This window comes from Prosopis cineraria, unplaced genomic scaffold, assembly GCF_029017545.1.
Source record: "Prosopis cineraria cultivar Desert tree isolate PC_DT_omini unplaced genomic scaffold, ASM2901754v1 PC13, whole genome shotgun sequence".
NCBI lineage: Eukaryota > Viridiplantae > Streptophyta > Magnoliopsida > Fabales > Fabaceae > Prosopis > Prosopis cineraria.
The window spans coordinates 8,259,460-8,331,548 of NW_026555344.1; the positions used below are offsets into that span (position 1 = coordinate 8,259,460).

The window sequence follows — 72,089 nt, forward strand, 5'->3', positions numbered from 1 at the left end:
AACAATACAATAGTAAATAAAGAATTAGCATGTGAAATTATGATTTGCTATTGTATTATTGTAAATATAAGAAGAAAAATTATAAATATTTAAACAAAACTTGTGAATCATTTATTTTCAATAAGAGTAATTTGATAATTTATATAAATTTATTAATGACAGAAAAGTCTCTACAGACTCCTGAGGAATTATTGCATTTTAAGGGATCAAATTATCATTAATATATTTTTTTTAAAAAAATTATTATCATTTTTCCTTTTAAATATGTCATCAAATTGCATACAAATGATTTCAGGTCTTTACAATGAAGGAATTGCCTAGTTAGTCTGAACATTAAAGGTTTTGGTAGGTAAACTCCAATAAAATGGGCTTGCAATAAATTACAACCAATCAATTTTGAAATTTTCCATGAAATAATTCCTAACCACTTCAAGAATATAGATTTTACTCCAGTTTTAATGCAAACATGGAATTAAGTTTTAAATTTTTGAATAAATGCTATAATAAAATATAATGTATACTCCATGAAATAATTCCTAACCACTTCAAGATATAATGTATTTTTTTTTTTTTTTTGGCAATGCTCAAACTATCCTCTTATTGTAAACATAGTTTGGTACGATATGGGAGCACTTTTTTGACAAGAGATTCAAAACCTTGCTCATCACGTCGTAAGCAACCAGCCTTCCACTGAATACACTGCCCTTTAGTGCAAATAAAAAATGTCAGTCAAAACGAAGGCGCCAGCAAGCAGAGTGAAGAAGGAACGTTCTGAGTTTGAGTAGAGCACGTCTTTCAACACTTGCCCTCTGCTCTCCTATTCCCATTTCTCTTTTCTCATTCAGTCATTGTCGCTAACCTGAAACTTCCGGCATTATCTCCGGCGAATCTCGCAGCTCAGTTGCGCCGGAGAACAACTGCTACACTTCTGGTATTATAAATACTATTAATATTCCTTCTTATGAAGGATTCTTCTCGTAAATTCAAGTTTTGTTTTTTTAATGCCGTTTGCATTAATTACATTTATTGACATCTAAGATTTAATGGGGAAATGGGACTTTGGGAAGATGTACATTTGAGCTAAGCGGTGAGATGAGTTTCTTGTCTCCTTTCTTCTTGTTTTCAAGAATCAAAATTCGGTAAAGTTGGGTCAATCTTGCTTATGCATGTACTTCGTTTGGCTTAGATTGGATTCTCGAAATTTAATGTTTTGACTCTCAGAAACAATAATCTGAAACCAAAAAGTTCTTCAAATTGATGAAACAGAAAATTTCGGCTACTATATGCACTTGCTCTGCTTAGTTCTATGGGGACTAAGAAAGTTTGACATTTCCATTTGCACTTTACAGATGCATTAATATCATTGTTTGTGTCAATTTCATAACCAAAATTTTCTCGAAATTGTCACACAGACCAATTCGACTTCTGTCGTCTCTCTCTTCATCCACTATTTTATAACTCTTTCTGCTCTGTTTTTGATTACATGTTTAAAAAGTCCAAATCTTTTAGAGCCCCGAGTCATCAAATTTTCATTTTTCTGTTCCATTAGGAATGGAGATCTTGAAGGCACCTTTGAAGGGTGTAGTTGATGATGTTCGAGGAAGAGCAAAGTGTTACAAGGAAGATTGGATTTCCGGTCTCTGTTCAGGAATTGGGTAATTTTCTTACAGTGAGTTCAGAGTATGAAGCTTAGTCAAATTTCAACGTACAACTCTATTTTTCTTGTTACTTACAGAATATTGGCACCGGCTACTTATATTTTCTTCGCTTCTGCACTTCCTGTCATTGCCTTTGGAGAACAGCTCAGTAGAGACACAGGTTGGATTTTATTTGTCAATATTTAGAATTTGATATATATGTCATGTCTAGTGTTCCATGTGAGTGTTTGTGCTTCAGAGTTTGCATGTCTTTGTATGATTTAAGGTGAAATTTTCTTATTGATATTTGGTGGCTTTGTTTAAAGATGGAAGCTTGAGCTCTCTAGAAACACTTGCTTCAACTGCTATATGTGGAATCATACACTCAATTATTGGAGGACAACCTCTGCTGATAGTAGGAGTTGCAGAACCCACAATCATCATGTACACTTACTTGTACAATTTTGCTAAAACTAGGAATGATTTGGGACGAGAACTTTTCTTGGCTTGGGCTGGATGGTAAGAATTATAACACTTTTAGCACCAAAAACTTCAATTTCTTTCTTTCTTCTTCCTCTTCTTCTGATAGCAAAAAACTTCAATTTTTTTCCTTTTAATGATAGCATGGACAAAATAGTTTAATAGAGCAGATTTTTTTTTTCAACTAAAAAAACTTGGAGATACATTTGAATTTGTTTTATTTTTATGTACCTTTATAGGCAGTCTATTTCTAAAAATTATAGGTAGACTGAAATAATCATCAATCAACTTATAGGCATATTAGGCATATATTTTAAAAAAATCTACACCTATATTTCTTAATTGTCTTTTATAACCTGGCTCAGCTAGGAATTTCTCATGGGTTGAAACTAATTTTAGATTAATGGCCATTTCAGGGTTTGTGTTTGGACAGCTTTATTTTTGTTCCTTCTAGCTATATTCAATGCTGGTGCCATTGTCAATAGATTCACTAGAATTGCTGGTGAGCTTTTTGGCATGTTGATCACAGTCTTGTTCATTCAAGAGGCTATCAAGGTCAGTTTAATACATTGAATATTTGATGTAACACAGAAAGTTAGAAGTCCGAACTTTATTTTTCTGAAATCCAGGGAGTGGTGAGTGAGTTTAAGGTTCCGAAAGAGGAAGACCCAACGTCAGAGAAGTACAAATTTCAGTGGCTATATGCAAATGGATTACTGGGAATCATATTAACCATTGGCCTTGTCTTTTCTTCTTTGAAGACCAGAAAAGCCAGATCATGGTTCTGCGGAACAGGTTTGTCATCCAATTACTTGTTACCACGAAGCACGTATTTTTTTAAAACAGACAAGTGTACCACTTAAAATCACACATGAACAAATCAAATTATATTGTCTCATTGTTGAATTTTGTCTCGTGATATTGGCAAAGATTATATTCCTTAGATTATTAATGACTTGCTCTGTAATTTGTACAGGGAAGTTGAGAAGTTTCATTGCAGACTATGGAGTCCCTTTAATGGTGGTAGTTTGGACTGCTCTTTCTTTCACAGTACCAAGTAAACTTCCTTCTGGTGTTCCCAGAAGGCTCTTTTCTCCTCTTGTTTGGGAATCTACTTCCATATACCATTGGACGGTTGTCAAAGTAATCCACATTGCTCTTAAAACCATAATAGTATGAAATTGAAGTCATGCATATCCATGGTAGTCTAAATATTGATATAATATTCGGTACAGGACATGGGGAAGGTTCCACCTGCATATATTTTTGCCGCTATTATTCCTGCATTGATGATTGCGGGTCTGTACTTCTTTGATCATAGTGTTGCTTCTCAAATGGCACAACAGAAGGAGTTCAATCTGAAGAAACCTTCTGCCTATCATTATGATGTGTTGTTGCTAGGATTCATGGTATTTCACTTTATTTTTCTCTTCACATGTAACAATTATATTTGGACTGTGAAACTCTCTTGTCACTGATCCCATAAAGAAATTTTCAGACTTTGCTTTGTGGGTTGCTAGGCTTGCCGCCTTCCAATGGAGTTCTTCCCCAATCCCCCATGCACACCAAAAGCCTCGCTGTTCTCAAGAAGCAGGTTTTTGAATGTTCAGTCATAAAGTACTTGTTTCATATTACACAATTGACCACAAATTGATCAATATATGTGCTTTGCTTGTGTGGATAACCATGGAGTTACAGTTTATTCGAAGGAAGATGATGGAAAGTGTGAAGGAAAGCATAAGACGCAATGCAAGCAACTCTGAGATCTATGGAAGCATGCAAGCAGTGTTTGTAGAAATAGACAAAAGGCCACTTGTAAGTAACCTTATTTCTCTAAACACCACCTTTACCTCAAGCTCACCTATTTCTTCATCCTAAAGTGGATTGCTCCATTTTGCAGTCTGCAGTGGGTAAAGAATTAAAGGACCTGAAAGAAGCTGTCCTAAAAGGGGAAGAGAAAAAGGAAACATTTGATACTGAGGAACACATTGATGAACACCTCCCCATAAGAGTGAACGAGCAAAGAGTGAGCAATCTCTTACAAGCAATGCTTGTTGGGGCATCTGTGTTTGCTATGCCTATTATAAAGAAGATACCAACTTCAGTCTTGTGGGGATACTTTGCTTACATGGCCATTGACAGTCTTCCTGGAAACCAGTTCTGGGAAAGGATACTATTTATCCTTGCAGCCCCTAATAGGAGATACAAGTAAGTGCAAGAGTTTGAAAACCATAGTTAATTCTCATTTTAATTATCTATAAGATACAAGTAAGTGCAAGAGTTTGAAAGCCGTAGTTAATTCTCATTTTAATTATCTATAGGTGCTTGACCTTGCTTCTTTATGGAATGATAGGGTGTTGGAAGGGGACCATGCTTCATTTCTAGAGACAGTGCCAACGAGAGGCATATTGTTCTTCACACTGTTCCAGTGCTTATATTTCTTGCTTTGTTTTGGAGTGACATGGATTCCCATAGCAGGAATCTTGTTTCCTTTGCCCTTCTTTGTGCTCATCATAATAAGGCAGTATCTGCTTCCCAAGCTCTTCAATCCTCACCATTTGAGGGAACTTGATGCTGCTGAATATGAAGAGATTACTTGCGCACCAAGGCATTCCTTCAATCTCTCTTCTCAGGTATCCGATACTTAGGTGCTCCTTTCCTCTTGAATAAGTATTAATTAGCTTCTCAACTCTCTCTCTCTCTCTCTCTCTCTGTTTTTGAATTTCAAAATGCATATAAGGGGCTGAGATTTCTCTGACGATTAGCTGAAATGAAGGGCTGAGATTTTGAGCATTTGAGGGGGCAGCATGAAAAGCAGCTGACACTTCAAATCCATATGTACCACACGCACACCCATGCACGTTTTTAGCAAAAGTCTTCACTTGTATCACAAATAAGATCCACTGTTCAATACCTAGCCTGTTTTCTCCGGTCTATTCCTTGTTCTCTTTAATTAACTGATTCCCTCAGCATATTTAGCAAATTGAGAGCATTTTGATCCAATGCAATTAAACGTTTTTTCAGTAAATTGATCTGTAATTTGTTCCTTGGGTTGCTACAAGGATGTGGAATCTAATGCTTTGGGATCATGGGAAATGGAAGATGGTGAGATATTAGATGAGACTACAACTGGTAGAGGAGAGATGAAGGTCAGAAATGTTTGTTTTGGTGAGGAAAGACATACACAGGTAATCACAATTTTCAATTATTTTATTTTTTAACTTAATTTCTCATAAGAAAACTAACTTGTAATTGTTTTGTGTGTGAAGGGTTTGCAAGTTTATCCCGGTGAAGTAGAGGGGGAAATTCATTCCAACATATAAAGGACTCTGGGGAAAATGCTATGAACTTGGTGACAATGCTGGCTCTGTTGTTTCCTATGAAAGGAATACAGAAGAAGCAGAGGACATCGTCACATTGATGAAGAGAAGTCAAACACTTTATTGTGAAAAAACAATGATGATGGAGCTTGATGTTATAATTGGTACAATCTAATTAGAATTATAAGCTACAGACAATTAAGAGTCATGAAAATTTCAATGTAATAGTTTTATGACTAATAGTTCTACCACATTTTTTAATAGTCTGAAAAGTAATCTTCTAGCTCCAAAACTGGCCTTAGGTTACTGGTCAGATTCGTCGTTGCCTTTCCAGTCCTCTTTGCTTGTCTCCTCGTCTATTTCAAAGTCTGGCCTTCGTTCATTTCAAACCCTGGGAGAGAGAGTCATATCTGATGATCACTTTAGAAATTTATTCACATGTAAAGACTAATATAAAATAGATTGTTGGTAAAATAAAAATATGGACGTGTTTTTTCTTAAAGAAAATTTGTTATTATTAGACCTTGTCTATAAATAAATTTTTTGAATAGTCTTTGAATGTGATTCTCTAAAAAATATATATATATATATATATATTTATATTTATATATTTATATATATAAAGTCCATAAAGAGCTGAGTTGAGAACTACATGAGCAATTTTTTAACAGTGTTATTGACAATTTTTGTCATGTAGAATGACTTAGTGCTGGTTCATAATGAATTTTTGATGGTGAAGATAAAAGACCCATTTGTGTTAGTTTATTTCTTAAAAAAATCATTTATTTTTTAATCTATTTTGTGAGTTTTTATTATATTTGTTTAAATTTTAAAAATAATCTACTGCAGTATATGAAAGAGAGTATTTTAAAGAGTTGAAATACACAAAGATATTATAAAATTTTAAAATAATATAATAGTAAATCATTTTTATAAAGCAAAAATCAAGAAATATATCATAAAGTTTAAAAATAATTAACTAATAATTTCTTTTTTATTATTTTAATATTTTTATTAAATTTTTATAAAATAAATCTCTTTTTATAAAATCTCTAAACTACTATAAATTATTTATTTTTTAATTTTAAATAAATGGGTCTAAAATTATAAATGGTGAAAAAGTTAGGGATTGAGTTTTAGGCAAATTGAAAGTTCAAGGATTGATTTTTTTTTTTTCGATCAAAAAAGGATTGAATTGAAATGAGTAATAGTTGAAAAGCTGATTTTAAGCGAATCAAAACTTTAAGGCTTAAAAGATTATTTTTTAAAATTAATAATCATAAATTATGTTAAAAGTAATAAAATAATCTTAAATCAAATTGATTGATTGATTTCTTGTTTTTTTAACAAACTAACTGATTTATTTCTTGAATTAAATTCTTAATCCATTATTTTTGGCCAAAAATTTAGAAATTTATTAAGTTTTTAATTCACATATGTTTGGAACATCATTCTTATCACCTTATACATTTAAAAAATCACTATATAAAGAAGTATATATAAGTAAATGTTTAAAATAAGATTAAAAAATAAATGAAAACTTAAATAACTCTTAAACAATATTTATGTTAAAGAGAGGTATTGTAGCCCAAGATATGTAATTTATCCTTCAAATTAAAAGAACTAATTGTATATAGTTTTGAAATTTTAGAGATTTGATTGATAAAAATTAAATTTTAAGAACTAAATCAATAATTGAAACAAGTTTGAGGATTCAAAATTTCATTATCCAAAGGAAAAAGATAGAAATGGCTTCAATTTCCACTTCTCCATTCTTCCATCTTTTCCAATTTTTTCTTCATTGCTTCCTTCCTCTGTAAAAATCCACCTCCTCCAATCCTCCACCCACGCATCAACAGCACAACAGTGTGAGAATTTTGGTATTGAAATGATACAACAGCCACCAGAAAAATCAAAATCAAACTGTTGTTGGAAGTTTGAATCAAGCTACTCAAAGTAGAATTTTAAGATTCTCCCTCTTTTACAACCAAACTCTACTCTGTGATGCTTGATTCAAGCTTCTAATAGAACCTTGATTCTGATTTACTTGTGGCTGGATGATATCAATACCAAATTGACATGAACCCAAAATCATTACTCATTCTGTATTAATAATTCCAAACACCAAACTTATTTTGATATGAGTTAACTCGGCATAACAAGAAGCACAAATATATGACAATTATTTTTTTGTAGAAATTTCTTTAACATCTAATGATTATTCAAATTAAAAATTGAATTTGATAAAAAATCAATAAACATGAATAGTAATAAAAATAATGTATGCATGTATATATTATATGGATAGCAATTGCCTTATAAAACATGATTTTTTTTTTCCAACGCCCTATTAAAAAATGTAAAGATTTGAATATGCATCCAATATAATGTGGGGTGTTGATGATATATTTGACTCATCAAATAATATATCAAGTATATTTGATATAAAAAAGATATCTGTTTTATTGACATATGTATAATAAATTGATTATTGTTCACTAAAAAATGTAAGATTAAACTTTTTAATAAAAAAATTATACTTTCATAAAAAAAAATAAAAGATTCATATTTAATATTATATATATAATGTGTGTATTTATATGTTTGATCTTCAAGATTATTTTTTTAAGAATATTGAAAAAAATAAAACCTCCAACAGAAGCAATATTAGAAGTTAATAAACTTCACTTCTACCTAAAGCGCATTTATCACAAAAAACGTTAAGATGTTAACTTACCTGGTGAAACCTTGCAAGCAACACAAATTTTCAAATTTTAACATCCCTGAGCAAATCTTTATGTGTGACATCCTCAATTTTAAACCAAGATTAATTAAGCTTAAATAAATTAGCAAAGTGAATCTTTGAGGTGTGTGGCCAGAGACACCTAATGGGCGTATTTGATCTCAATTTCAGTTTTTAATGTGGGTTCGAAGGAGAATCAGGTCACTTGGGAATAAAAGAGGAAGAATTTTTGAAGAGAGTGATTCTGTGCCACGCGCCACGGCTTGTGGTTGGTCTGTCGCTGCACATGCATGCCAACACGCTTGGAAGAAGCTCTTTGTGTGGCGCATGGCCAAAATTGTGAATATTAAGTTGCGAATCTAAAGTGAAAATGAAGAAAAAACAATAAAGAACGAGAGAGTGGCGAAAAGGTTAAATTAGGGCTTGAAGAAACTGATTATTGGGAGTAATTTAGAGCTCATAAACGCCCAAGGTAAGCTTCCTTGCTTAAATCTTCCTCTCTTCTTTCATTTTCTTGATGGTAAAGGTTAGGGTTTGATTGCTAATAGTGATTTTCGATCCCTAGAAGTTATGAGCTTGAATCCATTGACTTAAATAGAATTAATGGGGGTAGATTGAGCTAAGTAAACTTGATATTTATAGTTTTATGATGATTGGTGGTTGGAAGATATTAAATATTCAAAATTCCCGTAAGTTTGGTAGTTAAAAATAATATGGCTTTATTAATGCCCATTTAAAAGCTTAATGTTATAAATGAGAGTTAAAGGAAGCTAAGAAACCTTATGGGTACTTCCACATGAGTTTAAAGTAAAGCTTGAGTATTAAGAAATGACGAAATGTTAGTGAAAAATAACTCAAAATAGATATTGATATTTTGCATGGTAAATGTTTGTAGTATAATTATCATTGGCACCATTCAAGCTTCTTGGAAGCTTTGGGAGTGAATAGTTGAGGGGTGAAACCTTTGACTTCTCAAAGGTTTGAGGTAACTGAAAAAATTATATCCTATACTTATGTGTGACTATTGGTTTATTGATTTATGAATTATCATTTGAAGTGTATAAGATAAAAGAAATGCAAGTATGGCTTAAATTGTGAAGAAATTCACTAGATCTAATTTGTAAATTTTATGCCTTATGATGCACAATTTTCCTTGAGAAAAATAGTGGTGGATTTTCATATTATTGTTCATTGGGAGTGCAATGACTTCTACAAATTGAGAAGCAAAATGAATCTTTATTTAGAAGGAGTTCAATGATGTACGAAAATATGAAAGTTTAATGATTTTGAAAGTATGAGGTATAATGATTATGGATTTGGAGTTCAATGACTTGTTTGCTTTTGAAGTTCCATAAAATGTGTTGAGAAGTCCAATAATTATGTAATGTAAAGTTCTATGAATTATATATATATGAATTATCGCATGAATGTTTATAGCATGATCTAGAGAGGCAAGAGTTCGCCTAGGAAGCGGAGTAGATGATAAATTCATGTGGTAAGGCCCTATCCGTGTGATGGACATCCTAGATTGATTCTATTCATATCGTCCCACTTGTTCAATGAGAGACTTAAACCTAGCTAGCTATCCACCAATCCAATAAGGAAGCTACTCTAGGATGTATGACACCCCATAGTGTGAGAAATAGGGAAAACCGTAATACATAAGTGAGTTAGGTACGCCTTGATCGGGTAATGTCCTCACAAGTGTTTAGGCTAGGGAGGTCAAAGAATATAGACTATCCCATTAAGTTATAGCCCATGTTTTTGTGTCAGAGGAATAAGGAGGATATAAGGGAGGTGTGATCATACATATAGTGAGAAAAGGCACTTGTTGTCTATATTGAATTCATGATGTGGATATGTTAAGTTGAGTAATAATTTTTTCCATTAGGCTTGTCAATAAATTGTGTGAGCTATTTTATTTATATGAAAGATGCTAAAAGCATTATTTTTTCAAGTGAATGCCATTATGTGAGCTAAGTTGTGAATTCTTATTTTAAATGTTTCTCATGGGTTAAAGTAATAATATTTATTATCACTTGCATTTAAACTAATTGATATGCATTAGTATGGGCTAGTCGGACCTTGGTTACTGAGTAGTTGTACTTATCCTATTATCTTTAATATTTCAGGGAATAGCTCAAGAAGTGAAAACAGGAGAAAACAACCTAAGGCTTAGGATCACAATTCATTTGTAATAGGCCTCTTTATTTTGGGTAATTTATGTGTATGACAATTTTGATTGTCAACTAGAATTTTCCTTTTTGTTACTTATTTGCATTAAGTGAAATGTAAATTAAAATGGTATTTTGGGCCTTAGGGAGAGAGTTGATTGTTATGTGCTATGATGATAGGGTCAAAATATTAATACAAGTGAGGGTAATGAATATTATGTGATGATTTAGGAAATCTTGATGGAAATTATGATAAACTTCCCCTTTCTATGATTTTGAGTTAAGGGATTGAGTAGTGAAAATTTAATCTAAAAATATTCCTTATGTTATGATGCATTGCACAAGTTTGTTTTGATGATATGTACATGGTCATATGGTTGTTGGTGACTTATAGTCCTTGCTATGTGTTTTGAACATCCAAGATTGTGAAATTGGTTATAGCAATGTAAGTTTTGAAAAGGGTGTCCAATTCTTGTTTTAAAAATAATTTGAGCCTGAACCCAATGCCATTAGTTAGAGCCCAGAAAGAGCTTTTTATAGATTCCTAGTTCACATCATTCGAACGTCGAACGGAGATTTGGGGCTCATCGAAAGTTGGCCTTAAAGCTATCAAATTGATAGCAGAACTCACTGTTAAAGTTCGTACATTAGCGTCGTAGTGTATGGCATCATGAGCCACGGTGTATGTCACAGAGGCAAACATGCCGCGGTGTATGTTCAATGAGCTATGGCGCACGCCTTAAAAATTTTTAGAATTTTTCTTTTTCAGATTTCTACACAAATGCACTCACTTATGTGATAATTCCTTACTTTCGTATATTTGCGAACTTTAATTTGCCTCTTGTAAGACTCAATTTGACTTTAGATTTATAATCTTGGGGTCCCCATTTTGTTAACCAATGAGAATTCTATATTTGATGATTAATATTATCTCATTTTTTTAATTATTTAGGATTTGGGTTTTAATTATGGGATAAAAGGAGGAGGATATTACATTATGTGCACCCATGCTTTAATTTTTTTTAAAAAAGGTATAATTTTGTTTGAGAAAAATGTAAAAATTAATGTTAGTCCTCATATTTAGAAAAAATTTTAGTTATGATCCCATACTATAATTTTTGGATTTATGCCTGCCCTCCAAGATGGATTTTTGCATTTAAGAAGAAAAAAGAAAGTTGTTTTTATAAGATTAGCATAATAATTTATTTGATTGCAGAAGAGTTATATGAAGTCAAACCTGACAAGTTAAAAAAGTACAAAGTCTAATCGCAACTTGGTGCTAGTTCCTCTTTAGTCGAATAAGAAGGTTTCGAGCCATCATCCTGAGGATAGTGATAATATTCTCGTAGAAGAACCCATATGGGATCAAGATGCTTATTGCATGGAGTAAGTGTTCCTTTGGAACTACTCTCTTTCAATATATTGTTTTAATGATAATTTCTTTTTGGAATTGTCGAGGGGCAGGCAATAAGGCTTTTCCAAGTATGGTAGAGATATTGTGAATAAAAATAAGATTGATATCTTATGTCTGTTGGAGGCTCGTATTAGTGGGTCTAAAGCTGACTTTATAATAAAGAAATTTGGCTTTCATAACTGGATTTAGATTGAAACTTCTGGTTATACAGGAGGGATTTGAATTCTTTGGAATGATTATGAATTTTTGATTGATTATTTATGTTCAAATTCTCTACTTATTCACTATAAAATCACTAAAGCTGATCATTTTAAGATTGTGTATGCTCCTTTTATTTACGGAGAAACTACTTATATCAAAAGAGGTCCCTTTTAGGATTCATTTGAAGAAATCAGTGCCACAATGAATGATGTGTTGATAGTCCTTAGAGATTTTAATTCTTACATGTCTCATGAAGATAAGATTGGGGGAGGGGAACTTATTGTTTTGGCCTTGGAACATTTCAATTGTTATATCCAAAACTTCAACCTAATTGAGCTTCCTGTTATGAGGGATAATTTCACCTGGGAAAGAATAGGTCTAAAAATTAAACTCGATTGGGCTTTTATGAACATCAATTGGCTACTTGCATTCCCAAATTCCAACAATCTTCATCATTTGAGGTAAAATTAAATGATCGTGTTCAAGTTGTCTCCAATGAATCATTTGCTCCTACTTCCTTAGGTAATAAATTTTTTAAATACTAGGCAGCATGGAATTTAGAAGAAGATTTTGAAGATGTTGTTGCTAGTGCCTGGTAGGATAAGGAATGGACAGATGGTCTAATTTCCTTTTCTAATTCTACTCAATGTTGGAACAAGCAAAAGGTTGGTAGCATCCCTCAGAAGAAAAGGCAAGTTATTAGAAGGCTCGAAGGTATTGAGTGAGCTAGAATAAATAGTCAGGCTAATGGGCTTCATAGACTTGAGAAAAAACTTTGGGAAGACTATCTCAAGCTTAATTCACAAGAGGAGCTCATATAGTTTCAGAAAGTAAGATGTGAATGGCTTAAATGGGGTGATAAGAACACAAAATATTTTCATGCTTCTACTATCTTAAGGAAAAAGAAGAAAAGGATTGAAGCACTCAAAGATGATAACGATGAATGGGTAGATGACCTTGAGAGATTGAAGACTATACAAAGTAATTTCTTCAAAGATCTCTATATAAAGGATCCTGAAGTTCTCCCTCGCTATAATTGGCCTTCTTGTTTTCTAGCTATTGAGACTAATAATTTACTACATTTATCCAAGGAAGTAGATTGTGTGGAAATTAAAAATGCAGTCTTCTCTATAGGGGCATTCAAAGCATCGGGACCAGATGGATTGCAAGCCTATTTCTTTCAATCTCATTAGAACATTATTGGTGAAAAAAATCTATAAATTAGTTAAAGAAGTGTTCCACAATCCTGTGAAAGTGAAAAGCTTGTACCAAACTAATATAGTTCTCCTTACTAAAGTTGATCACCTTACCTCTTTAAAGAAATTGAGACTTATCTCTTTATGCAATGTAAGTTTCAAGATTATCACTAAGATCATTGCTAACAGGATTTGGCCTCTTCTCAATTCTCTTATTGGAATGGAACAATGCAGTTTTCTATAAGGGAGGCAAGAGAGCGATAACGTGATTATTACACAAGAAGCAATTCATACCATGAAAAACAAGCATACTGGTAGAAGCTACATGGCTATTATAGTTGATATGAAAAAAGCGTATAACAAATTAAACTAGGGTTTTATTGAAGATACTCTTCATAGTCTTAGTTTTGATAGTAATTTTATGGCGATTATCATGCACTGCATAAATTTAGCTTCTATGAAAGTAATGTAGAATGGTGATACGACTCAAGAATTCTTTCCTTCCAGAGGTCTTAGATAAGGTGATCCACTTAACCCTTACATCTTCATGTTGTGTATAGAAAGACTTGGGCATTTAATAAAGGCATAATGCACTGAAGGAAAATGAAAACCGTTAAGGATTACTTCTGAAGGCCCTTTTATTTCCTACCTCTTCTTTGTAGATAACTTATTCTTATTTGTAGAAGCTTTATTAGAGCAGATAGAGATCATTAAGGAAACAATAAGTACCTTTTGCAGTGTCACGAGCTATAAAGTTAATCTTTCCAAATCAAAAATTTTTTGCTCTAAGAATGTCAACCATAATAGAGCAACTCAGCTTAGTCATATCATTGGCATTGGTCTCACGGAAAACTTGGGCAAGTATCTGGGAGTTCCACTTATCCATTCTCGTGCTTCCAAAATGATTTTCAATCCTCTTATTGTGAAAGTCAGGAAAAGATTATCTACTTGGAAAAGAAATTACCTAAACATAGCAGGGAGATCAATACTCATCAAAGCTGTTTTATCAGCTTTGCCCACGTATCTAATGCAGACGATGTTATTACCCACAGGCATTCTCAAAGAAATTGAAAAAAATTGCAGAGGCTTTTTATGGAGTCAAGAGGTAGATAAAAGGAAATTACACTTGATTTCTTGGGATATAGTGAAATGCGGGAAAGAGTTAGGAGGTCTAGGGATTAAGGATCTCAAATATCAAAATACTGCTTTCATTATGAAGCTTTATTGGGGTTTGATAACTAAACCAGATGCTTTATAGGTTTAGTGCATAAGGAAGAAATACAGATAAGGAGATAACTTCTATCTTGAAGTCACTTGTAAACAGTGTTCCTCAGTGGTTTAGCAAGCAATCACTCATACTACGAAGATTTTATGAAAGGTGTGGGGAAAAAGATAAGAGACGGACATGATACCAACTTTTAGTAGGATAAATGGTCATGCCTGATCAACCACTTATTTATTATGTTGACCAAAACTGTAACACAATTAATCAATCAAATGTGGTTAGCTAGCATGTGATATCTACTAGGTAATGGAATATCATTAATTAGATTAATTTCATACCACCATGGGTGATTAAGAAGATAAAGAGGTCAAAACCACCAAGTGGCTTTGAGGCTGATCAACTAAGCTGGAGATCTACTACTGATGGTTCTTTCACTATCAAATCAGCGAATAATTTTCTCCAAACTATTGATCATAAGTCTCTAGAACCTTTATGGAAGAAGATATAGAAATAGCCAATTTATGAAAGAATCAAGTTTTTCTTCTGGCAGGTTACTCATGAGAGATTACTTACAAATTCACTCAGAGCTTTACGTGGTCTAACCATGAACAATGAGTGTCTATTTGAGTGCCATAAAGAGGAATCCATCATACACATCCTTTGTGACTGTGAGATTTCTAAAAGAGTGTGGGAAAGAATTATTATTCCTAATGATTTTTACTGCTTTTTTCTCTGTTGATTTGTAGGATTGGCTCAAATGGAATACTACTCACAACCCAAGAAATAGAAAATTTGGAAGATGGCCTTGGATTAAGGTTTTTTGTAATATATGCTGGCTCTTATGAAAGAATCAATGCAAAAGACTCTTTGAAGAAACCCAATTCAAGTCTAATGAGATTATTGACACTACTGTCGAATAGCACCAAAATTAACAAAAAATAGATTTTGCAGTAAAGTGCAACCTAGGTCGTCTCCCTAAGAGTCAATAGAGTAACTATTTAAATTATGATTATGAAAAGGTAAATAATGGGGGGGTTTTTTTTATGATAAAATTAAAAACTAAATTATAAATAAATAAATAGAGAAAATTCAATTAAGAAAATTACCGACAACAAGCAGCGCAATCAATCACAACCCAATCACCTAAATTTAACCTTCCTCGTCTACAAAATAAATTAATTTTATTCAACTTTATTATTCTGGTTTCATTATAATATTTCTCAAATTATCATTCAAGAATTAAACAAGAAGTTAAGTTATAGATTAATTGAAATCTCCTTTAACCCACAACCTAACAATTGTTTTATAGCCACACCAAAAACAAAGCATGGATAATCACCCAAGCCAAGCCAAATTACTCTTACAATGCTATATCAATCGATTATAGCAATTAAAACCTCAGATAAAATTTATAACTCAAAAATTATGCAATAAAGCTACTCTAATCAGTAATAGTAATTAAAGCATAAAATTTAGAGGTAGAGAGAAGAAGAGAAAATTGGAATAAAGCTAAAATAAAATCTTTCCTGAATATTAAAGACTCTGATTAAAATTTAGGATCATGGTTTGTGATTGATCACACCAAAAAAAAATTAGCTCTCCATAGAATTAAAAATCAAACAACATGAAATGAAAAATTGAGAAGCCATCACCCAAGAAATTGGAAGAAGGAAAGACGAATGGCGATCGCTGCTCTGTTTCCCTTCTTTCGTTTTTTTTTTCCCAGATCGTGCTTCCTCTCCGTCCCCCATCTATTCATATATATATATATATATGAAAAGTGGACCCTAATTAAAAATTACACTAAATAATCCAAAATAAATTCAAATAAAATTTTAAAGATTTGATTCTTGATTTGATCTCCAAGCATGCCCATATTCTTCTTATCCAAAATATTCTTCATCAATATCTTTCAAATTGAATCTAGAAAATCTGCACAAATAAAATAAAATTAAATAGCACCTGTGCAAAAATATTAAAGATATTATTTATATTTTAAAATCAAAGATTTAGTTAGTTAAAATTCCAAAATTGAATATTAGCTAATAAAATCAAATAATATCTAATTAAACTCAATTAGCCTTAAATAAATAATTAAAAGTCTAAATTAAAAGAATAAAAATATATAAAATTATCATTTATCAATTCCCCCACACTTAGACTTTTGCACTCCTGGGCAAAACTTAAATCTCAAATTTAAGAAAAGAACTGTGGAAGCAACAAAGAATAAGAAATAATTATAGCTCTTCAACATTTTAACACTTTAATCAATATCTCTTATATTGAGAATAACAAGTATCATGGCAATTTCATTTGGTAAGAATAAATTAAGCAATAGCCCCTCACAAAGGTCAAGTGTTTAACTCTCAACTCTCAAATGTATATAGGTAAGTGTTTCACTCAAGTTCCCCTATTAAAACCTCACTACCATAGGCTTGTTTATCATCTAGGTCTCCACTATTTATGTCATATGCAATGTAAGAATCAATAGGACTTTAGTTTAGGTTGTAATGGGGCTTAGGTAAAGGTATGATATAGGAAAATGAAGGTTAATAAACTTTAGGATAATGAAAAGTATATTTGAAACGAAATATATAGAATGAAAGAAACAAAATAAATTGATTTGGGTTTATTTTTCTTTCTTTATTTTGTTTTCCTTTCCTTTGCTTCATGCACCTTTTTTTTTTTGTTGTGTTATGACTTTTATGCTCTTTCTTTTCTTTTCTTTTCTTTTCTTCCTTTCTTTCTTTGCTTTTTTTTTCTCTCGTTTTTTTTTCAAAATAACCCAAATCTCTCTTCAAGCATATTCTTTCATTCCAACAAATATTATAATACACTTTTCATCACCTAAAGTGGGGTGAGAAGAATGAAAGAAAAATATTTTTATAGGTTATGTTTTCAATTGGCTAAAATTTTAAAGAAAAGGTTTAGGCTCAAAGGGGCTAACAAGGGATAAATTGCATGGGATGGCTATTTGGCTAAGTAGGCTAAAAGAATGCCTAAATCATCTTCATGCAAAGCATATGCAATTATAGTCTCAACTAAGAATCAAGACAAGTTCTAGAGTGGGAGTAGTGATAGCAGAATACACACAAAAAGAGAATAATATTAGGCTCAAATCTTTACAAGCTAAAGGCTATCACATTAATTCATTGAAACCAAACTCATGCCACTTAACTTAAATTCTAAACATAAGATCAATTACTTATCATGCTCAAATGCATTCAAACTAAAATTGTCTTAAATTTGCAACTTCGCACAAATAATTTTTTTTTATTTTTTTATTTTGAAAACAAGAACACAAAAATAAAAAAAAATGAAAACAAGAAAAAAAAATTAGAAACAGCAAAAAAAACCTCCCCCACACTTAAAATCTACAATGTCCTCAATGTAGAACATAGTTCGAAAGATGTATAGGAAAATGTAAATTAAAAGTGAAGAGAAATGATACAACCTGATCGATTAAGTGTTATCTTGGAGGGAAGACTCCTCCACAATGTGTGTCTCAAATCCATCATAAAAATGCTTTAACCGATGCCCGTTAACTTTAAACTTTGCTCCAGTAATTCTGCCATAATCTCTACTCCACCATAAGAAAACACTTTAGTAACTATAAAAGGACCTTCCCATCTAGAACGAAGTTTTCCTGGCATAAGTTTCAATCTGGCATTATAGAGTAACACTTTTTGTCCCACCTTGAACTCTTTTCTAACTATCAGCTTATCATGTATTAACTTGGTCTTTTCCTTGTAGATTCTTGAATTTTCATATGCTTCCAAGCGAAATTCTTCAAGCTCTTGCAATTGATATTTTCTTTGGGCTCCTGCTTTAGTTAAATCCATATTGCACTGCTTTACTGCCCAATAAGCTTTATGCTCAATCTCCACAGGTAAGTGACAAGCTTTCCCAAAAACAAGCCGATAAGGAGACATTCCGATTGGAGTCTTGTAGGCAGTTCTGTATGCCCACAATGCATCATCAAGTCTCTTACTCCAGTCTTTCCTATTAGGTTGCACTGTTTTTTCAAGAATCTGCTTTATCTCTCGATTCGAGACTTCAGCTTGCCCATTAGTTTGGGGGTGATAAGGGGTAGCCATCTTATGCACGACCCCATACTTACCCAATAAACTCTGCATGCTCCGATTACGAAAATGGGTGCCTTGGTCACTGATAATGGCCTTTGGAATACCAAACCTGCAAAAGATATGTGATCTAACAAAATCTACAACAGCAATAGAGTCATCAGTTCTGGTGGCTTTAGCTTCCACCCACTTAGAAACATAATCCACAGCTAGTAAAATGTAAGCAAATCCAAATGAAACAGGAAAAGGTCCCATGAAATCAATACCCCATACATCAAATATTTCACAGAAAAGTAAAGGTTTTTGAGGCATCTCATTTCTACGGGAGATATTTCCTGTATGCTGACATCTAGCACAATGTTTACAAAATGTATATGCATCACGAAATAGAGTAGGCCAGTACAATCCAGAATCAAGAACCTTTCTAGCAGTGCGTTGTGGACCAAAGTGTCCTCCACAAGCAAGTGTGTGACAAAAATGCAATATGGATTCAAACTCAATGTCAGGAATACATCTCCTAATAATCTGGTCACTACATATGCGCCAAAGGTATGGATCATCCCATATGTAATATCTAGCTTCCCTCTTGAACTTATCTAATTGATGTTTCTTTAAATGCACAGGCAATGCAGAGGCAGCTAAGTAATTAACTAAGTCAGCATACCAAGGAGTAACATCATGCATAGCATATAAGCATTCATCAGGAAAATTATCATCAATAGGAATAGAAGGAACCATAGGAGATTCAATGCGACTCAAATGGTCTGCGACAAAATTCTCAGCTCCACTCTTATCCTTTATCTCTAAGTTAAACTCCTGTAGCAAGAGCATCCATCTGACTAATCGTGGCTTTGCATTTGGCTTCCTTAAGAGATACTTTAATGCTGCATGATCAGAAAACACAACAACTTTTGCATTCAAAAGATATGATCTAAACTTATCTAATGCAAAAACAATAGCTAAAAGCTCCTTTTCAGTGGTAGTATAATTGGCTTGGGCTGCATCTAAAGTTCTGGAAGCATAAGCTATGACATGTGATTTCTTATCAACTTTTTGTGAAAGTACTGCGCCAAGAGCATAATTAGAAGCATCACATAATAATTCAAAAGGTAAATCCCAATTTGGCGGTTGAATGATTGGTGGAGTGGTCAATCTCTTCTTTAACTCATCAAATGCTTGCTCACAAGCTTTATCAAATTTGAAATCCACATCTTTCTGCAGCAATCTTGAGAGTGGTAAGGCTATCTTGCTAAAATCCTGTATAAACCTCCTGTAAAATCCTGCATGTCCAAGGAAAGAACGGACCTCTCTAACACTAGTAGGATAAGGTAAAGAAGTAATCACATCTACCTTAGCCTTATCAACTTCTATCCCCCTCTCAGAAACAACATGACCCAATACAATACCTTGTCTAACCATGAAATGACACTTTTCAAAGTTTAATACAAGATTTTTCTCAATACATCGCTCAAGTACTTTATCTAAATTTACTAGACACTCATCAAATGAATCTCCATATACAGTAAAATCATCCATAAAAACCTCTATGCAATAGTCTAGCAAATCTGCAAAAATACTCATCATGCATCTCTGGAATGTGGCTGGGGCATTGCATAATCCAAATGGCATCCTCCTATAAGCAAATGTGCCAAATGGACATGTGAATGTTGTCTTCTCTTGGTCCTCTGGAGCTATGCAAATCTGAAAATAACCTGAAAAACCATCTAGAAAACAGTAGTGAGATTTGCCTGCTAATTTCTCTAGCATTTGATCAATAAAAGGTAAAGGGAAGTGATCCTTCCTGGTTGCATCATTTAGCTTCCTGTAGTCGATGCACATCCTCCAGCTATTTTGCACTCTCATAGGAATCAACTCGTTCTTTTCATTCTTTACAACTGTGATCCCGCTCTTCTTTGGCACTACCTGTACTGGACTCACCCACTGGCTATCAGAAATAGGGTAAATGATACCTGCAGAAAGAAGTTTTGTTACCTCCTTTTTGACCACATCAATGATAAGTGGGTTAAGCCTCCTTTGAGGTTGCCTACATGGCTTTGCACCGTCTTCCATTAAGATCCTATGCATGCATATATCTGGACTGATGCCTGGAATGTCAGCTAGTGTCCATCCTATAGCTTTCTTGTGCTTTCTCAGTACCTCTAACAATTTTACCTCTTGGCAAGGATCAGAATCCTTTGCTATAATAATCGGTAATTTCTTACCTTCATCTAAGAATGCATATTTCAAATGTTCTGGTAGATCTTTCAATTCAAGTATAGGTGGCTGCTGAATAGAGGGAACTAGCTTGTCGATAGTTAGCTCATCAACTCCACAAACCTGCATTCCATCAAAAGAAGCAGCAGTATCTTGTTCTAGAATACTAGAATTATCATTATTAATAGAATTACATGACATAGAGTTGATAGCAAAGTCTATAGTTCTTTCAGAGTCAGAAGCAATCATATCAGAGTCACTAGAAGTTTCAATGCCAATATCATGCATGGATTTGAATAACTCAACAATATCATCAGAACCAGAACAGTCAGAAGAATCTTCATAAATAATAGAGTCAGAACAATGTGTATTGCTATCTAAATCAACAATCTCAAGAGAACTAGAAACCATCTCATTGTAAAGCTCATCATATGTATCATCAATTAACATATCAAGCATGCTCACATTAATAACAGAATGATCCTCTATAGGATGTTTCATAGCCTCTAAAAGATTAAATTGAACAACACGTCCTGCAAATTCCATGGAAAGAGTACTATCTTTAACATTAATGATAGTATTAGCTGTCTTAAGAAATGGCCTACCCAAAATCAGTGGTGGTGGCCCATGACTATCATTTTTACCCATATCCAAAATATAAAAATCAGCAGGAAAGACTAAATCTTTTACCTTAACTAGAATGTCTTCAAGCATACCACTAGGATAGGCAAGTCTCCTGTCTGCTAATTGGACAATAATCCCGGCTGGCTTCATCTCACAACCCTGCAAAGAAGAAAATAGAGACTTGGGCATAACATTTATCGCTGCACCAAGATCAATCAAAGCGTTAGAAAATTCTAAATTTCCTATAGTACAGGGTATAGTGAAACTCCCTGGATCTTTGCATTTTAAGGGCATAGGGGGTTGGCACTGCATTCCTTCATGAAATAAAGCTGATACACTTCTTCCTAGATTGACCTTCTCGTTAGCTTTGAATCTTCTCTTGTTCGTGCATAGGTCTTTCAAGAACTTTGCATATTTAGGAATTTGCTTTACTGCCTCCAAAAGGGGAATATTGACTTCAACCTTCTTGAAAACATCAAGCACTTCTTTCTCCAATTCAGCTTCCTTTAACTTTTGCTTTGAGTCTCCCTATTTGGGAATGGAAGGATCTTCCTTGGTTCCTTTTCTTCATTAGCCTCCTCAAGTGTGACTTGTGTTGCTGCAGCCGACTTATTCTTGATAGATGTTGTGGAGGGCTCTGGAAGCTCCTTTCCACTTCTAAGAGTGATAGCACTAACATTACTACAATTAGGATTTACAACTGTTTGAGAAGGCAACTTTCCAGAACCTTGACTCTTCAATTCATTAACGGAGGTGGACAACTGCCCAATTTGATTCTCCAATTTTTGGATTACTGTCTCAGTGCGTTGTTGAAATTGAATGTTATTAGTTGCCATTTGCTTCATTAACTCTTCTAGACTTGGTCCATCATTTTTAGACCCTGAAATAGGAGTAGATTGCCTCATTGGTTGCATAGGCTGTGAATTTTGACCTGTAGCATTATATTGTTGTTGTTGGCTTCCTCCATATCTGAAATTAGGGTGATCTCTCCACCCTGGATTATAAGTGTTAGAGAAAGGATCATATTTTTGGCCCTGTTGCATAGATCTAGTTGGAAAAATCCCAGCACAATTCTCAACTCTATCATCCAACTGTGGGCATTGATCAGTAGTGTGTGTGGCTAAAAAAACAGATGCCACATAGAGGCCCAACTAAGGCAGAAGATGTGGTAGCTTGCTGAGGATTATAAAATTGAGGTTGTGCACACGTCTGTGAGGGATACGCCTGTGGAAAAGTTGGCACTGCTGGTGAATTCATTAATTTTTGTTGTGTTAAGGCAATGTGCCGAACCATGCTAGAGAGCTCCTCCATCTTGTTCTCAAATTTAGGATCATATTGTGGTGTTGGAATCTCATTCACCCCCTTAACTGCTTGGTTAGCTCGTGTCCCAAATTGTTGAGAATTTTGTGCCATCTTAGAAATGAGATTCATGGCATCAGTTGGAGTAAGTTCTACCAAAGCACCACCAGCTGCGGCATCAACAAACCACCTATCTGTTGGTAAGAGACCTTCATAAAAATGTTGAACCAGCTGCTGATCAGGTATTTGATGGTGAGGGCAGCTAGCACATAATTTCTTAAATCTCTCCCAATATTCATGAAATGTCTCCCCAGTCATCTGACGAATCCCACAAATATCCTTTTTAATTGCAGCTGTGCGAGAGGCAGGGAAGAATTTTTCTAAGAATAACTGTGTCATTTGATCCCAAGATGTAATGGCACCTGGTTGCAAGTAATACAACCAATCTTTTGCCACTCCATCCAATGAAAAAGGAAAAGCCCTCAATTTGATTTGCTCTTCTGAAACTCCTTGAGGCTTCATGGTGGAGCACACAATATGAAATTCCTTCAAGTGCCTATTCGGGTCCTCTCCTGTAAGACCATGAAATTTAGGTAGCAAATGTACTAAACCAGATTTCAATTCAAAACTAGCATTTGCATCTAAATTAGGATATTGAATGCATAAATTTTGATAGTGTGCATTAGGAGCAGCCAATTCTTTAATTGTTCTATTACCATTATTATTTTCAGCCATATTTTCCAACTTAACTGTAGAGTCTAAGTCAGATTTAGAATCACTAATAATGCTATCAATCAATTCAGACAAAATTTCAGAGATCACACTATCCCTAATTTTACGGTGCTTTTGATTTTTACGGTTAGTACGACAAGTTCTCTCAATCTCAGAGTTCAAATCAATTAATTTATCTTGTAAAGATCTTGTCATGCACTAATAAACTGGAAAAACAATGAAAAACACCTAAAACAAGTAAAGACAAAAAATAATAATAAATCTTGAAAAAAATAAAAAATACTAGAGAAAAAAAATAAAAAAAAATAAAAATAATGAGAAAGAAGAAAAAAAAACTAATAACCAAACTCAAAAAGTTAACACCTTTGACTCCCCGGCAACGGCGCCAAAATTTTGACACTACTGTCGAATAGCACCAAAATTAACAAAAACTAGATTTTGCAGTAAAGTGCAACCTAGGTCGTCTCCCTAAGAGTCAATAGAGTAACTATTTAAATTATGATTATGAAAAGGTAAATAATGGGGGGGTTTTTTTATGATGAAATTAAAAACTAAATTATAAATAAATAAATAGAGAAAATTCAATTAAGAAAATTACCGACAACAAGCAGCGCAATCAATCACAACCCAATCACCTAAATTTAACCTTCCTCGTCTACAAAATAAATTAATTTTATTCAACTTTATTATTCTGGTTTCATTATAATATTTCTCAAATTATCATTCAAGAATTAAACAAGAAGTTAAGTTATAGATTAATTGAAATCTCCTTTAACCCACAACCTAACAATTGTTTTATAGCCACACCAAAAACAAAGCATGGATAATCACCCAAGCCAAGCCAAATTACTCTTACAATGCTATATCAATCGATTATAGCAATTAAAACCTCAGATAAAATTTATAACTCAAAAATTATGCAATAAAGCTACTCTAATCAGTAATAGTAATTAAAGCATAAAATTTAGAGGTAGAGAGAAGAAGAGAAAATTGGAATAAAGCTAAAATAAAATCTTTCCTGAATATTAAAGACTCTGATTAAAATTTAGGATCATGGTTTGTGATTGATCACACCAAAAAAAAATTAGCTCTCCATAGAATTAAAAATCAAACAACATGAAATGAAAAATTGAGAAGCCATCACCCAAGAAATTGGAAGAAGGAAAGACGAATGGCGATCACTGCTCTGTTTCCCTTCTTTCGTTTTTTTTTTCCCAGATCGTGCTTCCTCTCCGTCCCCCATCTATTCATATATATATATATATATGAAAAGTGGACCCTAATTAAAAATTACACTAAATAATCCAAAATAAATTCAAATAAAATTTTAAAGATTTGATTCTTGATTTGATCTCCAAGCATGCCCATATTCTTCTTATCCAAAATATTCTTCATCAATATCTTTCAAATTGAATCTAGAAAATCTGCACAAATAAAATAAAATTAAATAGCACCTGTGCAAAAATATTAAAGATATTATTTATATTTTAAAATCAAAGATTTAGTTAGTTAAAATTCCAAAACTGAATATTAGCTAATAAAATCAAATAATATCTAATTAAACTCAATTAGCCTTAAATAAATAATTAAAAGTCTAAATTAAAAGAATAAAAATATATAAAATTATCATTTATCAATTATACATTAGGGTCTCTACTTGCTGATGGAGAATTCAAGTACTAACAAGTTTAAACATGCAATATTCCAAGGTTTTTCAAATAACGCAGATGGATGGATCCCTCCACCTAAAGGCTATGTTTGTGTGTGTGTGAATGCTTCCATTCACCAGCAAGGAGATGCCATTTGTGAGGGAGTGTTCCAAAACGAACAGGAAGATTGGATTCTGGGCTTCAGACGTGAATTAGGGAGAGCAATCATCTCAGTTGCTGAACTTCTCGCTATAAGAATAGGATTGGAGATTTGTCACCAACAAAAATTTCAGAAAATCAAACTGTTCTCTGATTCATTAGAAGCCATCAATATGCTTTCTGGGGATTATCATTCTGATTCTTCATTTAATGAAGTAACGGCAATTCATGATCTTATTTATAGCAATTGGGACTTTGTCATAAAACAAACGTCCAGAGAGAATTTGAATTGTGCTAATTACTTAGCTAAGACTGCTTACACTGTTGGAGCGAACACTATTTTACTTTGGAACCGTCCCTTAGGTTGTTTAGACATCTTGTTGTTAGATAAGAGGAATGCTTAATTTCTCTTTGCTTTTGTAATTCAAGCTTTGGCTTGCTTTTGTAACTCAAAATAAAATAATAATAATAATCACAAAGTCATCCTCTCTTTATGAACGATTGTCTCAGCTTTGTTTTACATCGGATTTTCAGCTTCTCAATAAGTGAAAGGATTAAGCTCCACACAATTTCTATTGCTTGCTTTAAACCGATGTTCTTTCAACTGCAAGATAGCTACCAAAGTCAATCTATCATCAACATCTTGGCTTTCAACTCGATAAATTCTCCTCGCTCAAGTTCAAAATCTTTTCCAACCATTGTTAACACTTGACTATTTTGTTAGGTGTTTCTAAAAAAAAATTTGATTTTTAGTTTACATTTTTGTGTCGCTGGGGTGCTGTATGGACTTTAGCTTGATCATTTGGGGGGAAAAAAGTAGCGTATGTTTGCCTGATAGCCAAAAAGACATGCTGGTCAAGATCATTATTCATTAGTACCATGCTTATATATAATATTGAAAAAATCACAATCAAGGACTGACTACTAGAGAAAATTAATGATGTTGTAGAATCAAATGATTTTGATATTACTTTGACAAACCCAAATACTTACCTTTGTTGTGAAAAGACAAAACTACCCTTCATATGTATATTATACACTCTTTTAACAATAACTCTACATTTTAAAAAAAAAAGTCTCATTCATATTTTAATAACAATCAATTCTCTTATCAATAACTCTAAAAAACTAACATGGTGGTGGAGATGAACATGTTGTAATTTGGTAAATAAGTCCCATTTTTATTTTAACAATAATTAATTCCTTCATTAACAACTAGAAAATATTAATTTGGTAGAGAAGTTATTGTAATCTGGTGAATAAGTCTCTATTCAAGGAAAAAAAATAAGTTTCATTTTTTATAACAACAATCAATTTCCCAATCACAATAAAAATTCATCAAGGATAGTTTTGTCTTTTCATAACAAAATTTTTATTATATTAAGGTCATTTGGTCCTGTAACGTAATTAATTATCTCCACTGGTTCTTGATTGTGATTTTTCCTATATTGTTTAAGATCAACTAATATTTTTTTTTCATAACAAGATCAACTAACATTGAAAAAGGAAAATGATTACAAACAAAAGCATAATTAATAACCAAGCCCGATATATGAATTTCAAGCTGAAATATGAACATAGAAAAACAATAGCCTAAAGCAAACATATATATAAAACATGAATAACCGAGCCCGGTATATGAATTCCAAGTAGAAATCTTGTGTGTACTGTAGCCCCTTATAATCAATATTCCTTCGTCTGTAACATTCTTTTTTCTTTTTACATTGAATATTTTTTTTACGGTTTTATCCTTCCTCTCTGAAAAATTAAAAAAAAAAATTTGAATTCCCATCTTACAGCACCGTCTAGACATACACCACGTATCAAGAGCCCTAAGTTTATTTGATACTTAAAGCTTCTGATCATAATTTGACCAAAAAAAAAAAAAGCCGTTATCTCTCCTTAGGGCTTTTTTGCCTCAGCTATGTCTCACCGGGCACCAATATGTAATCAATTTATCAATTAAGAAAATTAAGATTAATTTTATAACTTAATTGTTTTTTACCTGACTTATTTTTTAAATAGTAATGAGTTCAAATATTATAATCATTAAAAGAGTGTAATATAATATAAGCCAAAGAATAAGTTTAGTCGTTTGATTTTATACAATGTTTCATTTTAGTCCATTAACTATATCAAGTGTCTTTTTAATTCTTTAATATTAACACTGTTAGTTTTATCTCAATAAATTTTTACATTAAATTTTAAAATATTAACAAAATATTTTTAAATGTTAACATATTAAATTTAATTTTTTTAAAATAACAATGATTGATACAAAAATTAATTATTTGAAACTAAAGATATTATGATTAAAAAGTTAAAAAGATACTTTACAAAATTAAATGACCAAATCAAAATTTTATATAAGTTAAAATACTAAAAGTATACTTTAACTTATAATATAATATAATCTATGTTTCAATTATCGCTCACCAACTGCTCGATTTAAATCAAAAAAATCTTATATAAAGTTAAAGTGGATTGAGTTGAAGCTAAGCCGCCATTGAATTAGAATTTGAAGACAATTTTCAGAGAAAACCACACAATATAAACTTGATATAAATAAAGGACAAAAAGATTGTTAAAAAACAGAAAAACTACAAATTGGACTATTCAGGAGCTCACTCCATTTTTGAACCTTTACATGTATATTATATGATTCAGTATCATTTTCCTTTGAATGGGTGCAATGAATATCTCAATTATAACTATTGCATGTCATTAATACTTAAAAATTGCCAATATATATATACATATATTTCCTTTTGAAAATTCAAGATCAAAATATCCCTTGCTTATGAAGTCTCCTCCAAGAATTTAAAATTTGATACTTTTGTATTATTATATGACCAAAATTGCTGACAATTGTTTGATTAAATTAATTATTTATTATCGTACTACATGAGATACTTATTAAGTGAATTAACTTAGGAAACTCACGGGATCCAAATTTCATATTTTATCTTTTTTTTTGGTCAGAAGATGTTAATAGCTATAGTGCAAATGCAAATATTTTTAAGCTTATTCATGTTTAGTGTAACCAAGATCTATATATATTTAACAAGATATAAAATTATAAGTTATAATATTATTGATTTATTTTCATTGTGCTATTTTTATGTATAATTATCTTTTATATAAAATGTATATATGCATTTAATATTTTTTATTTAATTATTACACTATCAATTTAACCACTGATCAAACCAATTAAATTACAAAGTCATTATCATTTTGGTTTGATGTCCAATTCAACTTTAAATATCGATATAGGGAAAATATTAAAAGGTCACATATATCAATAATATCAATATGCCATAATTTAATATATTATGAAAATTCTAAATTTTAAACAAATTTATTTTACTCTTTGTTTTGTAAAAAATATTGATTTAATTGTTCAATTTTTAAAATATTATCTTATTTTGATTTAAAAAAAAAAGAAAGAAAGAAATCAAGGAGCAGAGTGGACGATTTGTTTAATATATATTAATAAGTCTACCATCCTTATCAATCGCTAGGCTAGATCGATAAGAACGTGGGATTGATGATAAGACCTATTGTCAATTTGCCATCCTCGAGATAAAATATGTTTGAAATTTAGGATTATTTTAATTTATTTTCTCCCAGAAAACAAAAACGACACACCGTACACTAGACAATGTGCCGTACTTCCGTTCCCGTTGACTTTGAAAGTTGAAACACCATGTGCCTGTGAACGCCACTTGTTTTATTTAATAAAATAATAATAATAATATTATTATTAACAATACCGACAGATTGCCCACTTTGTTTGAAATTTTATTTTATTTGTCATAGCCACCTTTGTTGGAACTTTGATTATTGCGTTATAAAAAACGCGGCCAATCAGCTCATTTGACGGGACTCCAAAAAAAGATTAGAAAAAACAAATAAATAAAAGAACATTTTATAAACATGATGCATATCCACAGAATCACGCAATCATGTTATTGACTTTTAAGAGTAAGAAAAATTAATTTCAGGGGAGCCAATTTTTGTTGCTGAAATTTTTGCTTGTTTTGTGGAATGTAAGAATATTATTCAAGATTTTTTATTTTTGTAGGTGTGAAAGTGATGTTACCCCGAACCCCGTTTATTTGTTTACTACGTGTTCTTAATTAACTTTAATATTAACTATTAACTAATAATTATAAAAGACAGTCGATAAGCTTTCTATGAAGATTATTTCTGAATGTACGACTCATTCGTTGTTAAATTATTTTGCGTGATTTGGATGGGGTTAAATAAAATAAATTACACTACAACTTGTTGGATATTTTGTTAAAATTAAATCTTTTAAAAAGATTGTATATATTTATTTGTATAATCTCACCCACTCGTTTTGCCCTTCTTATCTCTCTTACTTCAAAATTGTTATCTTCGAACTTAAATACAAGTCATAGTTAATCACCTCCATAAGCCATATGCATATGTGAAAAAAGTCCTAAAAAATAGTTTAACTTTTTTACAGTTACCCCAAATTGTAATTATTTTTCACACTGGTCCCTAATAAATGTTTACTTTTTAACATGAATTTAGTCATCCTCAATCTCTTCTCTAATCTCTCTTTCATTAACTAATTGGAGGTAGTTATAAAAGTACCATTTAATTATCCAAACATTTTACAGTATAACTTAAATTTTGAAAGGGAGTATTTCATAAGCTTTTGACTTGAAGAAAAATTAAATCCTTTCTTTAGGAAAACCTATTTTTTAATATTATTTTTTTACGTAATTGATTTTTAATAATATCATTTCAAATATCATATAATTATTAAAAATAGTGTACTGCATAAGTCATGCGCAATATTTACTAAACGATTCAATAACAAAAAGAACATATAAAAAAGAGGCCATATATAAGGATAAAACAACAATATACATCAACATCAATATATTATAATTATATTAATTTGATTTCTTGAGTGATATCTCAGCTAATTAAAATTCAAATTGAAATATACTAGAAAATCAAAGAGAAAAGGCCAGTCAACGTCATGCCTTTCTGGATCGATAGGAACACTGGGAAATGATAGGAGCTATTGGCATCATCGGAGGGAAAAATGCTGAACAATTAGGAATTTTTATACTAGAAAAGAAAACGACATGCCGTACTCGGTCACTCAATATCTTGTGGATTTGAACGAGGATGGAGGTACAGAGAAGGAGGAATTAGTAAGGGATGGCCCTCCTAACTTTTTTAATTTTTTTTAGTAAAATATAAAAATTATATAAATATATTATAACAATTTTGAGACACTTGATGAAATTTTTATTTTAATTTTATAATAATTTTTTATGCATATATAATCCAACCGTTTTAATACGTTAAAGATATAGTTGTTAACTTATTATAGGATTGATTTATTTTCAACAAAATAATATTATAATAATTATTTTTAAAATATTGATGTTATTTGATTTTTTTTCATTTTATATTTGATAAAAGAAATTATGAAAACTATTATTAATAATCTTTGTCAAGTACTGCAACAAAAATCCCAATATATATTAAATGATATATGTTTGATATTTATCATAAAATTACTTATTCAAAAGTTAAGAGGCTATGGTTAAGATATATTCTTCTAAAAAAATTATTTTTTGTGATTATGAAGTTATTAAAATATATTATATGAATAATTTTTACTATGATATACTTAAATCTTGTCGAAATAATAAATTTGTAACAGCTGAGCATAATTATCATGTTGATATATTTATTTATTATAATTATCAATTGAAACAATTCAATAATAAATTTAGTAAGTAAGTGATAGAGTTTTTTAGATTGAATAGAATTTTAAATCCAAGGATGCACTTAAATTATTCAATATTCATGAAAAAGGTAAAATAGATTCCAATTGAATGATAGTTTATATTAAGAAGACAATTATTAAAAATTTTATTGTTGACATGATAATTAGTTATTCTTATGTTATGAAAAATTGATGAGTAAAACTTTAAAAAAATAAAGGTATATATTTATTTTTGTTATATATATGTAAAATTAAATATGGATATATGCATTAAAATATTTATATTATGTTAATGATATATATATATATATATATATATATTAATTTTCTTTCAATTATCAAATATGCTTTATTATCTCGACTCTCAATAAAATTTTCTAGCTCCACCCCTAAACTACTACATGCCTTTCTTTTCTTTTGCCACAAGACAACCACTATACCAGATTTGTCCCACTTTGAATTGATGAGATTTTAATGGTGTTCAAACTAATTTGAATAGTCAGAGTATGATTCTTTTGAGCAAAAGCTCTGCCATCAATATTGCTATATTTTCAAAGCTCGAACTCAATATTTTTAATTAAGTTGATACAATTTTCTTATTAATTGAACCAAACATTCAGTGATTACAAGCATATTTGCCTTTAAATGCTGGTTCGTTGATTTAGTTTATTTATAATAAAAATAAAAAAATAATCCCCTGCAAATGAGTTTGAACTTTGTAACTTCGAATTCCTTAGGCCAATCATCTTTTAAGAATAAAATTGCCTATCTACTTACTTGACCCAATTTCAAAAAAATAAAAAAAAATTATAAACATAATGCACGTCTTCATTAAAAGAAAATGAACGATGCATATTTACACTTTCACACCAGCATGATATCGAATTTTAAATGTCCAGATTCATTGATTCTCCATACAAGGTTCTGAGTATTCTAATGAAGTCTTGATGTTTGTTTAATTTAAGTGTCTTGATTAACTACTAATTATTAAAAGACTGAATCTTTCAAAATAAAATATATTGACAGAATATTGCGTCATCGTGACGATGATTATTCCATGAAGATTTTCAAGTGTAGTACGGTTTGATCCTTGTTAAAATATTGGGCGTGAGTTAGACCCATAGATGGGATTAAATAAAATAATTATACCCTGATAAATAACTATATATTTTGTTTTTTTGTTGGTCACATCTGAATATGGTTCATCCAAGTCGAGTAGGCCACTCTGTTATTTCGTTAGCTTTCCGATTGCGTGTTAATTTCTTTTTTAAAAAAAGTCAAATTGAATTTCATCAGTACATGATCCAGCTGGCCACTTCATTATCCAGAGAAAGTAAATGAAACTTGTTGAATTAATTAATCATAACAAAAATGGAAAAATTATATGGAACGAGCAACCAAAGGATTGACAATAAACGGTTTATTATCTTTCTTTTTTATATTTTCATTCTCTATTCTCTTCGTGGAGCACCCCTCACCAAGGTACGTAAAACCGGACCGGTCATTAAACCGGTCATGGCACTGGGTCACGGGTTAGTGGTTCAATCAGGGTTGAACCGGGGGTTGAACCGGTGGCAAACCGGTCATGATTAAAATAATACAATTTAAATAAAAAGACATTAATTATAAAAACATTCAACCAAATCCAACCACTCAAAAGTCTAACAATAATAAAATACTATATTTTTGGACTTAGCATGCTCTATCTCTAATTTTTTATTTTTTGACTTTAATTTTACTTTTTTTTGTTATTTTTTTCCGAACTCAGAGCTGTGAAAAATTAAAAATGAAAAAAAAAAATCAAAAACGACGTCGTTTTGGGGTAAAAGTCTGAAAAAATATTAACCCGGTTAACCCAGTCAACCCACCGGGTTATCCGGGTTATACCGGGTTGAACCCGGGTTGACCGGGTTACACCGGTTCACTCCCTCACCGGGTTAAGTGCAAACCCAGACCGGACAGGGGACCGGTTCACCGGTTTCCGGGTTGACCCGGCCGGTCCGGTCCGGTTTTCAATACCATGCCCCTCACAGGCTTATTTGACCCAAACTCCAACAAGTAAAAACAACATTTTAAAAGCATGATAATATAATCCACACTCACGCAAACGTGCTATTAACTTTTAAGCATAGGACAATTTTTATAATACACTCCTCTGATTCTATTTATAGGATAAAGAGAGAAAAAAAATTTAATTTAATTGATAAGGTACTTGTCATTGTCAATGTTTCTTTTTATATTTTTATCTTTATCAAATATTTTGAATAAAAACATCAGTAATGAGATTTAAGAATATTTATTTAAAACAAAAATAAAAACTTGTTAAATTTTAAAATAAAATTAATGACGTTTAAATTTTTTTTTTAGTGGAACGCACTAAAAGTCACTTAGAAAAAGAGAGAGTATATTTTGCGCAATCAGAATGCAACTACAGAGAGATCCGGCATAAGGGATACACATGGGCGCAACCATCTGATGAGTAGTTTTTTTCTTGTTGGGAGGGTGCCATGCTGGTATATTAAGAAATATTAAATTATTCAAGTATGAATCAGCTTGAATTCAATGGTGAAGCCACGTTTGGTTATAAGCGTGGGTAAATGCACTCCATCATTTTAGAGAAAATTATAAATAGGATATATATGTAAATTTTGTAACTTTATATCATCTATTATGTCGTTAGTATTTTGTACCTCTAAAATAAATAAAAACATTTGGACTCAAAAACTTATTAGATAGGCAATACTTTGATGAGGACTAAATAAAAATTTGACCCTTGAATTACAAGTTCAAGAGCATCTAAAACCCTAAATTTATTTTTGGTGTAATATTTTCTTTAAACTTTTAAAAACAATGCAATATAATGTTTATACTTAACAAAAGTCAACTTTGAACGTCAATCAAAAAATGATCATGAAAATTTTTTTTTGATTCTTTTTTTAATTTTTGGGGTCATTCTCTATAATTTAAATTTTTTAATCCTTTTCTGTCATTCTTTGGTTTATCATTAATTAGAGTTAACTTTTATTAATAGTAGGCGTTATGTTACACTATTTTTAAAAATTAAAAGAAAACATTGTACAAAAAAAAAGTTTAAGATCCTTGATGCTCTTGAATTTATAGTTTAGATGCCGAATTATCCTTTAACCTTTATAATGATAGACCATATTAATATATTTAATATAATTTTTTTAAAAGAAAAATGATGATCAAGCTATTTATGTTGTTACTCTACGCATTAAAAAATATAAAGTATTTTTTAAGAGATTGAATATTTAAAAATGTAAGAAATTTTTAATATTTTTAAATGTAATCATTGCCTTTTAGAGTGAAACACTCTATTAAATAGAAGTAAATATAAAAAGATAGTATTAGTTTAAAAATAAGCAACTATTTTATTGGGAGTAAAATTTAATTAAAAATTCCTTTTATTTTTTAATGAAGGGAGTATAATTTTAATTTTAGTGTAATTTTTTTAATTATTTAAATTATTTTTTTAAAAAAATTAATTTTAAAATTAAATTACCTTGCACCTCCTAACTTAGAGTCTAGGCTCTGCCATTGCTTGAATTGATATGAAAAGTTTTAAATAAGATAAAATTAGACTTAATAACTAATATATAATAAATAAAGGAAAAAAAACTCTTAAACTTAAGTATTGAAATTTGATTTTTAAATTAAGGCATGGTTTTATTTCATCACTTTTGCTTATTTGTTCTGTTCTCTATTTTAGACGGTCACTTCTTATTCCCAACAAGAGATTCTAATTTAAAATTATAAAGATTATATATATTTGGCCAATCCTTGATCGGAAGGAACACGGGATATGATAATCTCTATTCACGTCATGCAACTAGAAGAAGCTTGACAATTGAGAGAGTATTTTATAACCGCCAATTTACCGTAAGTTAAAATTTTATTTTATAGAATAAATGTCAAATATTTGGCCCACCCATAAGGGGGAAAAACCATTAACCCCAAAAGCATTTTTATAAACACGATTTTCCCGCACTACTGTTGGCCTTGACAATATTATTGGAGATGTAATGTCCCTTTTCCTATCCGCATTATTATTTTTCCAACGCATTCTTATTTTTTTTTGTAAAATATTGTAGAAATTTTATCGTTATTTAAATTTTTTGCAGTTGTGTATGTGGCCTTTTGATGGATGGTTATGTCACGATGTTCTAATTATGAATATGATTTTTGAAATTGAAATTGTTCTAATCTACTTCTAGAAGAATTCCAAGTGTACGGTTTGAATCAATGTTAAAATATTGAGCGTGTGAGCTGGATGTAATTAAACAAAAAGTATTGGACTCTAATAAATAATTATAATTTTTGTCATGTATGATCCATCCAAGTCAAGTACTTACAAAACATGTGTATTTTTTTGAAAAATGAAGTTGCTTAAGCATTATTCTATTTTTGAATGAAAAGGCTTGTTTGGTTTGTTAAATATGGGCCGCCTAGCAAGAGTTCATCATAATAAATATGGTATTGAATTAGATTCACTATTCACCTGTCATCACTAGTCACTCGGCATCTTTTGTGAAAAAAAAAAATGAGAATGATGTTAAAATTTTACACAAAAAAATTAATTATTATAAGGTCCATTAATAATTGAATTAAACTATATTGACAACACAATCAGTTGTCAATATAGTTTAGTTCAATTGTCAATGGACCTTGTAGTAATTAATTTTCTTACGTGATATCTAACTATAATTCTTTCAAAAAAAAATAACCTCACCTGTCATCACTATTCACTGTCCTATTCATTTGGCATCTTTTGTGAAAAAAGAAAAAAAATCTCACCTGTCATCAATAGCTTACTGTCTTCAGGCCAATATATATATATATTACTGTCATTATATTATCTGTTATTTTTTTTTTTTAACCTTCTCTTGGCAGAATTTTGTTTGAACCCTTTGAGTGTAAAGAAAAAGCATGAATCCCATTGAAATGATCCGGCACAGGCGGCTTTTGCCGTTTATGACACTCGCCACGCCAACTTTCTAGTTTATTACATACACTTATAAGGTTAGTTCCAGTAGTAAAAATATGATTTCAGCAAGAAAAAGTAGTGAAAATAAAAATATAATGCGTGGTTGGAAGTCATGAATTTCAACCGCTCTAATGTAGCCAAAAAAAAAAAAAAAGATCCAGGAAATGAAATCAATCATATATATGCGCGAGTGTAGTACTCCACGTCTCAGTTTTTAATATATTTTTTATCAAAGTTTTGATATTAATAAATTTCAATGAATATATTTTATAATTTTTTAAAATAAATTTTAAAAATAATTTTTATTTAATATAAAATTATTTTGTAAAAAAATAAATATAGAGAGAAAATGTAATAAAGAGTGAAGGATAATATGGAAACAAACATAATTAATAAAACCTTACTTTTGTTAAAAACATCTTATACTTTTAAAACAACAAATCACCTTTTAAAACTAGGGTTAATTTATAATTTGAATCTTAAATTATAGATTTAGAAGCAATTTAAACTCTAAATTTGAACTCCTTTTGTTAAAAAATATAAAACATTTCTAACTAAATCTCACCCCGATAAAATAGTTACTTGTCTTCAAATTAACTCTATTTTTTCATATTTATCCCTCTTTAATAAAGTGTTTTATTTTAGAATAAATATAAAATAATTTATTTAATATGAGTATTTTTAAAAAAAGACAATGATTATACCTTAAAAGATTAAAATATCTCACATTTTTAAACATCTAACTCCTTAAAAAATACTTTATATTTTTACACGAAAGGAGTATTTAGTATATTTTAAATTTTAAATAATTAAATTTGGAATAATTTCAACCCATCATTCAATTAAAACAAATGTTACTTTTTAAAAAAATAGTGTCTAATGTATAATTTTTTTTAAAATTTCAACCTCCCTCTCTTTCCTATCCTCTTTTAAGAGAAATTGCACATTATTTCCTATCTTTTAAAGATAATGGACTTTTTTTTCATTTGACAATATGGGCAAAATTATCCTAAGTTTAATAGTTTAGAATTTAAAATATACCAAATACAAGTTTAGGGGTTTAAATTGCCTCTGAACTTACAATTCATAATCCAAATTATATGTTAATCCTTATAAATACTCCCTCCATTTAAAAATATAAAACATCTTTGAAAGACTTGGATGTTAAAAAATATAAGGCATTTTTAATCTTTCGAGGTGTAATCATTGTCTTTTTTTTAAAAGTGCTCCTATTAATAGTAACTTTATATTTATTATAGGATATTTAAAAAGGATAAATATAAAAAGATAGGATTAGTTTGAGAGTATATAATTACTTTATTAGGGTGAGATTTGATTAAAAATGTCTTATATTTTTAAATGGAGGGAGTATTATATTTTCTCAAGACTATAATATAAGTTATCTTCCAAAATTTTTGTTCAACCCGAAATATCATAAGGTATTGAGTATGTGTTATATATTTTTGTCAATTATATCCATATTTTATTAAGTGATTAATAAAGATGTTTTGAATAAATTAAATGTTATATTTTTTACACTGAAAAATACGATTGAAAATATATGAAAATTTAAAAAAATTAATTAATTTTTTATAAACAATATAAATTAATTAATAATGATTTATATTATAATAAGAAAATAGTATAAATTAGAATCGGTGAATGATTTAGATTAATGCACGTGGGAAATCAATGAGACACGGGAAAGAGAGAGAACCGGAAAAGGGTGAGGACTGAGGACGGGACATGATCACATGATGTCACGTCATCTCTCTGTTTTTTCCCCTATTTTTTATGTTTGAAAAAAAAAAAAAGCCTCTGCCATCGAGGCAGATCGCCTGAAAGAAGAATGCCGTACAGTCGGTCACAGAAGATTCGAGAAGACAGGAAGCCACCATTAAATTTGCCAATGACTTTATGCTATTGCTGTAGTTAAGGCCTTAGGTGTTTATTACGCCTAATATATTAGGGAAAACTAATATACTTATGTTTATATATTTAATATATTTATTTTTAATTAAATTAAGATATGTGCATCTTGTATAGATTATTTATTTTATAATAAATTTTTGTTATTAATTAACATATTAAGATATATTTGTCATTGTTTGATTGGATATAAATACATATATTAAATATATATGAGGCTAATATATAACTCTTATCCATATAATTATATTTCATTTGGTACAAAATATAAGCATTTTCTCTCAACTAATATTTTTTCAAAAATTATAAGCAATTGATACATGTAACTTTGCTTTTATTTTATTTATTATATTTATTAACCTAGATATTTGAATAAATGCAACTTTCACTTATCATAAAGTGCATTGATAATTGAAAAGAAGGGTAAAAAGAAAAAAATAATATATATAAGACTTTATTAATATATAATTTTTCTTTTCAAAAACTACTTATATTTTGGACTAGAAGAAATATTAGGTATCTATGACTGGAATCTATCCAGTTTGATTATTAGGACCATATTCAACACCATATTCTTTGTCATATGGATTCTTCATAGCCTTGATGATACTCCAAAATAACTCTTTTAATTAAATTAATAGTATTCTTTAATGAGGTATTAAAAATTAAATTGATCATTAAACTTGTCAAGATATTAGTACAAGGATTAATGATCAAAATATAGTGGAATCATGTTAACCAATCATAAAAAAATAATTATTAAAATGATTAAGATACTAGTTTGACAATTCAATCAGGAGGTTGACTTGTATTTTTATAATATACTCCTAGGTCTTATTTATAAAACAATAAGAGAAAGATTTTTTTTCATCTTATTTATAAAATGTCATTGACTTTTCATCATATTTTCTTCTTTTATCCTTATAAAATATTAAGGAGGTGAAATATTAAAATATATTAATATATGCACAGAGCATATATATATTCCAAAGGGATAAAGTTATATGTTTTTTTTTTACAAATTTGTAACTTGCCATCTTGATTAAAAATATAAGGATAAAGTTTAAAACTTTGATAAGTTTTTAGAAGAGGTAATTAATGAATTTTAATATTTTACTTGTTTTTGATAAAATATTTTAAAAGTAATTTATAAATAAAATTAAAAGGAATCTAATTTATTAAACAATATATATCATTTTCAAATTAAATAATTTTAAGCAAATTGATCTTTTAAAATCCCATGATTCCCTCCTTTTGCCCATGATCTTTAATTAATGTATGGAATCACGTGGAAGTTGACTATTTGGTGCAGTTGGTGAAATCATACGTGAAATATAGGAGTTATCTTGTGAAAGCATGGTCTCTCTGGTTTTTTTTTTTTTTTTTTCCTGAGAGAGAGAGAGAGAGAAGAAAAATAATCAAAGCAACTAACTTCAACAACATTCACACAACACAAGTGCAAAATTTTGAGCACCAGGATCTTATGTTATTGTGTATTCCTTGACGAGAGTATTGCTTCTATTGATGGGATTGACAAGGAATTCACTTTAGTTTTTTTCTTTATTTACTCAATAAAAGTATATTTTTATTTATTTAAATATGATGGATAATTGATAATTTTAATTAAAAATCTAGCTCCCTTCACCTCAGTTCTTAAGACACTTTTAGATGTGATTCATTATTACAAAACAAGCATTTTGACAAAAAAACAAGGTTTCATAATTATATATCTATTTATTAATGTTTCACAAATAAGTTTATATTAAATGATTGTTATTTTTAAAAATTTGTATTTATGTTTTAAAAAATTGTAAATTGTATTTAATAAAATTTATTAATATGTGTAATTTAGCATTAGATTAAACAAATTTATCTCATTTTTTGATATTCATAATTAAAATTATTTATATTACAAGAATTACATTTTATTAATATTGGCCATTAATTAGAAAAAATATTTTACTATATATTTAGGCTTTATTAGTATTTTAGTAATAGTCAATAATAGTTATTTTATTATTTTTATTCCAAAAGTATTATAGTTATTTACTCTGTTTTCCCCTGTTGAATATTTACTTTGGCTTCTTTTACTATCCTCTCTCTTATATATTTCACCCCCCATAACTAAGCATAAGTTCATTCATGAAATAGTTTTCTTTTCGTTACGTAATCAACTTTACTTCCCCGCACAACCCCCCTCCCTCTTCTTATCATATTATTAATTCATTTTAATTTAAATTCTTCCAACCAAACGGATTCGTAGAACTTCAAAACAAAACCTTCTAGCTAGTCTTGCAAGTATATTGTGACGTAGAAGCAGGAAATAATAAAGAAAAACAATGACCAGTTTTGTAATTTCTTCTTTTCTCTCCATGCAAATTGACGCTCGCACAATCCCACAAATAAAACTGAAGTACCTATCTCTCTCAATAGCTCATGCACATGCATGTGTGTGTGTGTGTGTGTGTTTCAAAAGTAACCAAATCCTTTTCTTTTATTTGCCCTCTCCAAAAAAGTACCCATCAATCACGTATCCTTCTGATGCATGCTGTTATGTCTACCAACTTGTATCATTTGGAATTAAACAAAATATAAATCGTTTACGTATAGTTTAAACTGTTACGTACGCGGTTTATTATATTACAGGCGGAATATAATAGTGATCCGACTGCAAAACCTTATAACTTGATGTTTATTCAATCACAATGTCAACTATATCAGTCTGACATGTACATACAGAATCTGAAAAGCTTATGCCTATTTTCGTACTTTTTTTATTTCTGAGTTCCATATATAATGCCGCTGAAGCTATCAAAGCCTTGCACACAAAAGTCGAAGGCATCACTTCTTCTCACGTCTCGGCTTCTATATCCTTTCACTCTACTTCAACCATTTTTCTCTCCTATCAGTTAATAAAAGTTCAAATCTCTTAGAGCCTCTTTGGGTTATCAAACTCTAATTATTCTGTTGGTCCCTTAGAAATGGAGAACTTGAAGACTCCTTTCAAGGGCATAGTTAATGATGTTCGAGGAAGAGCAAAGTGTTACAAGGAAGATTGGATCTCTGGTCTCCGTGCAGGAATCGGGTAATGTCCTTACTACTTATCTATACTTTCAAAGTGTGTGTGTGTGTGTGTGTGTGTGTGATGCTAGAGTTCAATCTTATATTCAAATCACAAACCCTTATTCTTTTTCGTTTCTCTAATGATAGGATATTGGCTCCAACTACCTTCATTTTCTTCTGTGCTGCTCTTCCTGTTATAGCCTTTGGAGAACAGCTCGATATAGAGACAGGTTTTTCCTCTGCATAATATGCATAAAGAACATGCACGTTTTCAAGAATGTCGTGCGGGCATGACACATTGTCAATACGTGTACAACAGTATTGAAAAACGTGTGTTATTTATTTGTTGACTTGATCATACTTCTATATGTGGCCCCCTATCAATCCGTGTACAGAATGTTGTGAACCAGCGAATGTTGCCTTAAGTTGTGTCGTAAATGCTGTATATACTGTAAAAGTTGATGTTATAAGTTAGAGCCGCTAATTCGGATGGGTTAGGCTCAATTCGGACTGGGTTTATACTTAAAGTATTATACCTCTTAAAAAAACTTATATAATCAAGCTCGACCATAATTTTTTTCGGCCGGGTTTGGGCTAGCTCATAAGGCTTGGCCAAAATTAAAAACTCTACATGCATATAGAGCTATAAATTTTAATGATCAGGCTTAAAATATTCTACCCTCTTAAAAAATCTCACTAGTCAAGCTCGACCCTAACTTTTTTGAGTAGGTTCAGACTGACCCGTTGGGCATAGCTTGAATTACTAGCTCTATTGTAAGTCACCCATTGGGTAGTATTACAAAAAAAGTGAGATTTATAAGTTCAACACTGAATATGCTAATATTTTGGGATATACTCTTCCTTTAAACTTGTATTTGTAACAGTTGATATATCTATTGTACTATGTTTGTGTTCATGTGAATGTTACTTGGTGCTTCACAGTTTGCATGCATGCCTTAATTAGACTTAAAATTGGATATTTCTTGTTTTTTTTTTAACTGGTGGTTTTGTTTAAAGATGGAAGTTTCAGCTCAGTAGAAACACTGGCTTCAACTGCTATATGTGGAATCCTAAACGCAGTTATTGGAGGGCAGCCTCTGATAATACTGGGAGTTGCAGAACCCACTGTCATCATGTACATTTACATGTACGATTTTGCCAAAGATAGGGAAGGCCTTGGACGACAACTCTTCTTGGCTTGGACTGGATGGTAAGAATAGAAAATCAATAAATTAAAAAATTTAAAATTTTTATAGGAAGAACTCAAAGTTGAGTGGATATTCATAAACATCTCCAAGTTGAATGTGTATACTTATTTTTTTATGATATTATTTCTTTCTTGTTGAACAAACTGGAATTATTTTTACATGACAAAACCCCAAGCTATTGCTTTATAGGAAAAATTTTATGTTCTAGCCAAGCATCCACCAAGACTTCAAATTAAATCCTAGGAAATATAGGACTTAGGATAGTTGCAGACCCCAAGTCCTCCATGTTTTAACTTTGCCAAAGGGATTCTTGAAGGTAATTAATTGTCAACTTCTGTCAAGGTAACAGTTAATTAATCCATTACAAAATGGGAACAAACACAGTACAATTCTATGTTGGGCAATCTAATCTTAACAATATATAACAATAGTTTGTTTACAATCAATTGTCAGTCGGACAATCTATAGCTGATTATCTCATTGTGCTAAAAGGATTACTTTAGAGTGAAGCAGTCAACTGTTAGCTAGGCAACAGTCAATTATTATGTGTTTGGTTAACTGTGCAAAGCTCCTCTTTCCCATCTAGCTAGCTTCAATTGAAAATTTACTCCGATATTAACAGAAATTATCTGTTGTATTCTTGCTTGTCTTTCATTAACCTAGTTCGCCTTAGAGATTTTGAAAGGCTAATTGAAGTTAATGTGAAATTTATGGACTTTTCAGGGCTTGCGTTTGGGCAGCTTTGGTGTTGTTTCTGATAGCAATATTCAATGTTGGTGGCATTGTACATAGATTCACTAGGATTGCTAGCGAGCTTTTTGCCATGTTGATCACACTCTTGTTCCTTAAAGAGGCCATCAAGGTTCTTAATTTTAAACAGAATATTTAGCATAAGACATAAAAGCAATTAAGTTTTGAAGTTCTGAACTTGAATTTTTCTGAACTGCAGGGAATGGTGAGTGAGTTTAAGGTTCCTAAACATGAAAAAGACCTAGCATTAGAACAAAACAAATTTCAGTGGCTTTATACAAATGGATTATTGGGAATTATATTCTCCTTTGGCCTTCTCTTTTCTTCTCTCAAGATCAGGAGAGCTAGATCGTGGTTATATGGCACAGGTTCGTCATCAAGTTCATTGTTACCATGACTTACAGATATTTTAATTAAATAAGATGTATCACTTCAAATAACACGTTGATGTCAGAAGCAAATAATCTGGAAGAAGAGCAACGCTTAAAGTGGATCATTATGAATGACATGTCTATCATATATATCATTATCAAACAATAGAATAAGTACACCAATTAGCTATAGGATAACTTGCTACAGTGAGAGCTGTTATTGTATTGATATGTAAAACCAGACATGACCTACAAAGCTAACACAGTCTGCATAATTTGTATAGGAAAGTTAAGGAGTTTTTTGGCAGACTATGGCGTTCCATTAATGGTGGTTCTGTGGACAGCTTTGTCTTTCTCAGTACCAGCAAGTAAACTTCCATCTGGAGCTCCTAGAAGGCTCATTGCTCCTCTTGCTTGGGAATCTACTTCTTTACACCATTGGACAATGATCAAAGTAATCTAGATTGCCCTTACAGTACACATGCAACATTATATTCTAAACACTGAATTATATGTAATATTTGGTACAGGATATGGGGAAGGTTCCACCTGAATATGTTTTTGCTGCTATCATTCCTGCATTGATGATAGCCGGTCTTTTCTTCTTCGACCATAGTGTTGCTGCTCAGTTGGTAGAGCAAAAAGAATTCAATCTGAAGAAACCTTCGGCTCATCATTATGACATGTTGTTGCTAGGATTCATGGTGTGTGTGTGTGTGTGTGTGTGAAACTAAATATCTTTCTCTTACACAGAGTTTGTGTTTTTGTTTGTGAAAATGTGTTAACACTAATCCCATGAAGAATTGTTCAGACTTTGCTCTGCGGTTTGCTTGGTTTGCCACCTTGCAGTGCACTTCTTCCTCAATCCCCCATGCACACCAAAAGCCTTGCTGTTCTCAAGAAACAGGTGTGTTAATGAGATTTACAATTTTTCTGACAATACTATAAAACAAGCAAGTCCTTGTGCCATATCACACTTGATCATGATTTATTTGAGCATGTAATGTTTAATTTGAATGGTTGGATGTGGAGTTACAGTTGATTCGGAGGAAGATGTTGGAAAGTGCCAAAGAAAGCATAAAGAGCAGAGCAAGCAACTCTGAGATCTATGGAAATATGGAAGCAGTGTTTGTAGAAATTGACAAGAGCCCAATTGTAAGTCACTTTAATCCCATTTATTCCACTAATAGTTCTCAACACTTTCCTCTTGCTGAAGAAGACTGATTTCTTTTGCAGAATTCAGTGGTGAAAGAACTAGAGAATCTAAAAGAAGCAGTCCTAAAAGGGGAAGAGAAAAATGACCGATTTGACACTGAGAAACAGATTGATGAACATCTTCCCATAAGAGTGAAAGAGCAGAGAGTGAGCAATTTCTTACAGGCAATACTTGTGGGAGCATCAGTGTTTGCTCTACCTCTCTTAAGGAAGATACCAACTTCAGTTCTGTGGGGTTACTTTGCTTACATGGCCATTGATAGTCTTCAAGGAAATCAATTCTGGGAAAGGATACTATATATCCTCATATCCCCTAACAGACGATACAAGTAAGCCCAAATTTTATATTTATTTTGTCTGGGGTCAATTAAACACACACAAACCAACACAAAGCGCACTGGTGTGAATACCACAGGTTTAGAATCTGGGGGACATTCCTCCCAGGAAGAATTTTGAGGGCTTACTTGATGCCATAGTCTCTGTAGTTTTGACAAAACTACAATCAGTTCTCATTGGTAATGTTGAACTATATTTGTTGTTTGAAATTAATGATAGGGTTCTGGAGGGGGACCATGCTTCGTTTGTAGAGACCGTACCATTCAGAGCCATACTGTTGTTCACACTGTTCCAGTTTGTATATCTGTTGGTTTGCTTCGGAGTGACTTGGATTCCCAATGCAGGAATGTTGTTTCCTTTGCCCTTTTTCTTGCTCATCATAATAAGACAGTATTTGTTACCCAAGTTATTCAATCCTCAGTACTTAAAAGAACTAGATGCTGCTGAATATGAACAAATTATTGGCACTTCAAGGCTTTCCTTCCGTCACTCTTCCCGTCTCAATCTCCACCAGGTAACTCATGATGCATTATATATATGTATATATATATATATTTGAATATGATAATAAGAAATTTCTTGCATAAATTAATCTGTAATTTTCATTTGTCGATTGTTAAAAGGATATGAAATCAGGGAGCATGGAAGCAATGGAAATAGAAGATGATGATGAGATATTAGACGAGGCTCTAACAGGAAGAGGAGAGTTAAAGGTCAAAGCTATTAGCTTCAGAGAGGACATACATGCCCATGCACAGTTCTTACGCAGAGAATCAAACTTGAAGGTCAAAGCTATCAGTTTCCGAGACGAAAGACATGCACTACGCGCGCAGGTATATATACTACGCAATTTTAATGTTTTTACTTTTATTTTATTTTATTTTTTTATTTACTTTGCTCATGAGAAAACTAACTTACATGTAATTATCTTTCATTTTTTGTATGCGAAGGGGTTGCAAGTGTTTCCTGATGAAATTATAATTGAAACGGATTTGTAGAAGATTACAAAGGTCTCTGGGAGGAAAAAGCTGAGGTTATGGACAAGACAATAATGACGACTTTGCTATTGCGGGGAAATTGATACCTAAGAATTTCTCAGAGGAAAGTCATGGAATTAAGGAGGTCAAGTTCTGCATATATGTATGGCCAATTTTCAAATCAAATTATGGTTATAAATATTTACAAATAATCGGCACTATATATATACATAACCTGGTATATTGTAACTGTTGGAGAAAAGGTCCTAAAGGTGCTACGTCTGCCGGAGCTCAAAGACTCATACAGTGTCCCAATATAATGAAAACTGGTTCATAGGTTCCTTCGCCGCAGTTTACGCGAATAAAATGATTAAAAAGGTAAGTTGCTCCAAGTGGAAAAATTAATGTGTGGGTTAATACGTTACAACAAAATGTAAATTGACTGAGTGTCAACGGGCTAATGATTAAAATCAAAATAAATCGTTTATAAAATGTGTATGAGGCTGAAGCTATGTAGGAGATTTTTCCTCTAATCCTTATTATATATTCCCCCGTTTAAAAATATAAATTATTTTTAATAGAATTTTATCTTCTAATAAAGTAATTTTTTTTAAATTAACACCATCTTTTTATACTTACCCTTATTTAATAGGATGTTTCACTCTAAAATAAATCTAAAATAATTTATTCATTATAGGGCACTTAAAAAAATATAATAATTACATCTTGAAATACTAAAAATTTATTATATTTTTTAACATTTAATTTCTTAAAAAATATCTTATATTTTTTAAAGGAAAGAATATAAAATATATCTAACTTTACCCCTATTAACAATATGAAGAGAGAGCAGTCAGATATGTACAGTGTACAATGTCATAAAATTAAATTTACAACAAGGGTCGAATTGGAAAATGGTGATAAATAACCCTTCATATGTCTTATACCCCCTCCAGTTTTTTTTATAAGTCACACTCTAAAACGTTTTCTTGATCCTTTATGTAAATCACTTGCTCTTTTATTTCATGACCTTTGATATACAATTCCAAAAATATCTTTCAACAAATTTTAAAAAGAAGTACAACATTTTAATTTAAAAAAAAACTTTTTTCATACATCAAATCACTTTTTTTAAATATAGGGATAAAATTGAAAAATAATTTAGTTTAAAACTAACTTACTTTAGTTTTGGTGAGTTGGTTAGAAGTAATTTATGATGAAGATTGTTGATCATGTTGATGATGATCTCTAGAGGGAGGGGCCTTATACACACACACATGACAAGCATGATCTGGCGTCTGGCTTACCCACTTCCCTTACTTTTCAATGCGGCTGCGGGAACATTATTATCCTCAATACTAACATTACAGTTCAACTTATGTATGTTTTTATAATTATTTGTTCGGGTAATATAAAAAATTCCAAATTAAAAGATAATGGAAAGAGGGAAATGAGAAATGAAAATGAGAAGAGAATGCAGGGAAGGCTTAGTGTTCTAACATTTCAAATAAACTAAGTTGTATTAATCATGATCATAATCCCCAACCAGTGGGTGATTTCTCACTAATGATTGTTTTAAATTTGATTACCCTATAAAATTGCGCCCACAACTATCTAGAAATGTATTTGGATACATGCATTTATATATAAATTTAAAATATAATATTTAAAATTTGTATATTCAAAATCATTTATTTATATAGTATAAAAAATTTCAAATAAACGGAAGAGAAGCTAATCCGATCACTAATTAATTAGATGTTATGAGGATCAAATCAAGCATCAGATTAATCAACCGAAACCAAACCCAAGCTTTTCTACTGTTTTTCTTTTTTTAAGATTGTGTAAGCTGATTATTCTTGGGGGCTAACCAGGATTAATGCATGTCTTCAATCTCAAAAAGTATTTATAAAGATACTCCCTCCATTTAAAAATGTAAGGCATTTTTAATCGAATCTTACCATTAATAAAATAGTTACCTATTTTCCAACTAACCCTATCTTTTCATATTTACCCCTATTAAAAATTTTATAATAAATATAAAGTCATTATCAATAAGGGTACTTTAAAAAAAAAAGACATGACTACACCTTGAAAGACTAAAAATGCTTTATATTTTTTAACATCTAACTCTTCAAAAATATCTTATATTTTTGAACGAAGGAAGTACCTATAAATCACCTATTGACAAGATAATAAAATCTTTATATCAATAATAAAATTTGAATTCATAATTTTATGAATTATAAATTAAATTTTTATTAATTGAGTTAATCTTTGTTAACCACCAAACCTTTTTAACCCGGGAAACATATTAACTAAAGTAGAAAACGACATGCCCTACTTGGCTTCCGTTACTTGTGGAATTGAAACATCATGTGCCTTTGGACGCTGGTTTGCTTTATTTTTATTATTATAATCATTATAATTGTAATAATCATGATCCACAACGAGTAGGTCAGTAATCGCTAGCTTCCAAGCTCAAAAAACAAAAAACAAAAGTTGAAAAAAAAAAGGTGATCGCCAGCTTTGTTTGAACTTTGATTGCCTTATAAATTTCCGCACAATCAAGTGATCAACTTATGTGACGTGCAGCCTCCATTTTTTTTAAAAAAATTAGGTGAACAAAAAATAAAAAAAGTTAATAAAATGTGACGCATCTCCAAAAATAAAATTAAGAAAAAGACATTTTATAAACATGATGTATATGTACATTCACGCAAACACGGCTTTGACTTTTAAGCGTAAGAAGATTACAAGGACATGCACCGAAATTTCGTACGTTGTTGAAAATTTTGAGTGTTTTGTTTAATATTGTTTAAAATTTTTGCAGGGGTGTAACCATTTGATATTTGTACTTGTTTGTGTTAATTAACTAATTATTAAAAGAAAACCACGATAAGTGTTATATATATATATATGTACATGAAGATTTCCAAGTGTACGGTGAAATCATTGTTAAAATATGGTGCATGATTTAGATGGAATCAAATTTAAAACAATTATACTCTCACAAATGACTACAATCTTTTTGTCATGTCTTCATCGATCCAAATCAAGTAGATATCTTACTTAGATTAGTTAGAGATAGACCAAATAAATAAATTTGCCATTCAATTTATATAATTAACTTCATTTAATAAGATAAAAATTGTTATTGTTAATATAGTATCTTATTAACTAAGCTATGAGCTAGTATTGGAGAAGGGGATGTATTAGAAATGGTGAACAAGTGCCATGAAATGAGGGGGGGAATAAATAGGTAAAAAGTAATAGGATACCATGTTTTCAGTTAAAATTTCATAGTTCAAGTTGATGTTTTCTTCTTTTTTATTATTTATTAAAATTTATTTGATATAGACTTTTTACATTAACTCAAATTCATTTATATTTAAATAACATTTAGACTTTTCACATTAACTCAAATTCATTTACACTTAAATAACTTAATAAGATGGTGTGTGCAGCCGTCAAGGAGCAAAACCAATCTTGCAACAGATTGAATTCATTGGACTATCAACCATACATTTTAGGGGATAACATTTTTTCAGGTAGTAAACCATCCCTATCCGAAAGCAAAAAACTCTAACTAATTAGAACCGAGCGGGGATAAAATCTTTTTGAGCAGAACCTCAACCACAAAAAACTGTTACATTTTAAGGATTTGAATTCAAGATTTTTAATTAAGTTAATATAATTTCATTACCAATGCAAGGCTACTATTTTTGCCAGCCATTAGGGAAAAGCACCTATTGCACAGGAGATGATTTATTTATTGGTATAATAATGGGATTTATTACATCCCAGAAGGGGATGAATTATTTAATCAGTCCACGACAGGGCTTTCAATATCAACAGCAACTTTGGGAAAAATGACAAGATCGCTATTGGCATCATCGGACTAATAACAAATGTTTCACGAACAAGGAATATATTGTAGGAGAAAACGACATACCGTACAACGGACAATGTACCGTACGTACGTACCCTTGGATTTGAAGCTTGTGTTCCTTAATTTCAATGCGGTTAATTTATTTTATAGTAATAATAAAACTAAAAAATCTCCAGTGAATGGGACGACGGCCCAGTGCCCACTTCTGTTTGAACTTTGAATCTTAATTTACTCGCACGGATTGGTTGGCTCAACGTGCTTATAATTTGAACATGGAGTTTGTTTTCTGGTTATTTAATTTCCTTCTTCATGTCTTACAGAAAGCTTGTACATGGAGGGACGGATTCAAAAACAACTCTATAGAGAGTCAAAATACAAAATTATATAATAGTGAGAAACAAAAGTTAGTTTTACCATTTTTTACGAGCAAAAATAAAACAATTTTTTTAAAAAAAATTTGAGGTGCTCATCCCTGAGGCTGTTTAGGTGACTCAAAAGTTTGGTCCTACCTAAGCTAGTTAGGTTGGGGTCAATCCTATCCCAACTCTACTCGACTCAAAATATTTATTTATTTATTTATTTTACTTATTTAATTTTTGTCAAAATTTAATTATTTTATAATGTTTATTTTTATTTAATTTTCACATATATTATATTATTTTTTATGTTCATCATGAATGTCTTTTATAATCTCAATTTTCTAATTATTTAAATATTTAAAATTGATTTTTTACTTTATATCATGTGAAAATAATAAATAATTTTTAATTACATACAACTTAAAAAATTATTACTTCAAATTCTAACATTTTTTATAAATAATTCATTTTAAATAATTTTAATTATATTTTGTATTGTTAATATTTTTGTATTTAAATTTTTTTAAAAAAAATTCGAGCATTGGGCCAAAAGCTCAAAACTTGAGCTAGCATTCAGGAGGCCCAATGCCTGAATGCGTACATAGAGTCGGGCATCAGGCTAAGGTGAAGCCCGACTTGACTCATATACACCCCTACTCGTCTCCTTGTGAGTCCGCCCCTGTGTTTATGCATGTATGTGTAGCGTTCTTCATGTATGGGGCTTCATTTCCAGTCATTACTCATTATATTAGATTATTTAATTAAGAAAAATATCAATGAAAGATTTTTAAAAGAATTTAATATTTGATGAGAACCTGGACGGATCAAATACTCATTAAAACAAGAATTTTACTTTATCAATTGTTAATGTTTACTTATCCATTAGCAATCCTTTTGTAAAATTAAATTATTTTCAAGGTCCTTTACTTATATTCTCCCTTTTAAATATTTGCCTTTCAACTTTTTCTTGTTATTAAAAAAATCTACCAATCAACTTATATTTGGCCCAGCTAAATTAAACGTGGGCCAAAAAATTTCTAAGGGCCTTTAATTTGGAAATCGGGCTTTTAAAAAGTGCTTTTCAAACTTTTTAAAAATTAAAAGTTATTTGAGTATCAAATTTATGCTCAAAACATATGGAAAGTTTGCTTGAAAAACTGTTAAAAGTGCATTTGCTCAATATAAAACGATCTAGCTTTTGAAAGTGAATTAGAGTGCTGGGCATTTAATGAGAAAATTAAAAATATGCACCTCATTTTTTATTTGACCATATTACCTTTGATTAGTATCCCTGGTTAATGTTCCTGAACAATTAGTTATATTAATTTTCAATATTAATGTATATAGAACTATTTATATAATTTTTGTCTAATATATTAAATTATATATTTTTATTTTACCATTTGACATATTAAATTCTATATCATTTAAAATTATATATATTTTCTAAATAGTTTTAATATACAATATTAGAATAATAAAAATTACAAATCATAAAAATAATATTTTTTCGATAATAATATATTCAAAAACACTTTAATTATATGACTCTACATAATTTTTTGTTTACCAAACTGAATTTTTAAAAAATTATATCCAAACCTTGTTCACAAATATATACTCAATCCGTTAAAAAATATAACGTATTTTTAATCAAATTTTACCTCCCTATAAAGTAGTTACCTACTTTCAAACTAACCTTATCTTTTTATATTTACCCTTATTAAATACCTTATAATAAATATAAAATCATTATCAATAGGGGCACTTTTGAAAAAAGGCAATGATTATATTTCAAAAGACTAGAAATACCTTACATTTTTAAACGTCCAACTCCTCAAAAAATATCTTACATTTTTTAACAGAGGGAGTGCATTTACATATATATAGACACAAAATTTGTTACAATAATTGAATTTTATTAAATTAGTTATTTTAAAATAATTTTTGACAAATTTACTTTTAACCAACAGAAAACCTAAGGCACACTACTTTTCTCAAAAATTACTGTTTTTAAATTTTCACTAGTTTTTGTGTAATATTATCTGAAATTTTAGCAGGCGTATATGTAATCTATTTATATTTGTTTGTGTGTTAATAAACTAATTATTAAAAGACTGCGAATCTTTCAAAATCAAAAGACAGAGAAAAAATAGTGTGTCATGACGATGATTATTCTTCTATGAGAAGTTTTCCAAGTAAGTGTACGGCAAGGAAAAAAACATTATAAACTTTATAAATTAAATTTGAAAAACATTATAAACATGATGTATATCCCCCACACTGACACAAACATGATGTGGGACTTTTTAAGAAAAAAATTGGGATAAAAAAATTTCATCGTTGAACTTTGTGTTTGATATTATTTAAAACTTTATTTAAAAAATTGGAGCAGTTGCGCGTAACTACTTGATATTTATTTATGTGATAATTAACAAATTATTAAAAGATAGTGAAAATAAGAGTTCTATGAAGATTCCAAGTACGGCTGAATAATTGATAAAATATTGGCGCGTGATTTAGATGGGATTGAAATTTTAAAAAAAAATTATTATACTCTAACAACTCACTTCAATTTTTGTCACATCTGATCCATCCATGTCAAGTATCTCTTTGTGAAATTTTGATGTAGACTCTTTGTGAAATTTTGATGTAGACCATATAAATAAAGAAATAAATAAATAAATTATTATTATTATTATTATTATTATTATTATTATTATTATTTTATAGTTAATTTACTATTGGTTAATTTTTCTTACTTGCTTGTTAAGTTTAATAAAAATAAATAAATTCCAGTAAAAGATATAGGCCAATTTTTAAATGAAATTGATTATAAGTACTGCCTCCATTAAAAAAGATAAGACATTTTTAATCGAATCTAATCCTTCAATAAAGTAGTTATCTACTCTCAAATTAATCCTATCTTTTTATATTTACCCTTATAAAATACTCTATCATAAATATAAAGTCATTATCAATAGTAATACTTTTAAAAAAAGGCAATGATTACATCTTAAAAGACTCTTACATTTTTTTAACATTCAATTCTTTAAAAAATGCCTTATATTTTTGAATGGAAGGAGAATACATTATAAAAAAAATTAATAAATTGAATTAATTAATCATAAGCTATTTGACAGCAAAAGTTGGAAAAATTATACTGAAATGTCTAATTAATAACATCTAATATTCATCGTGAAAGACTATAATAGTTCTAATTAGACTGACTAAAGAATCATCAATCTATCTCAAAGCTTGGCGGAAATAATAGCATGGGATGATGAAGTTAATTTCTGAAGAACGAAAAGATAAAAAGAAATAAATAAAATGAAAAAAATTAAGAAAATGATTTTTTTTTGGGTGATCGAAGCGATATAAATATTGATAAAAATATTTCTAGATAGGATTAATTAAAGAAGCAGAAGGAGAAAACGGAACTTAATTTACCATAATTTCCAAATATGCACTCAGTTTGATAAATTGTACAGAAAGTCTCCTTAATACATAAGCAACATCAATTAACAGTAAACTTTGGCAAAATAATAATAATAATAACAGCGAAAATAATATTTTTCTCATCCAAAATCAGGTCAATAGAGTATATGTGTATACATATGATATACTTCATCTGTTTTAAATTATAAAACAATTTAAGATACGATTATTAATAAAATTTAATAATAACACTTTACATATTTACATTTTCAGAAAAATATAAAATTTTAAAAATACTCTTAATTTAATTTTCAATTTATAATATTTTAATTTTATTTTTAATTGAAGGAGAATATTAAACAAATATTATTAATAAAATTTTATTATTATCAATTTGTCTCATATTTTAGGATAATAAAATTTTTCTAAAGTTATTTTATAACTTGAGACAGAGAAAATATAATAATAGCTATCCACATAATGTTCCACCGATATGAAGTATGAAGTATCATCATTCTTTTGTTTTAATTTATATATTGGATGAATCAAAGTAAGTTCAGTCTCAATGAAATCAGTTTTGAGGCAATATAGCAAATGCAACATTTTTTGATGTTTTATTATAAATATTTTCCTATACATATTCTATAGGTGAATTTTCATATTAAAAAAAAAACAATATGACGATACCGTATACAATCGACATTGTACCTTGAGTCCGTGCGTACGTAAGTTAAGCAATTTACTTTATAAACAGCATTACATTTCACTCGAAACCATGGCAACATTGAAAAATATTTCTTTACCATATTTTAATATTTTATATGTTATTGACAAGTTTTTTTCCATACATTTGACGCTGACAGTTAAATAAGTATAAATTGTTCCATTCTTCTAGAAGAATTCAAAAGTTTACGTTTGAATCATTGTTAAAATATTGTGTGTGAGCTGGCTGTAATTAAACAAGGTTGGGCCCTAATAAATAATTAGATTTTTTTTTGTTACAAAAATGACGTATCAAATTAAAATGGAAAAATATCATCTAAGAACCCTTAAAGAGTTTTTATACAAGAAGGATCTTAAATATCTAAAATTTCACTGCACCCAAAGTACTTATCTAAAAATAAGATCTTATGAAAGAAAGACCAGATTACACCTAAAATTTTATGGAGTATAAATAACTACTATTTGAGTTTTGAAAATTAATCATACTAATTAACAACAACCTATTCAAAAATGAACAAGTGACTATAATTGATAACACATGTTTAATTGTACAAATGTTAATCTTACATAAACAAATATCTATTTAGGTTTTGACAATTAATCATATATAATTAATAACATCCCATTCAAAATTCACAAGTAACTACAACTAATAGCACATATTCAATTGTATAAGTGTTGGTCTTGCATAAATAAGTATTCATTCAAATTTTAACGTACAGTTAATCATAAGTATAACAACAATCCATTAAAATATTAAACTTTAGGTCTTTTCCTATAAAATCTTACTTTTCATATAGGTTCCAAGGGAGTGTAGTGAATTTTCAGGTTTTTAAGGTCTTTTTGTTGATATAAAAACTCTAAAGAGATCCACAGATGATATTTTCCCAGTTAAAGTCAAGTATTTAAGTAATATGTATATCTTATTTAAAAAAATAATTTTTCTTGCGAATTATTTTATTTCTGAGAGATATTTGGCTGAAAAAATTGCTTTATTAATTTAAGGAATTTTTTTTTTTTTGGAATACCATGCCACAAGAGATCAATATGCTTGTGGTCCTGGTTTTAATTTCACGGAGTTTGTTTGGCTGGTAAGACGAGACCTATGAAATGACTATGAATTTTAAATCAAAGGGAGGCAGCCACTGGAGATTTATTCATGGAGAAAATATCATTTAAAGATCACTGAAAATATTTAATATCAAACAAAGACTAAAAAAATTTTAAAATATTATTACAAGATGAATGGACTAATTTGAAAAATAATTTCAGATAAAAAAAGACAATTATATCTCTGCTTTTTTTAAAAAAAAAAGTTTCACCATTGCCTACGCCGACGTCGGCCACCAAACCGCTATCGATGAGCGGAAGGTTATTGGAGTTACTGCATTGTAACGCCATTAAACTAAGCTCTTTTGGATTTTTAAATTTGTTAAACAGTGAATGATTTTTTTGTTAAATATAAATAGATATTTGTTAATTAACGAATAATGACTATTGTCATGTATGACCTATACTTGTCCCTTCTCACAGTCAAACTCTTTCAGATTTTTAAATTTATCAATAAGCTAATAATTTTTTGTTAAATATAAATGGGTACTTGTTAATTTACAAATAATTACTTGTTAATTATTTAAAAATTTAAAAATTTAGAAGACAACATATATTAAATTTTGCCATATATAACTAAATGGCCACTAGCAACAGGGGGGCTCCAGTCTGCAGCAGTTCGATGGCCCACTACGATGTAGGGTTTTTTTAAAAGCAAGGGTATTATTATCTTTTTTCATCTAAAATTATTTTTAAATTAGTCTCTTGATTTTACAATAATATTTTATAATATTTTAATTCTTATTTAATATTAAATGTCTTCAGTGGTCCTTAACATTACTATTCTTCCAAGCATTGCCCCAAATTAAATAACAAATAGATGAATTTTAACAAAAAAATAATAAAATGTTCATATTCTAATCTTAATCCACAAAGGGGAGAAAAACAACTTAATCCCTCTTATCTCTCCCTTACGAAACTTATATGATGAAGAACTTAAAGTTGCTAACTAATAATGATTTGTATAAATACAATATTAATGGTTATCTTTTTTTATTTTTAATGGACATAAACAATTCATCATGAATTAATATGTGCTTAAAAAATTCCTACACCTTGAAAGATGGAACATTAAAACTTCTAATATTAAAATTAAATTATCATTGTCCATGAGATTAGCAAGCTTTGAAAACGTGTTCGATGGAAACTGATCAATTGCACATAAGCAAATTATCACTGTGATATAGCTGGCCGTGAGAGGAAGATTCTTTTTTTGGACACAGTGGAAAGAAAAAGGGAAAATAGCAATTAAGGACTTTTATATAAAATTTAAATTAATTAAGGATTAGTTGTTATCAAAACTTGAATAAAAAACAAGTCTGAATAGATTGTTATTAATTTAAAATGAATTGTTATTAAAACTCAAATGGATATTTATTAATAAAAGCTTAATCTAAATCAACAAGTACCTATACAGGTTTTGATAATAAGTAATCTTTGATTAATATAAACTTTGGTCAATGTTCCTTGATTGTTATTTTACCAAAGAAAAATACAAGAAGAATAAAGCCAAACTACGTAATATCGTTATCCTGCAGCATGTCCATGGCTAGATCACCAGGAACCATGTGTAAACTTAAAGGTAGATCAAGAGCTCTCTTTGCGAAGAAATCTGCAGCTGAGTTCTCAGTTCTATCCACATGATGAGCCAGCAAGACCTGCCAATCACGTTGAAGCATTTGATTGAGCTGGCCGTGAGAGGATGACTCTTGTTGTATTCACTCTATATGAAGTGAATAGTTTCTATTTACCGAGTTGCAGTGAACATTAATTGAAATGAGTAATTTTCTCTGCGGCAAAGATTGATTTGGCCCGGAGCATGGGAATAAAGAAATTGGAAGTGGAAACTGATGCAGAAAATTTGTTTAAACAAATTATGCAGATAGAGAAGAAGGATGGTAGCAGATTGGTAGGGAAGATACATGGTTGGTTAAAAGGAGATTGGCCTGGGAAGTGAAGGTAAGAGTGGTTTGTTGGCAAAGTAACCAATATGCTGACACATTTGCTTTCGGTGGATGATTTAATGATTTGGCATGTGGCTCTCCTCTGTTAGTAAGGGATTTTATTTTTGTTGATATGGGGTGAGCTGTAGATTGTTATTACTTTGTAGTTTGGTTTTTTTGGGCTTTGGCCTCCTTTCTTACCAAAAAAAAAAATGTAAGAATTGTATTTTTGTAGATTGAGCCTTTCAAGAATTTTCAAGAGTTTAAAAACATTGTTTAGATGGTAAACTACGTGCTTCGTGAATCTCCATTTTCATGTGTTGGATCCTTTTATGTGGATATCATAAATCACGATCTGTTTTATATAATCCATATTTAATATTAGTTAATTATGCTTTAATCCCAAATTAAATAATTTTACGGTATTAAACAACATCAATTAATGTGAGTAAGGGTTTTGTTTATCAGACCTTTTCTCACGGCTGCATATTACTCCCATTTCCGTCAGTCAATTGTATAAATATATATATATATATATATATGTATGTATGTATGTATGTATGTATATGTATTGATTAAAGTCCTTAATTATTGTTCCTAATATAAGGACTTTTGTCTAAAACATTAATATTTTTTATAAATATCTTTTGCTTTGATATTTTCTAATTAATGAACTTTATTAGAGGTAATTTTGAAATCTAAAAAAAATTAACTAATGTAACTGAATTTTCTTTTGTTATCTACATGCATCCTCATAATCCTTTTTAAGACACAATCAGTCACTAAATATAAGCACTTTTAATCTCTTAATAGAAATTCAAACCTTAATTCATTAAGATTTGAGAGACTAGTTTTTTTTTTTTACTAAATCTAACATTTTTTTATAATTATAAATGAATTTTTTAATCTATTTAAAGTTGTTAATATTGTTAAAAGTATGTACTCATGGATAGGCTAATTTCAACACCATGATCGTTAATATTCATGTCCTCACACCCTTTTCCCTCTCTTGCATATCCGCTCGAGTAGTTTTGAAAATAAGCGTGTGGGTATTGTATCCTTCATTCCTTTGATAATTTGATTACATTATTGCTTCCAATGCAAGATTGAAGCTGACGAGACGTCTCCTTAATTTCTGTCATTTTTTTTCTTTTTAATTTCCCTTTTCAAACAAGTAGCCGTCAATCACGATTATATTCCTTCCAACACATTTCTACGTTTGCCAACTTGCATTATTTGGGATATGTATATTGTTAGCCAACTTAAAGAAAAAACAAAAACCCTTCAAATTTGGTGAGAGATCACAAAGTCAACTCTATCCTTTGACGTACACAGAGATCTGGAATGCTTATGTGTCTAGTTTCTTTACATGTTTGAATTCTACATAATATATTTACGTACGTACTGAAGCTATCAAGTCTTGCACAAGAGTCGAAAGCACTTGTTCTTGGTCAGGTCTCTCGACTTCTATATAACTCTTTCCCGCCAGTTCATAATAACCCATCTAGCTAGTCTCATTTGCGATTGCATGAAATAAAGTTTAGATCTTGTAGAGACCAATTTGAATCATCAAACTCTGATTCTGTAATTGTTCCCTCAGAAATGGACAACTTGAAGGCACCTTTCAAGGGCGTAGTTAATGATGTTCGAGGAAGAGCAAAGTGTTACAAACAAGACTGGATTTCCGGTCTCTGTTCAGGAATCGGGTATTTTAATTTAATTTCGTAATTACTTCATATTTTCAAAGGGTGTGTATATATATATGTATATGATGCCTTAGTTCAAATTTCTTAATTATTTCTTTCTTTTTTTTTTGTCCCATGACAGGATATTGGCTCCCACTACTTATATTTTCTTCGCTTCCGCTCTTCCTGTTATAGCATTCGGAGAGCAGCTCGATATAGACACAGGTTCTCCCTATGCAAAGCACACACACGCGTTCGAACTTACCCATTTTATTCAAGAATGTCTGTTATATATGTGTGTCACACTGCCAATATTACAGCAGTATGGAAAAAAAAAATTATTGCCTCCGTTAAACGGGGGAGCCATGGCCGGAAACTGGAGAAGAGAATAAATGGAAAAAAATAGTGGGAAGATGACACATTTTAACTAGAAATTTCAAGTCTGAGGCCGTATTCCCTCAATCAAGTGCATTCCCATTTTTGGGACCAAGACATATGAGCTTTCAGGGTTTTAAGTAAAACTAGCTAAATTTTGATACCAGATGTTAGGAATGACAAACGACAATCTAAATATGGGAGAAAGGACAAATGAGTAAAAAGTATTACAAGGGTATATGCCACATTTAATTAATTCAAAACATCAAAGTTCAAGTTTATAATTAGGTCATTTATTTCTCCTTTATTATATATCAGTTTTTTACTAAATTAGAGGGGCAAATACTGATGGCTTGAGATTATAAGTAGAATTGAACCCGTGATCTCCCACTTATAGGGGAGTTTACATGTTAGGGCTACAAGGCTATAGGCTTATTAAACCCAACTTCATCTATATTTTCACATTGACTTAAGTTCACTCACACTAAAATAATCATTTTCTCATACACATATGTACAAGATTTGATATATCGGTCCTCTTCATATATATATATATATATATATATGTATGTTTGAACTTTCATTTGTGCATCATATTTTGTGCATGTCTTAGATTGGGTATTTAATTTTTTTAATATCTGGTGGTTTTGTTTGAAGATGGAAGCTTGAGCCCAGTAGAAACACTGGCTTCAAGTGCTATATGTGGAATCATACACTCAGTCATTGGAGGCCAACCCCTAATAATATTAGGAGTTGCAGAGCCCACTATCGTCATGTACATTTACATGTACAATTTTGCCAGAGATAGAGAGGGTTTGGGACCAGAGCTTTTCTTAGCTTGGGCTGGATGGTAAGAATGAATTCCTTTTACATACATACATACATATATATATATGTAGTAAATATTTATCATTAACATATGCAGTTCACCTTACAAATCTTATTAGCACGTTTTAAGTTCATGCGAGATTATTTATGAATTCTTTTCAGGACTTGCGTTTGGACGGCTCTGATGTTGTTTCTTCTAGCAATATTCAATGTTGGTGCACTTGTACATAGATTCACCAGGATTGCTAGCGAGCTTTTTGCCATGTTGATAGCAATCTTGTTCATTCAAGAGGCAATCAAGGTTAATAATATTTGATGCGCGCGCGCGCGAGTATTTAGCATCAGATACAAAATCAAGGTTGAAGAGCTTGAACTTGATTTTTCTAAAAATGCAGGGAATGGTGAGTGAGTTTAAGGTTCCTAAACGCGGGTTCCAAGGACCAGAATTAGAGAAAAGCAAATTTCAGTGGCTTTATGCAAATGGATTATTGGGAATCATATTCTCCTTTGGCCTTCTCTTTTCTTCTCTCAAGATCAGGAAAGCTAGATCATGGTTATACGGCACTGGTAATTAATTTGTCATCATCAAGTTAATTAATTGTTCACTATGAATCACATACAGATATTCTTAAACCTCGGGATGAGCCAATGAAACTAACATAGTAGTTTTCATAATTTGTGTATAGGGAAGTTAAGAAGTTTCTTGGCAGACTATGGGGTTCCATTAATGGTGGTTTTGTGGACAGCCTTATCTTTTTCAGCACCAAGTAAACTTCCCTCTGGAGTCCCTAGAAGGCTCATTGCTCCTCTTGCTTGGGAATCTACTTCTTTACACCATTGGAAAGTCGTCAAAGTAATCTATATATTGCACTTAAAATAATGATATAGTACAAATGATATTTTAAATACTAACTTGTTATTTGGTGCAGGATATGGTAAAGGTCCCACCTGCTTTCATTTTTGCTGCTATTATTCCTGCAATGATGATAGCAGGTCTTTACTTCTTCGATCACAGTGTTGCTTCTCAGTTAGCAGAGCAAAAGGAATTCAATCTGAAGAAACCTTCTGCTCATCATTATGACATGTTGTTGCTAGGATTCATGGTATGTGTATCACTATTTATGTTCTCTCTTGCATGGGAAAGTTATTATCATTTTGATTGTGTGAAACTATATCTTATCATCACTAATCCCTTGAAGAAATTTCCAGACTTTGCTTTGTGGGTTGAATGGTTTGCCACCTTGCAGTGCACTTCTTCCTCAATCCCCCATGCACACCAAAAGCCTTGCTGTTCTCAAGAAACAGGTGTGTCAATGAGATTACAATTTTTCTTTCAATGCTAATATACCTGTACCATATTACAGTACTTGGCCACAAGTTGGTGGCCGTACAACCTTTGTTTGATTGGGTAAATTTGGAATTAACAGTTGATTCGAAGGAAAATGGTGGAAAGTGCCAAAGAAAGCATAAAGAGCAAAGCAAGCAACTCTGAGATCTATGGAAATATGCAAGCAGCGTTCATAGAAATTGATAGAAGTCCAATTGTGAGTCATCAATTAGATTTTATTGATCCCATTTTTAATATAAAGTAACCTCCTTCCTCATGCTGACCACAAGATCCTGGTTTATAATTTGCAGACTAATTCAGTGGTGACAGAACTTAAGGACCTAAAAGAAGCAATCCTAAATGGGGAAGAAAAATTGGATAGTACATTTAACCCTGAGATCCATGTTGATGAACATCTGCCGATAAGAGTGAAAGAGCAAAGAGTGAGCAATTTCTTACAGGCAATACTTGTGGGAGCATCAGTGTTTGCTCTACCTCTCTTAAGGAAGATACCAACTTCAGTTCTGTGGGGTTACTTTGCTTACATGGCCATTGATAGTCTTCAGGGAAATCAATTCTGGGAAAGGATACTATATATCCTCATATCCCCTAATAGAAAATACAAGTAAGCCCAGTTTTTATAGAAAACCACAATCAATTCTCATTGGTAAAATTATATTGGACTAATTTTGTTGTTTGAAATTAATGATAGGGTGGTGGAGGGGGACCATGCTTCGCTTGTAGAGACAGTACCATTCAGAGCCATACTATTGTTCACGCTGTTCCAGTTTGTATATCTGTTGGTTTGCTTCGGAGTGACTTGGATTCCCAATGCAGGAATGTTGTTTCCTTTGCCCTTTTTCTTGCTCATCATAATAAGACAGTATATGTTACCCAAGTTATTCAAACCTCAGTATTTAAAAGAACTCGATGCTGCTGAATATGAACAAATTGTTGGCACTTCAAGGCTCTCCTTCCGCCACTCTTCCCGCCTCAATCTCCACCAGGTAACTCATGTAATTCATATGAATATGATCAGAAATCTCCGACATAAGTTAATTTGTAATTTCCTTTTGTGGGTTGTTACATATTAAAAGGATATGAAATCAACGAGCATGGAAGCAATGGAAATGGATGATGATGATGATGATGAGATATTAGACGAGGCTCTCACAGGTAGAGGAGAGTTAAAGGTCAAGGCTATTAGTTTCAGAGAGGACAGACATGCCCATGCACAGTTATTTCACAGAGATCAGTTCAACTTAAATATCAAAGCTATTAGCTTCAGAGACGAAAGACATGCCCGGGCACAGGTATTACAACAATTTATATATATATATATATATATATATATTATTTACTTAATTTTCTCATGAGAAGACTTACTTACCTGTAATTGTGTCTTTCATCTTTCTACATGCGAAGCGATTGCGATAAGCGTTTCCTGATGAAGTTATAATTGAAACGGATTCGCAGATTACAAAGGTCTCTGTTAGAAAAATTAAAGGCTATATATGAACAAGGCATTATTAATGGCGACTTTTCTATTTCCTGAAGATTAATACCTAGGAATTATTAGAGGACAGTGATGGAATTAAGGAGGTCAAGTTCTGTATTAAATATTAATGTAAATATATATAACCAATTTTTATAATATGTGAAAAGACCGCTATCTTTATATAATTTTGTGTTATATATGTACACGCGCGCGCGCGCGCGAATGATTGGATCATGTGTGCGTGTATTGATGTGTGCGTGTGTGTAGCTCTGAAATTTCGGGGTCCGACGTTGAAATAAGTTTGATGATCAATATATTTCGGCTAAAATAAAAGAATAAGCTGTAAAGAATTCATAGATGATCGATCAGACGATGAATATATTTCTGCTGAACGAAGTGGAAAAAATAATTAATAATGGAGTAAAAATATTAAGGACATCATTTTTGGGTATATCAGCTTAAACATTAACTGACGAAGATTAAAGACCTTTCAAGGATCAAAGGAAGTAAAAGGAGAAATTGAAGCTTGGCCATTGAGCCAATAAGTGAATATCAATATTGTCCAGTAAATCTCCTTAATTATTAGGGCTATTTGCTTTTTATGAGGATACATTAGTTAATGTGATTTTTAATTATTCCGTATTTCATCCTAAATAAAAAATTTTGATTGTTTTTCATGGTAAATATTAATGTCTGCTGGTTCTTCAGCAGTAACTTTATTTAAAAAATAATGAATTAAGGGAATTAGGTTTTTTCCGACCAGATTTATCAATATAACTTTGAAATCTTTCAAAAATAAATTTTGCCAAAAATTCAAGAAAAAAGCTTTGTAAAGAATATATAATAAAAAAATCAAGCTTTCATGATTCAGAAAAATGGTTGATAATAAAAATTAAAAGAAATTACTAATTTGTTCATATTTTTATCTACTATATATTACATATAGAGAAAAAAAGAGATAAATAGGAGTAAATAATGTTTATAAAGATATTTATTATTAAATGAAAAGGCATTTCGGGCGGGTGCAGGAAAGCAAAGGAATGCACAATGGAAAGATTGAAAGCAAAAGCTAAAATTGAAAAATTGAGGGGCCAATATAATAATTTTTTCCACAAAGCTATACCTCATTAACATTCGGGAACAACCCCGGCCCCTTGGATTGAGCCGATAAGCGACCATCAATGTTGTCCCGTTGTCTCCTTAATTAGGGCTATTTTGCTTTTGATGAGGGTACGTTAGTTAATGTGATTTTTAATTATTCAGTATTTCATCCTAAATACATTTTTTTGTGTTTGTTTCATGATAAGTATTAATCTCTACAGGTTCCATTAAATTTTAAATTTTTAAAAAAAAAAAACTTATGAATTAAAGGAATTAGGTGGCAAATTGACCATTATGCTACCAAAAAAAAATTATTTTTCAAAATACTATACTTTTAAAAATATTCACTAACGTGCTAAAAAATATTTCTTCTATTAAAAAATATAATGTATTTTTTGAAAAGTTGTATATTTAATAATGTAAAGCATTTTTAATTTTTTGAGGTATAATTATTACTTTTTTTAAAAGTATCTCTATTGATAATGAATTTTTATTTATTGTAGGTTATTTAATAGAAATAAATATAAAAAAATAGAGTTAGTTTAAAACTTAAAAATAGATAATTATTTTATTGAGGAATGAGATTTGATTGAAAATACTTTATATTTTTTTTTTGCTGAATCCCAATTTTTTTTGGTCAGATACATGCAGAATTTGGTTTTTATCTTACTGAGATTAGTACAATTAAAAAGGAAGATATCAGAATGTTGCCATCTCCTTTTTTTTTCTCTCCTCACACATAATCCTCCATTTTATTTTTCTCTCCCGTTCCCCTGCTCCTATTTCTTTGTGTCAGAAAAGTAAAAACGGTACGGAACATTCAAGCAAAAACAAAAACAAAAACAAAAGAAAATAGCTCGGAGCATATTCTTGACAATGGAAATTGGTTTTCTGACATATCAATTTGATCATATATGCTCTCTCAGTCTTTCCAGTTCAGAGTAATAAAAAGGAGAAATTGCCTTCACTTTATTTTTTATAAAATGTTGCCATTGGGATGTGACACCATGCTGCAATAGTCTGCAAGATGTAATATTGCATGTGCATGAGAATATATAGTGTCAAGTCTTAAATTCAGAAGATTCTTGTGGTGTCTTGTTCGTCAGCATGTGTACTTTTTTCTCTCCTCTTGTTTCGTGCATTCACAATTAGGAAGCTTTAAATATGAATATAGACTGCACAACTAATACATAAGTTCTCTTTCCCCTTTTCATCATCTTCCAATGTCTGCATCCTTTTTTTTCCTCTGCTTCAAATTTTTGTGAGTGTTGTGTCTATCTCTCTTTTAACTCTAAAAGATTTTTCTCATTTTGACATCATATTTAAGAAAATAAGCACATTTATTATATAATTTAATATTTTGATTATGATAAAAAATATTTTTATTTTTTATGTATGTTTAAATTTTTTTATGCAAGTGAATGTTTATCTTATCGTAATGTTGCATTTTTGTCATTCAACTCGTTAAAATCATGGACTTTATATTTTTAGGTAATATTATCTGTTCAACTTGATTATCAAAACGCTATTGTTTCTCACTTGTCTAAACTCGCGAGTCAGTCCTTTGAACTCACTTGAGTTGCACTTACGCGATGCTTCAATGCGAGTTGATCAATTGGTTTGATAACAAGATTTTCAAATTTCAACGACGAGCAAGAAAGGCTTGACCCAACCCTTCTCATAAAGGTCCTGACCACCGCCCCAGCAAATGCTTTTTATTTTAACACTGCTACTGCTAAATTATATACTATATAAGAAACTATATTTGTGATACTTACAATATAACTAAATGTCAGTAATATAAAATTTATCAGAAAAAACCAAATATATCACAAGTTGTATGCAATAAATAAATATAAAGTTTTAATATTTTGTGAAATTAAAAAAGATAATTTTTTATAAAAATGTTATGCATATTATTATCCATGAATCATACTATTTGTCAAATTGTTTTTTAATAATTCCAAAAAAATATCATCAATACAATTTATATAAATAAAAATAGTTATAATTATTGGTATGAAAAGGTCGTCATTATTTATTTACTAATAATGCTTTTGTTTACATACTGTCATTATTTGCTGGTCAAACAAACATAAAGCCATTATTTATATATTTTTTAAATATGAATATTTTAGTTCAGATATACAAAGATGGTTTTCTAATTTATTATGAGATATAAATGATACGTTTTAAAATTGTTCCATGATACTTTAGTCTATAATTATTTTTAAGGTAAAAATAATTAATAATTATCTTTACCAACAAAAAAGACACATAATTTTATGTAAGGTTAGTAAATCTAGCAAAAAAAAATCACCAACCATTTTATATACACATAATCTTTCGGTAAAAAAAAAATACAGATAGTTTTAATAAGTTGTTATGTTTTTACAAGTGACTTCTTTTAAAAAATTTGAATAGATTAATTCAAATATGCTAAGAAACTTATCTTAATATTTTAAAAAATTATTTTTTAAAAATTTTTTTTACTATCTAATGATGATTTAGCCTTTAATCATTATTTTTGATAAAAAAAATCTAAACATAATTTTAGAAGAAAATGAAAAAAATTACTGTTAATGTAAACAAAAAAAAAACAAGGTTTGATATATATTTATTTATATAAAAAAAAAGGAGAAAAGAAAAGGGATCCAGTCAATGACGGTGGCAACATCACTTCCTCGCATGAGTGAGATTCAGAGTTCGAACCCTGCTTTGACACGCGTTCGCGTGAGTTGCGTTTCATTTCAATTGATCATTTCAGAAAAATAAAAAAATGAAAAGAAGAAAAGAGATTATGGGAAGTTGGGTCGGAATGGAGCACGGGAGGGGAAAAGTGGGGAAAGCGTCAGAACTCAGAAGGCGCATTTTGCAGAAGAAAAGTGGCTACAGTGATCCACCCACTGGCTCTCTGCCATGCCCACAACTTGTCACCCAACTCTCCATTAACCCCTCACTTCCTTTTTTTTTTTTTTGGTTTTTAAATTATTTTACTCCATTTAAAATTTTGGCATAGCTATGCTCTGATCATCACTCAAAATTTATGTGATGAGTTGGATCTTGCAGATCATCGTCAGGGCTCACATTAATGATGAGATTGGAACTCATATCCTTATGTTATATGAGTACCGTCCTTGCCATTTGCCAACTGGATCAACCTTCATTGACTTGTATAATTATGTTAAAAAAAAGCATATCACACATTATTTTCTACTTATTAAAATTAAATAAGTATTTTTTGTTATACTTCAACGGTGAAAATTGAATTTTTTTTTCTAGGTATTATACACACACATATTATAAGTAAATGGTAATTAAACATGTCCAAAAATACTCCTTTTGGAGTTTGGACTCAAATACAAGACATTGGTAACTAATTCATAATTCTTAAAAAATGTTAGTTAAAATTTTAATTTTTTAAAAAATTACATTTTTTATTTTATTATGATTAAATATTTTAAATGAGTACTTTAATAATGATAATTAAAATTTTAATGCATTTTTTTTAAAATGAGTAATAAATAAAATGAGAGTATAATTAAAAAATAATTATAAATATTACATAATATTCTATATTTTAAACCAAACAATATTTTTATAAAATATTTTATATTATAATTCAGAGTACATCAAGATTGAGAATTTAACCTACTTCTTTCAAACACAAAACCCTTACTATTCGTTGGTGGCAGATATTTTCTTTTACTTTTTGCAATTACCTTGATTTTTATAATTAAATATATATATATATATATATATATATATATATATATTCGTTGGGATGGGATGGGATGTGCTCAGAAGTCAGAACCATTGGCATCATCCAACTTAAAGATGTTTGAAAATACGGAGATTTTTTATATTTAAAAACAAAACGACAACGCCGTATTGGCATCATCCAGCTAAAAAATGCTGGAGACAATGCAGTACAACAGACAATGTACCTTAGTAAGTTAAACATTTTATTTTATGAACAAATAAGTTAACGATCATATATTTGACCGAAATCTCACAGGTCACACGTATCATATATTTTATGAACATGCATGATAAAACCACTAACGTTAGTTGTATGACGGTATTTATATTGATAGTTAAGTATAATTAATTAGTACGTGGTGCTGGTCAAAAAATTAATTAGCATGTGCAGGGGCTTCTCTATCGAACAGAGGGAAGAGCTCGGAAATAAAGAGGATTTCATGGACTTGCTTTCTCTCCTGTTCCTCTGTCTTCCTATTTTTTCTTCACTTTCCATTTTAACTATTAGATTCATTTTTAAATGATTAAAATTTAATACTTCCTAAAATTATTTTTTTTAATCATAATCCTAAATCTGGAATTGTAATTTAGATGAAATTTGTTATATTTCAAATTTATTTATTTTTCATAAATTTTACATTTTAATAATAATTTTATAAAGTACTTCCTTTGTCCCAAATTATAGGGTAGTTTTGAAGAAGTTTTTCCATTTCAAAATATAAAATATTTTGATTAGATTAAGATTTCATTAAATGCATTAATTTTAATATTATCCTTTCTCTTTTTATAATTAATTTTTGTCTCTTCTTTTTTTAATATATTAAATGATGGATATTTGTGAAAGTTTATATTTTTATTTTGAAAAAATAAGGTTGTTAAGTATATTTAATGACATTTATTGATATGTAAAATTTTATCTAAAAGTGTCTTATAATTTGGGACGAAGGAAGTATTAAATCTCAATCATTCAAAAATGGACCTACGATAGAGCCGGTAATTCGGGCAAGCTTGAACCTGCCCAAAAAAAGTTAGAATCGAGTTTGATTATATGAATTTTTTAAAGACGATATGATACTTTAAGCCCAATTGTTAGAATTTTTAACTTTATATATACGTAGAGTTGGTAATTTTGATCAAGTCTGACAAATCAACTCAAACGTAGTTGAAAAAAATTAGGGTCGAGAGTTAGTTATATGAACTTTTTTAAAAGAATATGATACTTTAAATTTGAATTAAACTCGATCTGAATTAGCTTGTCCTGTATGAATTACCATCTCTAATCCAAGAATTAAAATGGGAAGTGGAAAGAAAGTGAAAAGAGAGGAGAAGTTTAGAGAAGGCAAGTCCGGATTTAACCACGTGTAGGAATAGGAGGATAATATGAAAAAGACGATCGAGGTTAAAGGAGGTTGTATGTAATGACAGATCCAGGAAAATTATTTAGTAGTTTTTTTTAGATATAATAATTTTATAATCAATATAAGAAAAATCGGTAGCTTTAGTGCTCATCATTGTGACGAGATTACTGTTCAAATTCTATTTAATAAACAGTATAAATTTAAAATTTTTAAATGAAAAATTCATTTTTAACATGGTGATTATTAAAAGATTGTCTTTATGTTTAATTCTACGTCTATTAAAATATTTTAAAAATAATATCAAAACCATCAATATAATATAAGTATGTTTCTAAATAAGTGATTCAGATTTTTTTTTTTAAAAAAGTAAAAGGTGTTAAACATAATCTTTTTATAAGTATTGATAAGTTATCAACTTTATTTTTATTAAATATACATACTTTAATGAGAGGTATAAATATATAGTTAAACATATTAAATGGAGGGATCTCCTTATAAATAGGATAAAAATGAATTCTTCTATATACTTTGGCTTGCAATAAAACCGAGAGAGTAATAATAATCACCTGGGAATGGGATGATTGCTTACTTTTTTTTTCTTTTAAAAAAACCTCATGACATTAAACACACATGATGTACACGCTATGACACCTAGGTTGTTGGCAAAGTTGTGAATATGGATCAATTTGAATCATATGGATTGGATCATATATGAGTTGGTGTGTTAATAAGCCAATCCACTTATTCACTAACTCATTTAATTTGTTTTTGCTTGATTTTTTTTTTATAAACATTGCACCTAAATGATAACTTCTAATATGATATTTCATGCCATTGAAAAAATCCACATCATAAATATATAAAATTGATCAATTCTATCATAATTTATTTTAAAGTTGCTTGTCTTATGAAGTTGTGGTGTCAAATCTCCCTTCACTTTATATATATATATATATATATATATAATATGAGTTAAATGTGCAAACTCTTAGGGTTAAACCATTTAGTTTGAGTTATATGGTACAAGCAAAAAAATTATTTTTGTTTGGAATAAATTTTTTTTCCCAATCCAATTCCACTCTTGTAGTAATTTTTTAATGCGAATGCGAGCATGGGATAGAGCATTTGACTTTGAAGAGTGAGAAGACAGAGGGACACAAGACAGCCAATATAATTTTCTGAACGTTATGGGGACCTGGGAGGCGTGTCGCGTGGTTTAACTTCTCTGTCCAGATTCCTGAGTAAATTTTAATAAAAGAATTCTCTGCCGATAAGTTATCAATTGTCCACAAGTCTCCTTATATCAAGCAATATTATCAACATTCATCATTAAACATGCTATGCTCTTCCGATCCCCTTCCCGATCAGCTCCACTGGGTTATTTTTTACCTTTTCTTTTGCACGGACATTTTTATATTGGAAGTAATTTTATTTAAAATATTATCAAATACTGATTATAGACATTTTTTTTAACAAAAATTTGAATATTAACTCATTATGTTATGATAGATTAACTCCTTTTTCTAAACTCAACTTTGTTGATAGGGTTAATTTTACTTTATCCTTATAATTGCCATAGTCTTCTTAATTCTCTGGCCTTTATTAATATTAATTTCTATAGGTCTTACAGAGTATTTTTTTCAAAAATATTTATGAATTAAAGGGATTAGGGTTTATTCAATAATATAACATACTCTAATTTTTTCATGTTATTTATTTTTTTTAAAAGCGATTTCAATTTTCAAATGTCATTCTTTATTATATAGATTGTACTATATACACTTTTAAATAACTTGATTTGATCCGTTAATGACTCTCCCTTGTCGCTAAGGCATTGTTTGGTTGGGAGGGGAGGGAACCCTCCAAAACCTGAGAGCCCCCCTTCCCTCCTCTTGAATCAAACAGAGTCTAAGAGAAACATAACTTGTGGTTGGAAACATGAGATATGCTAAGAACTCAGAATTATTTTATCAGTGTGATGCAATACTGTAAATGTAATTAACCACAAACTAAACATGTTATTGACAGTGAGTTAACCATAATTTTTCTTATTGCAGTTGTGTAACCTACTTTTGATCTTTATATAATTATATGTTTATGAGTTAATTAAGAATTTTGAGATTAAATTATAATACAAGTATTGCGTGAGGATAATTATTATATCATTTTTATAAAATAGTTGTAGGTGAAAAGATGGATTGTTATTGTTAAAAGGGTAAATAAGCAAATTACTCTTTAAATTTTAAGATTAATAGCACCATAGATCATAAACTTGTTTATTATATAAATTATTTTTTAACTTTTAAAAATAGTACAATATGATCCATGCCATTAATAAAAGTTAATTTTGATTGTTTGACTATAAAATGATGGAAAAAGATCTTAAAAAATTATAGAAAATGATCCAAAAACTATGAACAATTATAAATAAAGACCCAAAAAATAATAAAAATGACCAAATTTTTTATCCTTTAAAGTCATTTTTTGTCAGTTAACTGTTTAAATTAACTTTGGTTAGTGGCAAGGGTTAGATTACATCACTTTTAAAAGTTGAGGAAATAATTTGCATAATAAAAGAATTCAAAGTAGATGATACTGCTAGACCTAAAATTTAGGAGACAATTTACTTTTATACCCTTGTTAAAATATTGCACTTGAGTTGGACAACTCAAACAAATACTTGTATATATTCTTAATTTCATCTATAATCCGTCCAACTTCGGTTCCGATCTGTTAAATTTTGAGATAGACCGATTCAACATTCAATATTTCATATAAAAATAAAATCCTTTTTTATTGCAATCTTACTACTTTTCTAGCATTTATTAGCTTTTCGGACTGCATTATTTTATATTTTTTGAAAATAAATCCCTGTACGTGGTATTTATTAAAATTAGCATCTATA

General features: G+C 30.3%; 4 protein-coding genes and 1 non-coding gene across 5 annotated transcripts; all 5 read left to right on the forward strand.

Moving 5' to 3' along the window:
* Nucleotides 1-653: 653 nt before the first annotated feature.
* On the forward strand, nt 654-5,709 carry LOC129291159 (boron transporter 4-like). The gene is made up of 14 exons (XM_054928374.1): nt 654-931; nt 1,550-1,655; nt 1,736-1,818; nt 1,964-2,156; nt 2,534-2,672; nt 2,747-2,912; nt 3,094-3,260; nt 3,353-3,526; nt 3,616-3,711; nt 3,816-3,932; nt 4,018-4,325; nt 4,471-4,750; nt 5,180-5,305; nt 5,387-5,709. The coding sequence occupies exons 2-14, from the start codon at nt 1,552-1,554 to the stop codon at nt 5,438-5,440; spliced, it is 2,007 nt and encodes a 668-aa protein (XP_054784349.1). The 5' UTR covers nt 654-931; nt 1,550-1,551; the 3' UTR covers nt 5,441-5,709.
* Nucleotides 5,710-22,853: 17,144 nt separating this feature from the next.
* LOC129291922 (small nucleolar RNA R71) lies at nt 22,854-22,958 on the forward strand. The gene has a single exon (XR_008588815.1). It is a non-coding gene; the product is annotated as a small nucleolar RNA R71 (small nucleolar RNA).
* A 2,046-nt stretch (nt 22,959-25,004) lies between these two features.
* Nucleotides 25,005-25,553, forward strand: LOC129289853 (uncharacterized). Its single transcript, XM_054926618.1, has one exon. The coding sequence runs from the start codon at nt 25,005-25,007 to the stop codon at nt 25,551-25,553; it is 549 nt and encodes a 182-aa protein (XP_054782593.1).
* A 15,162-nt stretch (nt 25,554-40,715) lies between these two features.
* LOC129291650 (boron transporter 4-like) lies at nt 40,716-46,019 on the forward strand. Its single transcript, XM_054929131.1, has 13 exons — nt 40,716-40,950; nt 41,076-41,158; nt 41,946-42,138; nt 42,860-42,998; nt 43,086-43,254; nt 43,542-43,711; nt 43,788-43,961; nt 44,069-44,164; nt 44,296-44,412; nt 44,494-44,801; nt 45,028-45,322; nt 45,432-45,641; nt 45,759-46,019. Exons 1-13 carry the CDS (start codon nt 40,847-40,849, stop codon nt 45,804-45,806), a joined length of 2,106 nt encoding a protein of 701 aa, XP_054785106.1. The 5' UTR covers nt 40,716-40,846; the 3' UTR covers nt 45,807-46,019.
* A 12,833-nt stretch (nt 46,020-58,852) lies between these two features.
* Nucleotides 58,853-63,074, forward strand: LOC129291778 (boron transporter 4-like). Its single transcript, XM_054929304.1, has 13 exons — nt 58,853-58,956; nt 59,078-59,160; nt 59,968-60,160; nt 60,301-60,439; nt 60,534-60,705; nt 60,825-60,991; nt 61,068-61,241; nt 61,348-61,443; nt 61,566-61,682; nt 61,777-62,090; nt 62,178-62,472; nt 62,563-62,778; nt 62,891-63,074. The coding sequence occupies exons 1-13, from the start codon at nt 58,853-58,855 to the stop codon at nt 62,900-62,902; spliced, it is 2,082 nt and encodes a 693-aa protein (XP_054785279.1). The 3' UTR covers nt 62,903-63,074.
* Nucleotides 63,075-72,089: the final 9,015 nt, after the last annotated feature.

Coding starts and splice junctions, on each gene's coding strand:
- LOC129291159 (XM_054928374.1), top strand. CDS start 1,552: ATGGAGATCTTGAAGGCACCTTTGAAGGGTGTAGTTGATGATGTTCGA. Junction 3,933..4,017: donor AAATAGACAAAAGGCCACTT/GTAAGTAACCTT, acceptor TCCATTTTGCAG/TCTGCAGTGGGTAAAGAATT. Junction 4,751..5,179: donor CCTTCAATCTCTCTTCTCAG/GTATCCGATACT, acceptor GGTTGCTACAAG/GATGTGGAATCTAATGCTTT.
- LOC129289853 (XM_054926618.1), top strand. CDS start 25,005: ATGGAGAATTCAAGTACTAACAAGTTTAAACATGCAATATTCCAAGGT.
- LOC129291650 (XM_054929131.1), top strand. CDS start 40,847: ATGGAGAACTTGAAGACTCCTTTCAAGGGCATAGTTAATGATGTTCGA. Junction 41,159..41,945: donor ACAGCTCGATATAGAGACAG/GTTTTTCCTCTG, acceptor TTTTGTTTAAAG/ATGGAAGTTTCAGCTCAGTA. Junction 43,712..43,787: donor ACCATTGGACAATGATCAAA/GTAATCTAGATT, acceptor TATTTGGTACAG/GATATGGGGAAGGTTCCACC.
- LOC129291778 (XM_054929304.1), top strand. CDS start 58,853: ATGGACAACTTGAAGGCACCTTTCAAGGGCGTAGTTAATGATGTTCGA. Junction 58,957..59,077: donor GGTCTCTGTTCAGGAATCGG/GTATTTTAATTT, acceptor GTCCCATGACAG/GATATTGGCTCCCACTACTT. Junction 60,440..60,533: donor TCATTCAAGAGGCAATCAAG/GTTAATAATATT, acceptor CTAAAAATGCAG/GGAATGGTGAGTGAGTTTAA.